The sequence below is a fragment of the Otolemur garnettii genome, unplaced genomic scaffold (genome assembly GCF_000181295.1).
Source record: "Otolemur garnettii isolate 467f Iridium unplaced genomic scaffold, OtoGar3 scaffold00079, whole genome shotgun sequence".
NCBI lineage: Eukaryota > Metazoa > Chordata > Mammalia > Primates > Galagidae > Otolemur > Otolemur garnettii.
The window spans coordinates 1985997-2051320 of record NW_003852474.1 but is presented as its reverse complement, the minus strand read 5'-3'; the positions used below and the strand labels follow the sequence as shown (position 1 = coordinate 2051320).

General features: G+C 42.3%; 1 protein-coding gene and 1 pseudogene across 1 annotated transcript in view; one reads left to right on the top strand and one right to left on the bottom strand.

Moving 5' to 3' along the window:
• Positions 1-5952: 5952 nt before the first annotated feature.
• On the bottom strand, positions 5953-46617 carry LOC100955348 (annotated as a pseudogene).
• A 15068-nt stretch (positions 46618-61685) lies between these two features.
• The window catches only part of CUNH2orf40 (chromosome unknown C2orf40 homolog), a 10629-nt gene continuing 6990 nt past the window's right edge, over positions 61686-65324 (top strand). The window contains exon 1 of the mRNA XM_023515783.1: positions 61686-61848. Within this exon, the coding sequence (XP_023371551.1) occupies positions 61770-61848 (79 nt within the window). The 5' untranslated portion in view covers positions 61686-61769. The remainder of the gene's footprint in view (positions 61849-65324) is intronic.

Sequence of the window (65324 nt, the reverse complement as noted above, 5' to 3'; positions counted from 1 at the left end):
ACTCCTGGGCTCAAGCAAGTCTCCTGCCTTCGCCTCCCAAGTAGCTGGGATCACAGGCGCCCGCCACAACACCCAGCTATTTTTTGGTTGCAGCCGTTATTGTTGTTTGGCAGGCCTGGGCTGGACTCGAACCTGCCACCTTAGTTGTATGTGGCTGGCACCTTAGCCATTTGAGCCACAGGCACCGAGCTGAGACTGTGTCTCTTAAAAAAAATTTTTTTCTTTTCACAGAATTGTCTAATATATTGGCATAAAATTGCTTTTACTAATCTCTTCTAATTATTTTATTAATAATTACTGTAGGGTCTGTTGTGATATTTCTTCTATCATTCTTGATTTTGTCAGTTTGTATTTTCTTTCTTTTCCTTGCTTAATTTAGCTCAGGGGTTGGCTAACTCTGACCAATGGATCAAATCTGACTTGCATCCTATTTTAATATAGTCTGGGAGTTTAAAATGTTTTTTTAATTTTTTTAAAGAGTTGTAACAAACAAACAAAAAAACACAAAGAGGAATATGTGATAGAGACCATACATGGAATGCAAAAGTTATAGTATTTACTATCTGGCCCTTTACCAAAAAATATCTGCCAACTCCTGGTTCATCTCTCAAATTTTTAAAGACTATGTATTCTATATCCTTATGACTTTTGTTTAACTGTTTCATTAATTACTGAGGGGTAAATGTTGGAATATAAATGTCAAATTGATTTTTTATTTCAGTTATTAAGATTTTGCTTCATATAATTCTAGGCACTGTTGTCATGTGCATGTACATTGGCCATTGTTATTATTTCTTAACATATTGACTGTCTTATCATTCTGACATGCTTCTTCACTTTTAGTAATATGTCTTTCTTAAACTGAATTTTGTCTGATATCAATATAGCTATTCCAGCTCTCTTATGATTTCTGTTTCCATAGTAAACATTTTTCTATCCCTTTATTCCAGTTCATTTATGTGTTTAACTCTTGAGGGTCGAATACCATTGAATTTTCATTTTTTGATAATCTATATCTTTTGATCAGAGTGTTTAGCCCATGTACACTTAATGTTTTAATGATGACATTGAATTTACCTTTATCATTTTGTTATTTAGTTTTTATATAATCTCATGTTGGTTTTATTCCCCCACTCCTCTTTCCAAATAAACTTCATCCATGTTAAAATAGTTTCTTAACATAAAAATTTTACACGTATTTATTTTTAAAAGAGCTAAATGTCTATACCCACTGATAGCAGTACAATACCTAGTTTGTGATGACTAAAAACAAAGCAAATGCCCATAAGGAAAAAAAATCTGTATTTTAATTTTACCTAAATTTACTTTCAGTCAATAGTTCAGTAATACTTTTCTTCCAATAGAATATTCCCTCTGTCGATAAGGCTATTCTTGAGAGCCAGACAGTTTAGGTAGAGAGGATGTTAACATAGTAACTGCTCGCAATTTTAAATAGATAACAACTTTTTGTTTCCCTTTTGGTGGGCCCATAGTATGTCTTTAAAAAATGCAATTCTTGGGCAGTGCCTGTGGCACAAAGGAGTAGGATGCCAGCCCCATATGCCAGAGGTGGTGGGTTCAAACCCAGCCCTGGCCCAAAAAACTGCAAAAAAAAAAAAAATGCAATTCTTCAAAAGGTACCATTTCTGATTTCTTTATTATCTATTAACCTTTGGAAATTAATTACATGAGACAACACAATTAACAATTATCTTGAAATATGTATATAAAATATAAATTACCTCTAACTTCAAACTTTCATATACTCAATGAAAAAGAAGAAGAAAACCTGGGGGAGGGGCATATAAAGATGGCTGACTGGACACATTGGTTGCCATATCATCCCAGAGGGAGAAAAGGGTTTCAGACACAGAAGGGGGATAATGTGAACAGTTCAGGTGTAGTTTGAGAGGAAAGATGCTGGAGCCTGCTGGAGACTTCATGGAAAGGAATTGTGCAGGAGAACAAGAAGTAGAACATCCCACTCTCAGAGCTGGAAGAATTATCAAAGAAGAAAATAAATGAACAAACCCTGGATCTGAATCAGACTCTAAATCAAATGGACCCAACTGATACTTACAGAACATTCTACACCCAAACCACTGAATATACATTCTTCTTAGTGGCACATGGGATGTTCTTCAAGATTAATTTCATCCTAAAAAAACCAAGCTGCAACAAATTCAAAAATACAAATCAGACCATACCATATATCTTCTCAGACCATAATGGAATAAAACTAGAAATCAATCAGAAGAGAAACACTCAAATCTACAGAAAGACATGATAATTAAAAAACCTGCTCCTGAATGATTATTAGATTAAGACTAAATTAAAATGAAAATCTGGATTCTTTGAACTGAACAAGCTATCAAAATATGTGGGACTCAGCAAAAACCTTACCAAGGAAAATTCATACCTTAAATGCATACATCAAAAAGACAGAAGGATCTCACATTAACAACTTAAGGCCATATCTCAGGGAACTATAAAAGGAAGAAGCAGACAAACCCACAGCCATCAGAAGGAAGAGAATAACAAAGGCCAGAGCAGAACTTAATGAAGTGGAAAACAAAATATAGAGGATAAACAGAAGAAAAATTTGGTTCTCTGAAAAGATAAAATTGGTCGACCTCTTGCTATATTAACCAAAAATAGGAAAGAAAGGACCCAAGTAAACTAGGTCAAATGAAATGAAATGAATGAAAAATCAAAATGAAAATGGAAGCATTACAGCCAATACCACAGGAATACAAAATATCACCCATAAATACTGTGAAAATCTTTATGTACATAAACTAGAAAATATAGAGAAAATGGACAAATTCATTGAAACACACCACCTCTGAAGACTCAGTCAGGAAGAAATAGAATTCTTGAGCAGACCAATAATGAACAATAAAATCAAAAGCGATAATAAAAACCAATTTTATAGCAAAAAAGCCCAGACCAGATAGATTCGCAGCCAAACTCTACCATACCTACAAAGAAGAGCTGTTACCCATAATACAGAAATTATTCCATAACACAGAAAAAGAGGGAATTTTCTCCAACAGATTCTATGAAGCCATTATCACCTTGATACCAAAGCCAGGAAAAAATACAACAAGTAAAGAAAACTACAGACCAATATCCCTTATTGATATATAGGCAGTCACCATGTTACAAATGAGACAGGTTCTGTATGTTTGTTCTTAAGTTAAATTTGTGTGTAAGTGGGAACAGTTATGTTTGCTAGTGCCTGTAATAGCCTCCATTTGTTAAGTGTGAATCATACATCACTCCAATGTTTGTAAATTGGAGACTTAGTGTAATAGCTTCTATTCAAAAGTGCGAATTATACATAAGTTGGGTGTTTGTAACTCAGGGATGGCCTATAGATGCTAAAATCCTCAATAAAATACTAGCAAACTGAATTCAACAGCACATCAAAAAAATAATTTAGCATAATTGAATGGGCTTCATCCCAGGAATGCAAGGATGGCTCAACATACATAAATCCACAAATGTGATTCACTATGGAAACAGAAACAAAGACTATATTGTCATCTCAATAGATGCAGAAAAAGACAGAAGGATGAGTTCAAGAATGAGTTAGAGTTCAACAAACTCTAACACCCTTTCATGATAAAAACCCTCAAATAACTAGGCATAGAAGTAACATCTCTCAAAATTATAAACCCATACATGGCAGATCCACTACCAATATCCTGCTGAATGGGAGAAAGTTGAAAACATTCCCCCCCAAACCAAAATAAGATAAAGACATCCACTGTCACCATCTCTATTCAATATAGTGCTTGAAATTCTAGCCAGAGCAATCAGACAAGCTAAAGAAATACAGAGTATCCAAATCAGGAAAGAGAAGGCCATCACTTTTTACTGATGACATGATCTTGTATCTAGAAAGCCCCAAATACTCTTGTCAATAGACTCCTGGAATTGATAAATTCATTGTAGTCTTAGATGAAAAAATCAATGTACATAAATAAGTAGCATTTCTATATACTATTAACAATCAAATGTCAAATAAAAAACTCAATACCATTCACAATAGCCACAAAGAAAATAAAATACCTAGGGATATACATAACCAAGAAGGTGAAAGAACTCTATAAGAACTATGAAACACCAAGGAAAGAAATCACAGAGGATGTCAGCAAATGAAAAAATATATCTTGCTCATGGGTTGGTAGAATCAACATTACTAAAATGTCCATACTACCCAAACAAATTTACAGATTCAATGTAATCCCTATCAAAATACCAACATCACTTTTCACAGATCTAGAAAAATTAATTCTGTGCTTCATTAGAAACCAGAAAATAGCCCAAGTAGCTAGGGAAATCCTAAGCAAAAACAACAAATCTTCAAGTATCTCATTATCAGACTTCAAACTATACTCAAAGGTTATAGTAACCAAAACAGCAGGATACTGATACAAAAGCAGAGATATGGACCAAGGGAACAGAATTGACCACCCAGATATAAAACCATCTATCTACAGCCAACTGATCTTAAGAAAAGTAGACAACAATGCATGCTGGAAAAATAAAGTCCTATTCAATAAATAGTGCTGGGAAAATCAGATAGCAGAAGAATGAAACAGGACCCCTGTCTATCACTGCTCACAAAAATTAATTCAAGAAGGATAAAAGACTTTAATCTGAGGTATGAAAACATATTAACCTAGAGAAAAATGTAAGAAAAACTCTTCTAGATATTGGCTTAGGCAAAAAAATTATGACTAAGACCCCAATGGTAACCAATGCCAACAACAAAAATAAATAAATGAGATTTGATTAAACAAAAAAGCTAAGGAAATAATAAACAAGCAAATAGACACCCTACAACCTACAGAATGGGAGAAAATAGTCACAAGCTATACATCCAATAAAGGGCTAATATCCAGGATCTACAAAGAACTCAAGGAAATCATCAAAACACAAAACAAAACAAACAAAAAACCTCATTAAAAAGTGAGAAAATGACATAAACAGGAGATTTTCAAAAAAAGAAAGACAAGTGGCCAATAAACATAGGCAAAAATGCTCAGTGTCATTAATCATCAGAGAAAGGCCCATCAAAACCACAATGAGATATTGCCTTACCCCTGTTAGAATGGCTTTTATTAAAAAGTCCAGAAGCAATATATGTTGGCATGGATGCAGAGAAAAGGAACCTTTATACACTATTGGTGGGACTGCAAATTAGGACAACCTCTATGGAAAACAGGTATGGAGGTACCTCAAAAAACTATAAGTATCTCTACCATTTGATCCAGAAATCCCACTACTGAGTATCTACCCAAAGAAAAAGAAGTCATTTTATCAAAAAGACACTTGCACTCAAATGTTTAGTGCAGCACAATTCACATTGCAAAGATGTGGAATCAACACGAGTGCCCATCAATTTATGAGTGGATTAACAAAATGTGGTTTATGTACACTATGGAGAATTACCAAGTCATGAAAAAGGATGAGAGTTTTAAGGATGAGAATGTTGCAATGCCTTTGTAACAATTTCTATGGAACTGGAAACCATTATCCAAAGTGTAGTATCACAAAAATAGTAAAACAAAAACCACATTTAATCACTACTAAACTAGAACTGACTGAAGAGCACACACCAACACACAGAGGGAAATAAAACTTAGTGAAAATCAAGCAGGAGGGAGGAAAAGAGGGGCAAAAACCTACATAATGGGTAGAGTGAACACTATTTGAGTGATGGGCACAGTTACAGCCATGAGTCAAGAATTATAAAAGTGATGCATACAACCAAAAGATTTGTTCCCCCTTAATACTTTGGAAAAAAGCAAAACTGAAAAAGAAAAAGAAAGAAATATAAAAATGGCTTGGCTTAAAGGATAGTCTTGTTCCATTCTTTAAAATAGGAAACCTCCTTTTAACTTTGCACCCATCCCACATCCCAGTTTGAAAACACATTATTTAATTGCCGTGGTCACGGACATTTCTAAGACAAGATTTTATATTTCATTCTCATAGTTTCTGCTTATCAGAAAACCCATGTTTTCCTTTATTGAAGGAATTCGATCTGGCTGACGTGGGCATGCCCCTTCCAATATTTTTCATCCTCATTTTTGCTTCTAGAAGAATTGCCTTTGGTTCACTATCTTCATCTTCATTAAAAGCTCCTGTTCCAGCTTGGCGCCTGTGGCTCAAGCCGCTAAGGCACCAGCCACATACACCTAAGGTGGCAGGTTCGAATCCAGCCTGGGTCCGCCAAAGAACAATGATGACTGCAACCAAAAGATGGCCAGGCATTGTGGCGGGCACTTGTGGTCCCAGCTACTTGGGAGGCTGAGGCAGTAGACTCACCTGAGCCCAGGAGTTGGAGATTGCTGTGAGCTGCGATGCCACAGCACTCTACCCAGGGGGACAGCTTGAGGCTCTGTCTCAAAAGAAAAAAAAAAAAAAGCTCCTATTCCTGAAAGAATTTTGGAGCAAGAGTTTGGAACAGTTTCATCAGGCTTACTGGATCCACATTTAATGGATATGGCTGATGTTTTCTTTGTCATCTGACTACCTCTGAGAAATCAAAATCTGGAAATCTTTATAAGGCTGTGTTGGGAGGTCTGCAGCTTTTTCTCCAGCTGGTCACTTGTCACTGCTGCAACTGGAAGAAAGAATTTTAGGTTTCACAGGCTTTTCTGCCTCTTTTTCAGGTCCTCTAGCAGCTCCAGCTCACTGTGACTTTGTAGCCTTCTCCTCTCCTGCCTTCCTAGCTGCTATTTTCTCCACTATGGCCAGAACAGTTATAAATTTACAGAAAAGCTGCAAAGATAGTGCAGAGCATCTGTTCCTTTTTACTCTCTTCTTTTGTGTTAAACAAGCATTGGTAGGTATATCTTTTCAGATTTATTTTTTATTTCAGGTTAATATATAAGTACAGATGATTAGGTTACATTGTGTTTGTTAGGTAAAGTCAACTGTAGGTGTATCTTAACTATTTTTGGTAATGGTTTTCATTATTTATTTATTCATTTATTTTTAATAGTTGCTCTTAGAATTGTAATACACATCTTTAATGTATCATAATCTTCTTCGGGTTAGTACCAATTTAAATTCAACAATATATAACAACTTCGTACCAGTATAAGTCCATTTTCTCTCCTTTTGGAGGATGCTATGATCATTATATATATTACATTTATGTATATTATAAACTCAACAATACAATGTTATAATTATTACCTTAAATAACATTACATTTATTAAAGGAATTAAGAAACAATGTCTTGGGTTTGCTCACATATTTACCATTTCTTGTGTTCTTTATGCATTTTTATAGATCTGTTTTCTTTTATTCAGAATAACTTCCTCTTGTATTTCTTACAAAACAGTTATGCTAGCAATGAATTATCTCAGTTTTTGTTCAAAAAACAAAACTGGTAATGTCTTAATTTTACCTTCATTTTTGAAGAAGAGATTTACTGGATACAGTTTTTGGTTGACAGCTGACTTTCAGCATTTTGCATTTATAATTCCATGCCTCCACCATTTCTTATGTGAAGATAGGTGTTAATCTTATCCATGGTCCACTATATTTATCCATGGTCCACTCATATATTAATCTTCTTATGTTGTAAGAAATATATGAGAAGCTGTTTTCTTTTGCTGCTTTCAGAATTTTCTCATCTTCTTTTGTTTACAATTGTGTGATTATCTGTCTAGGTAAGGGATTTCTTTTTTTCTATCTGAGGATTGTTGAACATCTTAAATCTATGGATTAATGTTTTTCATCAAATTGTTGACAGGGTTTTGGCACGAAGAATAAAGAGGCTTGACACAGAATCTGTGCAAAGGGACTGAGGCGCTCTCAGGGTGGAGTCATTTTGAGCAAATCTCGAGTCTGTATTTATTTCATAAAGCAGGAAAAAGTAGTTAAAAGTTACTTGTCAGGTATCAGCCATAAAGGAGGGGATATGGAAAATGTCAGAATAACTCCAACTTGCTTTTGCAAACTGTAGACCTCAAGCACGACCTTGGCCTCCAGTGTTAAGAGACCTTTGGAATCCAGAGGATCTTTACCCAAACTATTTGGCCTGGTATTGCCACACCTCCCCTATACATTCTATCTTGGAGGTCGGTCTCCTACCCTTCTTCATGCACACAACTCACGTGACTCTTTTAGATCTCTCGAGCAGAAAGACAGTCTATGCTGAACGTCAGGAAACAATTTTTCCTACAAATTGTGAAATTTTTAGCAATTATTTTTTCAAATATTGGATCTGCTTATTTCTCTCTTTTTTATCCTAGTATAGTTGATGTCGTCCCATATATCTCTGAGGCTCTGTTCACTTTTCTTCAATACTTTTTCTTCCTCTTCTTCAAACTGGATAGTTTTATTGATTAATCTTTGAATTCATGGATTTATTCTTCTGCCATCTGGAATCTATCATTGAGCCCATCTAAGTGACTATTTCATTTTGGTTATTATTTTCTACTTTAGAATTAACTTTTAACTTTTTAACAGTTTCTGTTTCATTGTGAAGATTCTGTTGAGTCATTATCATATTTCCTTTAATTGTTTGAGCATATTTATAACATACTTTGAAATCTTTATTTATTAAATCCAAAATCTGTGCCCATTCAGAGTCAGTGTACATCGACTTCTTTTTCTTTGTCAGTATGAGTTACGTTTTCTTGTTTTTTTCTTTATAGTCCAGTGATTTTTTTTCAAACTAAAAGAGGACATTTTATATATATAGTAGCAATTCTAGATTCTATTTCTTTTTTTAGGGTTATTGCTGTTGTTCATCATTGCCTAGATTTAAACTCTAGAGTTGGTCTCCCCTATGGTATGCCAGATATGTCACTACTAAGATTTTTATTCTTCTTAATAGTTTTTGGCCTGCCTTTTCTAAGGGCTGCTCCTATGTCTGCATAGCTCTATGATCAGCCAATGTTTTAGGCAGTGCTCAAACAGCTTGAGTCTCTAAGGCTTAAACACCTTCTGCTGAGGGACCTGTGTGTAGGTGGGAGAATGCATTATAATTTGCAGCCATATCTCAAGTGTCTCTGGGCTTTTACTTTTTGTTGGGCTGTCATAAGTTTCCCCCAAGCTGAATAGTTTTCCAGTTGCTCAGGGACACATGGAAGGCTCATCTGAGTTCTTCTATGTTTTTCTCATTTCCAGAATATCCCTGTTTAATTTCTGGATGGCTCATTGCTTGACTTAATCAGGTCCCCAATCTCAGGCTAGTGAAGCTCTCAGCTTACCTTGGTAAAAGTAACCAGAACTGGGCATTAGTCAAAGCAGTAAAAAACAGTTTTATTCAGGAACTATTTCAACACAGGACAAGAGACCTCAGTATAGAATTGTGCTCAATTCCAAATACAGCAAGGACAGCTGGGGATTTATAACTAAGCAGGAGGGTTGGGGGAGTTGTTGGATGGAAAATTACTAAGAGGAGAGCGACATCAAGAGTAGGTTAACAATTCTTGTTAACAGGACCTAGGAATTCTTGTTGAAGGTTGGCCAGAGTGATCAGGTATCAGCTGAGCGATGATAAGAATGAGGAATTTGATCAGATATTGAACATGATCAGATATCAAGGTGGAAGATTCTTGCTAAACTGACTTCGTAAGATTTTCAGTAAAACTAAGAGATGCATGGTCTTGGAGACAAAGCCCAAGGATGAGGCCTGCTTGAGGAAAGAGCATAGAGAAGCCGACCACAACTTGCTCAAGGAGAGAGTTCTTGTCTTCTTCATTTCATTCCAACAGAGTCCACTACTTTTGGCCAACAGTTCATAGGGTGAGTGTCCATTTTGGCAGTAAAGCAGCTGTTTTTTACAGCCAGCTCCATATTTGTCAGTCTGCCCCACCTGTGAACGCAGCCATGGACAGGATACAGCAGCAGCCCCAGGCAACAAGGTCAGGGACCCTTAAAGTTCTAGCACATTTTCCAAGAATGCTTCTTCACTTATTGTCCACCTTTGTTTGATTTCTAGTATCCTGAAATTGTTACATCAGTAAATACTGTCCAGAATTATACGCATTTTTCCGGACAGGGGTTCCCAACCTCTACATGCAGTTGTGACTGGAAGTCTCTCGAAAGCAGTGGTTTTCAACCTTCCTAATGCCACAACCCTTTAATACAGTTCCTTATGTTGTGGTGACCCCCCAACCATAAAATTATTTTTATGACGAAAATAATGAAGAGCTCTAAAGGCTCTTGGTCAAAGTCTTTTACATATCAAACAGTTTTGTGAATAACCAAGTGGGCAATACAGAATTCAGTATTTTTAAACTTCTTTGGCAGTGGACCTGCCTCTTTTTTTCAAGAGCATCCCACATAGTATTTTGCAAAGTTACACGTGCAGAAGATTTACCTGAGAGGTTAGTAAAATGCAGATTCCCGGGCTCTCACCCTAGAGGTTCTGGTTGCATAGATCTAGAGTGCATACCTGTGACTTTAAAGGGGTTATGTGAAGACCAAACTATGACCTTTGTTCAGTAGGTTCTCAAGTTCTCAGACCTCTCCACAAAAGGCCTTAACTTCTTTTCACTTAGTGCTTGAGAAGACTGATGTGGAAGCGATGGTGCTACACGTTCACCTTATCTGTTTCAAATTCTTCCTGATGGGGCATATGAAGCTACACCTACCATTCCAGGGTAACTGGTGAGACCAAATCTAGCCAAAGATATGTGGGCAGAAAGAATGAATAGATCACTTCCCAGCTGTGGGAGCAGAGAGCCCACGTGCAATTCTCTAATGTCTTTCCTCTGCTGTGGTGGCAAAGGTAAAGGCCTTGTCCTATAAAGATTCTGCCTTTGATGAATGTTGGATCCCTGAACCTTGCACAGACAAGATCTGGCCACAGAGGATAAAGGGCTTTGCCCAAGGAGCAAGAAATAAGCTTTAAGGTGCTAAACCATTGAGATCTGGAGTTGTTTGTTACCATGTCATTGGTAGCCTATTCTGAGTTAGGGGTTATAGAAAGAACAATAGTGAAACTACCTTCTGAAGCAGCTCAAAAGATTGAGGAAAGAAAATGTGAGTAACAGGAAATCTACAGTCTCAAAAATGAAAGACTGGCATACCATAGTGTCATCAAATCCAGCTCTTTCCATGGTGAGGAAATACATAATCCACAGACCTTTCCCATAGTTGTTAAGGTCTGACCTTTTAAGTAGGAAGCAATACCTTAGGCCTTTTCTAAAGGACAGATGCCATAAAATGTCAATTTACTCAGAACCTGCTATCTATCTATCTACCTAGATAGAACCTGCTTTTGTAAAACTATTTTCAACATCAAGGTGAGAATCAGAGTCTTTCTATTTTAATCTCCAGTGAACCAGCATATTGCATTAATTATAATCCACAGCCTAATCTCCCAACCTCCTTATTTTTTGAGCTTTAACCTTACACACAATATTAACCATATATAAACACTGAGGAGGGAGAACTAAATAGATGGTGTGTTTCATAATAGAAAAAGAATCAACAAAATTAGGAAAATTGCTTTCAGCAGGGAAATACTTAAAGCTCTCTTTGCAGTCTAGGAAAAATATAATTCCAACTAAATTAGATATAGGTTGTGTCTTAGGTTTAAACAGTGAAGGGGACTCTCAGAGACTCACAGCTTCCTCAAGCTTGCCCCTGCCTGCCCGAGTCTAGCATGAGTCTGTCCTTCACCCACCGCACTCCCCCCCATCAGAAGAGGAAAATGTGGTGCACGTGTGTTTCTTCTATCACGAAATTAATCAGCAAAAAGCGTGCAGGTTTTAGATTGGAGGAAATTAAAGTCACACTTGCAGCGTGTAGAAAAATACTGTGAACCGGTTCGGTGAGGATAACAGATACAGTATGAAAGACAAATCGTCACCCTTTCCTCCCTTTGCCTTTATTAACTTTGACATTTGCATGAAAATTGAATCCTGGTTTCCTGGGGGCTCATCTGCTGCTGCCGCTTCCCCTTACCTGAAGGCTTAATCTTCTGTTGGTGACATGATAATCAGTTCTCCCTGCAAGCAATTATGATGTCACCAAGAGGCAATTATCACTTCAGGTGAGAAAATAAACAGCTCATACAGATGATCGCTTGAAATTTTTACGATTCTTAATGTAATTTTTTCCTTAAAAGATTTCATATGAGATAATGACTAAGTGTAGATACAGAACACACAAGGCAATGATAAAAACGGTCATGCCAGGCCCCGTGCCACAGTATCTGTACCCTAAATCCTCACTTGACAGTTTGGGGGTAGCTTCTCTCCTCCTCTGCTGTTCCCTGTGAAGTGTGGCTCCTGAACCCCCATGGAGACCCATCTGTTGGTTCCTCCTCTTTTAAAGCAAAGGGAACACAAGTTCATTTCACTGAAATAACATCATGGAATGGTAGCATGAGTTACAAGAAAAAACATTTCATTGCCCCCAAATTAGAGAATGTATTTCAGTAAAAAATATAAGACAAATAAAAAAAAATCTATGATCTACCAGCCGGAGAAAACCATGATATTTTTGTTTCTTCAGTGTGTTGGGGTGTTGGTGTGTGGCATGTATGGTTTGTTTTAGAAGAATGATTCCCAAAGTGTGTACTGTTTTGTAATTTGCGGTTTAATTTGATTATTTGTTGTGAACATCTTTGTATTACAGCATTACATTTTAAATAAAAGAAACTGATAGTCTTAGAATAAGAGGCTCTCTACACAGGCCATTTGGGTTTTTTAAAATCTTTTTTTTAATCTTCATTTTTTAGTTTTTCAGCTCTGTGGAGATAATTGACAAATCAAAATTGTATACATTGAAGGTGTACAGCATGATGATTTGATATATGTACACACTGGAAAATGATGACCACAATCAAGCTAATTAACACAGTTACTTTCACGTGCATGTATATGTGTGCGTGTGTGTGTAGTGAGAACCTTTGAGATCTTCTCTCTATGCATATTTCAAATATTTGAGATATTATTGTTGACTGTCATCACCATTTGTGCATCAGGTGTCTAGAATTCATTCATAACTGCAAATTTGTACCCACTGACCAATATTTACCCATTTCCTCCTCCTGTTCTGACCCCTGGTAACCAACTGTCTGCTCTCTGCTTCTATGTTTTTGACTTTTTAGATTCCACATGTAAGTAAAATCATGGAGTATTTTTCTTCTCATATCTGGCTTGTTTCACTTAGAGTAATGTCCTCCAGGCTCACCCATGTTGTCACAGAGATCTTTTTATGAAGGCTGAATTAATATTCTATTGTATATATATATTCTCTCTCTATATATCTATTGTATATACATATATATCTATTGTATATGCATACATATATATTATATATATATATCATATGTATATATCTCTCATGTACTCCCACACACACACAATTTCCTTATGCTTTCATGCACCAGTGGACACTTAGGTTGTTTCATACCTTGACCACTGTGAATATTGCTGCAGGGAACACGCAGCACGCATTAGGGAGGCTGTTTTCTACATGGCTAGCAGGCAATGTTTGATTTTGGTCAATCATGGTGTTAAATGTATTTGTTCCTCATTTGGCTAAAGGCTGGACAAGATAAATGGGTCAAGACAAGTGTCCAACAGTGACCACACATCAAGGAGAACAAATTGAAGTAGACAGCCGCCACTCAGGCCCAGCATGATCTGTAAGGTGCTGAGACCTAGACCATGGCAGCCCAACAGCAAGCTCTGTTCACCCCGTCCCACGGCACTGCTCTGACCTCCATGAGTATACGCTCTTCCAATATGTGATCACAATGTTTTAACTGTCAGCCTCAAAAGGAGCACTATGAAGAAGAGGAGTCAAGAATGATCCTGGGACCAAGCTAAACCCATGCACTGCTGTATCCCCTGTGCCTACATCTGGCCATCGCTGTCATCACGCCCAAGAGAAAGGCTGAAGTGGGCACAGAAGGAGGTAAAGCCAAGGCCAAGGGCAAACCACAGAGAAGGTCTGCAAGGTTGTTTACTAAACCTGCTCCTCCAAAGCCAGAGCTCAAGCTTAAAAAGGCCCCTGCAAAGAAGGGAGAGAAGCTGCCCAAAGGAAAAAAGGGAAAAGCTAACCCTGGTAAGGAGGGGAATGATCCTGCAGAAAAATGGAGATGCCAAAACAGAGCAGACACAGAAAGCTGAAGGTGCTGGAGAGGCCAAGTGCAGTGTGTGCATTTGTGATCACTGTGCACTTCTGGTGACTGCACAGTTTCAAATATTATTATTTATCAAGTTTAATAAAAACAAGATTTTGTTTTACTTATTTTTTTTTTTAAAAGCTATGTTGTTTGGCAGCACGTGTGGCTCAGTGAGTAGGATGCCGGCCCCATATACTGAGGGTGGTGGATTCAAACCTGGCCCCAGCCAAACTGCAACAAAAAAATAGCTGGGCATTGTGGTGGGCGCCTATGGTCCCAGCTACTCGAGAGGCTGAGGCATGAGCAGTGTGATGTCACAGCACTCTATCGAGAGCAATAAAGTGAGACTTTGTCTCTACCAAAAAAAAAAAAAAACCACTATGCTGTTAGCACACAGAGCACTTCATAGTTGTTTTTGGGAGAAGGAGTATGTGTCACTAATAGAATATCTCCAAAGCTAGATTGATGTGAGGAAAACACCTGTCCTTATGGTTTTGAGGGGCTTCCTCTTGGCTCTCAGCAGGAGGGATCCCTGATGTTGACACACAGACTCTTTGGTACAAATGCCTTGTGGATGGAAAACTAATTTGATTGTGTGTCCTATTCTCCCTTTCTGCCATCAGAATAGTTGGGACCTGCCCCCCCCGCAATAATTGGTTACAGGTATGTCACGGAATCTGGACTTCTACAGTGACCCTGCCAAGATGGCATCCTCAAAAGAGCAGCAGTCGCATTTGTAGATTAGGGATACATTCTGCCATTTTCGTTTCATATCCTGAATATCAGTGTTGGCTTGTGAAAAGTTGTTAAAACAACCTGCTAAATGTGAAATGTCAGCCCTCACTCTAAACTTTCCCTTCTCAGAGCATCAAATGAAGATTTCATTGGGATAGGCATGGTGGTTTACACCTGTAATCCTAGCACTCTGGGAGGCTGAGGTGGGTGGATTCCATGAGCTCAGGAGTTCAAGAGCAGCCTGAACAAAAACAAGACCCTGTCTCTACTAAAAATAGAAAAATTTAGCCAGGCATTGTGATGGATGCCTATAGTCCCAGCTACGTGGGAGACTGAGGCAGAAGGATCACTTGGAGCCAGGAGTTTGAGGTTGCTGTGAGCTAAGCGGACACTATGGCAATCCAGCCTGGGGCAACAGAGTGAGACTTTGTCAAGAAGAAAAATGACTACATTGGGTTTTACAGTGGCTTTCTGATTTTTGGTAGACCATTGAAGAAGGGAGTTTGAAAGTTGTTGTATACTATTAACAATTGTCTGCCTGTGTCCTGCCTGAAATACCATGATTATTTATGAAAAGTATCTTTAATAAAGCTGCATACAGTTTGTCTTGGAAAAAACAACTTAAAAGTCTTCTATAAGTGTGGACGCCCTTTAGAGAGTAAAATACCTTAAAGGAAGGAGTGTCCTGTATGAAACTATGGAACTATCTATAGATTCTCAAGAGCTCATGTAAAGAAGAGGATCTTATCACAGGAAATTGTCCCATTGCTTCTTCCAGATTGGTTTACCATCTGAAACTGCCTGATGCAGATGGATTCTGGGACAGGGAGTCCCAGTATTGCCCACAGGCAGGACGTGTGACATGGAGCAGGGAGGAAGGAGCAGGGCCCACCAGGCCTGGGGTGTTAGTGTGAAGATCTTAGGAATGAGACATCCTGGAGCAGCTGCCCAAGATGGGAAAACCACAGAAGAAAGGACACTTATAAGACTGTCACTGTGCAGTGTGAATTGGATCTCTTTACATCATAGCTCACAGTAACCTCAAACTCTTGGGCTTAAGCAATCCTCTTGCCCCAGCCTCTGGAGCATCAGGGACTACAGATGCCTGCCACTAGGCCTGGCTAGTTCTTATATTTTTAGTAGAGATAGGTCTTCCTCTTGGTCAGGCTGGTCTTGAACTCCTGAGCTCAAGTTATCCTCCCACCTTGGCCTCCCAGAGTGCTAGGATTACAGGTGTGAGCCTCTTGTAATTACTTTTAATACATTTTTGGTGGCTGGACTCAAATTGTTTCTTTTAGTTTAATAATACTAAGAGGAGATTGAACCACAGGGAATCCTGGTTTATATGTAGATTTCTCCAGGGGAGAAACGAATCTCTAGATTGGGTCAGTGCAGACACATCATGGTTCTATTATAGTATATTTCACATTTTCTTCTTCTTCTTATTCTCTCATGATTCTATGATTTCAACTAGACACTGACATTTTCCAGAGCAGGATGTTTTTTATTATGAATAAATTCCTCCTCTTCTCTCTATTGAGCATATACATTAATTAAGATAATCTAGGTGATCATAAAAAAGACTTCTCAAAATACAGTGTCTCCATGTAGAAGTTTATTTCTCTTTCACATATATGTGAGGCTATAGGCCATCCACGGCTGGTTGGGTGGCTCTACTACCCTCAAATTATAGCTCTTTCCACTGAGTCCAAGGTAGCTTCTTTGGCTCTTACCATCCCTTACATATCTGAGCCAGCAGAAGGGAGGAATGAGGCAGGGAAAGGAATACTTTCCAAGACACAGCCCTGATTTTGTGCACACCCCTTCTGTTCACATCCCCTTTTCCAGAACTCAGTCATGTGGCCATATCTGGCTACAAAGAGCTAGGGAGTAAAGCCTTCAGCTGTGGGATTGAATGACCAGCTGAAACATGATCATTATGGAAGAAAGAGAAAGCAAATGTCAGAGGAACACCATGGGTTTTCCAGAGTCCATTTCACACCCAACTTCCCCTCAGAGCCCTCAGGGGTCTCATGGATCTCTCTGTGTGCTGAGGTCCTGCGCACTCCACTCCTGGTGTGAGCTTGCTCACTCTGGGTAGCTTTTCTGTATTTCATGGGTAAGGGTTTCATCTCTTACCATCTGTGTTGTCAATTATACTATAATTTGCTTTGAAGGCCCTTCATGTAACTGACTGTCTAATTGTCTCTTTGGATTAACCCTCAGTACTTAGCACAACACTCGGTACCGACAGGCAATAAGTACTTGACTAAGATCTTGGGCTCTTAGCAGCACATCTGCAGAGCATGGGATGCTTTAAAGAAACTGGCTGAATCACAGAGGGTTCCTGACTCATGAATGCCTGACTTAATGATTTTTCAAACTTTATGATAGTGCAAGAGCCATATGCACTCAGTAGGGGCTGCATTTTGAGTTGTGAATTTTGATCTTTTCTGAGCTATCCATATGTAGCATGACACTCTTGCATGAAATATTCAATACTTTGTTATAAAATAAGCTTGGCGTTAGATGATTTTGCCCCACTGTAGGTTAATATAATGTAAGTGAGGCGTTTCCTTCAACCTAACTTAGATTTGATTTGAAAAATCAAGTAAAAACTCTGCAATGCTAGTTTTGTATTTTTCCTTTAACTAGAGGAAGAAACTTATTTCCTGCATCTTTTAAAAACTGCCTTTAATGAGTACCTAGTAAATTACTTCAGAGGTGTCCAGTGAGTTATTTAGCAAACCTGACTTTGTTTCAGAAGGAACTCAGCATGATGGAGGAACATGGGATAGGGGATCAGAAATGCCAGGTTGTGGGCACATTCAGAGGAACTGTATGACATCGCTGAGGCCCGCCACTTTCTGACTTGCCAAAATAGCAATGCATGAGGCCCAGCTTCCTAGTTATTATTCCTGTGACCTCGGGGAGCCAGTGACTCCTCTCACCTTTCCTGAAAACCCCAGAGGAGCCCTGCCAGGCCCCGGGGATGATCATGAAGGTCAAACGAAATGCTGAGCTTTAGGTGAAACGTTGTTAGAACCGAGTGGAGACGCATCTGCTGGGTGCCATGAGAAGGTATGAGTGTGAATCCTTTAATAACTCCTCAAAAAGCAATTCTAAAAATAAGGCTGAGTTCCATTCCTAAACTGCACCAGGGCTGCAGGCATGTTCTAAATTTTAACAGTGAAACAGAACTCTTTTTGCAATGCACATTTGCAATTAAAGGACCTTCTGTGGAATGGGATTTTGCTTTTTTATGCAGTGCTGTTCAAAGAGGATTCTCTCAGTTTTATTCTCAATTGTAAACGGTTTTTTTCTACTCTCTAAAATGGTCTGTGCACTTTTCACGTTTGAGAAGCCCTGGCTGAAAGATTTGCAGCGGCCCAGACAGGGCTCGATTTCAGCAGAAGTTTCTCAGGGCCTCTGCGTGTGGCGTGGCTGGGAAATTGACTTTTGGAACCTCTTCCAGGCCCTCTGGGAAATGGGAACAGCCACCCTCCACTGTAGGTTTGGTGTTCAGTGACCCAGGGTATCCGAAATAAGCAGAAAGGAAGTCAGAGGCTTTCCTTCACATCCAAATGAGGCAGTGTTGTTTGCACTTGGCTGGGTAATTGAGAGCTACTGGCTAATACTTTTTGGAAGTGAGTAAGCCATTTCAAGTTGGTCATTTGCAGTCCTGAATTACAGCTGGCTAGAAATAAAAGCTGTAAGAGGAGCCTCAAACCACAGGGAATGGGGCCCACTGGCTGCCTGGCCCAGCTCTGGAAGGTTTGAGGCACTTGACAATGCTTGCTAGCCTTAAGACCAGGCCAATAAAACGTGAATTAGATGGAGATGAACGTGCCACGGGGGCAGGAAGAAATCCTCAAGCAGATGTGTGTGGAAATTAATGGTGTGGTGATAACAAATTCTAATGCTCTGCACAGCCACCGTACCAGGGAATGGGCCCCCTGACAGCTGTTTGTTTTATGGCGGGAGGAGCCTCCCGTGCATGGAAGGAAAATGCAGGCGGTAAAAGCTTTTGGTTTTGGAGTACTTGATACGTATGTAAGAGTTCCTCCAGTCTGTTTCCAGAATGCAATTTAATTCATGCTGCCAAAAGCTTTGCTCGCTAGCCAGGGTCAGTATTCATTAAAAAAAAGAAAAAATTAAAGTCTGTGTGTTTATTTTTTTCCTCCTCCTTCTCCTTCTCTTTCCCATTTCCTGTCTGTTCCTTCTGCAGAAAAGAACCAGGGTAACTAATGTAAAGTAAAAATAACCGCTCTCAATCTGGAAGGCTAACTACTAATGGACGCGTTTCCCAGAGTTTTCTCCTGACGGCCGCTGTCTGGGTCTAGAGGTGCAGAGTGGGGTTTTGGGAGGCGTACTTCAGAGCCTCAACAACGTAAAAGAAGCTCAGACTCTACGCCTAGATGCTCAGGAAGGCTGGTGATTGGCTTTTCAAAAGCCTTCTTTGTAGCAAAGGCGAAGAAAATAAAATGAGAAAGACAACTTTTTGATGATCGTGACAATGTTGTAATATTTAAAAGCGACACCAAAGTACAAATTCTGTAACGGAGAGAAGCGATTTCGTGGTGGAAAATAACAGTGCAGCAAAGTAGAGAGAATTGCAGGATTTGGCATTTGAAGACCTGGGTTCAGTTCTTAGCTGGGCCACATTTCAGCCAAGGGAGATTTACAAGTCACCTTGGTCTTTGAGCCCATTCAGGCTTGCCTTGTGTGTTTCCTGCTGCAGGCCTAAATCAGCCATTTTACCAAGGAATCCTTGTTCCTCTTGATGGAGAACGATCCTTGGAAACCAAGATCTGGGTAGTAGGTGTACTCACTGCTACAGGGCCTCAATGTTTCTCCCTTTCAGTGGAGAGAGGCTGGGGATATATTTACAAAATTGTGAATGTACACTGATACCCTAAATTCAAACCCAGTGCAAACTCAGGGCAGTGTTCTTCCTCGACACCCACATGCCATGTTTGTATCTCTCTTCTCCCTTACTCATTTGCTCCATTCTAGGTTCAAAACATTTCAGAACCATTTATAACAACACTACCAACAACAAAATCCTAGGATCAAGATTTCTCTGCAGGTCTTTTCCCCTTAGTATAAATCCCACTTAAGTATGTGTTCTATGTTTAAGTTTCATAATTATTTTTTTGTCTATTCCTGTTACCGATTTAACAGATAGTATGACCATTTGTGTTTATACAAGAGTGCTTTAAAATTACATTTGACTTAATTTTATTTTTAAATATGTGAAGCATGTAAATTAATAATCAGAACTGCATAAAAGGTAATAGTCATTCCCATTCCTTATCCCCTATGCCTCACCCATATCTAACCCCAAGTTTTGCTGGTTTAGTATTTAATCTTCCTGTGATTATTTTGGAAAAAAAGTAAATACATAACTATCTACTTAATGCCCCTTCTTTTGTACACAAAGTATAACATATTATTTACACTTCCTATCTTAATTTTTTCACTTAATATATTTAAATAATCACTACCTTTTGGTTCATAGAGTTCTTCAGTATTCATTGCTCACAGCTACACGGGATTCTTTTGCATGAATGGACCCTAGCTTATTCAGTCAGTCTTTTAAAGGAGGATATTTAGGTCATCATCAATATTTCGCTCTTTTAAATAATTGGACAATGAATAACCATCTCAATTTGCTGTTTTATATTGGTAGAAATATATGTGTCCTAAAAGCAGGGTTGCTGGGTCAAAGGGTAAATGCATGTCTAATTGTATTAGAGGCTGAGTTTGATGGCTCATGCCTATAATCATAGCATTCTAGGAGGCCAAGGTGGATGGATTGCCTGAGCTCAGAAGTTCAAGACCAGCCTGAGCAAGAGTGAGACGCTGTCTCTACTAAAGGAAAGTAGAAAAAATATTGTGGCAGGTGCTGTAGTCCTAGCTACTCAGGCCCAAGAATTTGAGGTTGCTCTGAGCTATGACACCATGGGGCACTCAACCTCAGGGTGACTTAGTGAGATTCTGTCTCAAAAAAAAAAAAAAAAAAGAAATTATAGTACATATTGTCAGATTCTTCCTTGTTGTGATTGTACCATTTCCTTCTCCTCCAGAATATATCAGAGTGTGTTTCATTACTGCCTCCTTAACAGAGTGTGTTGTGTTTCTGAATGTTTATCAGTCTGCCAGAAGAAAACTGGTAACTTGGGATGCACTAATTTGCATATCACTTATTACAATAAAGTTGATCATCTTTCATATGCTTAAGTGACATTTACCTTTCTTTTCCTGGAAATTGTTCATGTCATTTGCTACTATTTCTATTGGATCTGTGGTCCTTTTTACTCCTCTATTTCTAAGAACTCAATTTCTTATGGAAATTAGTCCTTTATTTGTGATGAATGTTGCAATTATTTTCTTTCCATTTCTCATTTGTTGTTTGACTTTGCTTACAGTTTTTTATTTTATCTGTCAAGCTTATCACCCATTTGTGAAGAAATTCATCTTAACTTTCACCTTTTAGAATATTTAGATATTTAATCAATTTGGAATTTGTCCTGTTGTAAGATGTGAACTATGGATTCCGCCCCCCCCCAATACTATCTAGTTATCCTAACACCATATGTTAAAAAGGTCTATCTTTTCCCCAGTGATTTTGGATGCCACATTTGTCATACAGTGAATTTTCTAGGGTACCTTGTTCTATGAATGGACTGTCCGTTCTGTTCCATTGGTCTATTCCATTTATGTGCCATGTTGTTTTAATTATAGGGGATTTAGGTTTGTTTCAGATATCTGATAGGACTAGTCCCCCATAGGGAATCTTTTGATTTCTCCAGCAGTTAAGGGATTCCTCTGCCTTTTAGGAGGTCAGGGCCATGATGCACAATTTTCAAACAGCCATTGGCTGTCATGTAGGTGGAAACCTGTTTCTAATTATCTAAACCTACAGGCTGACATTGATGCACATAGAAAAATGAGATTTTTTTGCATGGTTGTAATATACAGATTATATTTCAGACATTAAAAAATAAGCTACCAAGCATGATCCAGATTTCAGGAACATTATGTTACTGCTGGTGATGTCGTGTAAGGCTTTTGAGTCACCAAGACAACACACCCAAGTCCCTCTGCTCTGGCGGCTGCCATCTGTGCAAGAGTCTTTGTTTAGGTGCAGGCCTCTAACTGCCTCCCTGTCTCTTCTAGTTATTTAATACACAAACACTTGCCATGAAAAAAACATTTTTTTAATTTCTAAATTAGTTTTATTTTTCCTTTTTACTAGAGTTAGTGAATTAGGTTGATTTTTTAAAAATCACATGCTCTACAAGTTTTGTTTCAGGATATGTTGTAAATTATTTGTTACATAGAGAGAAGGCCTCCGTCCCTGTTTGTCCATTTCACCAACACTCACTACGGTCACAGCAGGGCCTATGTGAGAGTTGGGGTGCATCTTTTCAAACCCAGTAAGGGTGCTAAAAAGAACAATTCAGAATCATGCTCATTTGATATTAACACAATGGTTTTCTTTGGGGTACTAAGAATAATGTATTTTTCTTTCTTTCTTTTTTTTTTTTTTTTTTTTTTTGAGATGGAGCCTCAAGCTATCCCCCTCGGTAGAGTGCCATGGCATCACGCTCCCCCGCACCTTCCACTTTCTGGGCTCAAGCGAGTCTCCTGCCTCCGCCTCCCAAGTAGCTGGGACCACAGGCGCCCGCCACAACGCCCAGCCATTTTTTTTGGTTGCAGCCATCATTGTTGTTTGGCGGGCCCGGGCTGGGGATTCGAACTCGCCACCTTAGGTGTATGTGGCTGGCACCTTAGCCGCTTGAGCCACAGGCACCGAGCCAGAATAATGTATTTTTCATAAAATTGTAGATGATTTAAGAGATGAATGCAATTCATAACCTAATCCTATTTTTCACTGTTTTGAGTTTGATGGGTATCTTGCCAGACCTTTAATATTTTCAATGCTTTTGCAAGAGAGAGAGGCAGAGAAAGAGAGAGGGCTTTCTACAATACGGTTCACATGACATTTATTGAGCCCCTACTTTGCCCTGTTAATGTGAACAGAGTATCGCCTCTGCCTTCAAGGGGTTTGTACATGGGACAAAACACCAACACAGCATAGAAAGCAATAGATCAGAAGAAAGCACATACCAAATGGGGATTTCAGGGAGAGAGCAGTGGGGATTAGAAGGGAGAGAGCTGGCCCAGCCATGGAGAAGTGAAGCATTTTACACAAATGTTGAAGGTGTTCAATGGTCCTCCCACCCCTTCACCCCCCACAAAAGATATGTCCACATTTGAATTCCTAGAACCTGTGCATTTCACCTTATTTGGGAAAAGGGTCCTACAGATGTAATTGAGATAAGGATAATTAAGATGAAGAAATCATCTTGGATTATCCAGATGGACCCTAAACTCAGTAATAAGTATACTTATTATAAGAGATTGAAGAGAAGACACAGATACACAGAGGAGGAGGCCATGTGAAGGCAGAGGCAGAGAATGCAGTGATGTGGCCACAAGCCAAGGACACCAAGGAATGCTGGTGGATACCAGAAGCTGGAAGAGACAGTGAACACATTTTCCCTTTGAGCCTTCAAAACCATTGTGTCCCCACAGACACCTTAATTTTGAACTTCTGGTTTGAAAATAAAGTTATGTTGTTTTATCATGACACTTTTTACAGCAGCTATGGGATACTAAGAGAAGCAACTTATTTCTGTTTGTTTCTTTTCACTTCATAAAATTCTAAAACATAACTCATATAGAAAAGTGGATGAAATATAAGTATGCAGTTTAATAAATCATCATAATGTGAACATGTAGTCTCATGAAAGCCAAAACATAGAACATTGGCAGCTCCCAAAGCCCCCATAGACCTCTCATTTCTTTGGTAGGACCCCCTCCCAACTCCTCCTGGGTTTGGGGACAACAATTTCCCTGTGATTAGCTAGAGTTTTATCACCTATGTGTGCATTTCTAAGCAACATAATTTTGCTTTTACCTTCTTTTGAATCCTTAAAGGAACTACACAGCCTGTCCTCCCTCATCTTCCCTTACTTAGCGCTGAGTTTCTGAGATGCGTCATCCTATTCTGTGTGGCCATAATCGATCCTTTTTATAGTAGCATGACACAACCTCGTATGGATAAGCTATAATTCTTGCTTCAGTCTACTTTTGCTGGATATTTGAATTGATTTCAGTTTGGGGAATTAACACTCTTGGACATGTATACTGGTGCTCATGTACTTGAGTTTCTCTAAGGTATAAATGCAAGATTAGAGTTTCCTTATTTGCTTACCCTCAACTTTACTAGATAATGACACATTATTTTTCAAAGCGGCAGTGTCAGTCTCTATACTCCTTTTGACCCACATCTCCATCAATCCTTAGTATTGCCACATTTAAAGTTGTTGCCAGTCTTCTCTGAAACTGGACCCACACATTTCACCTCTAACAAAAATTAACTCTCACTGGATAAAAGACTTAAACCTAAAACATGAAACCATAAAGATTCTTGGAAAGAGTGCAGGAGAAATACTTGAAGAAATTGGCCTGGGAGAAAACTTTATGAGGAGGACCCCCAGGGCAATTGAAGCAATACCAAAATACATTACTAGGATCTGATCAACTAAAAAGCTTCTGCACTGCCAAGAACACAGTAAGTAAAGCAAGTAGACAGCCCTCAGAATGGGAGAGGATATTGGCAGGTTATGTTTCCGACAAAGGTCTGATAACCAGAAATCATAGAGAACTCAAATTTATTAATAAGAAAAGAACAAGTGATCCCATTTCACTGTGGGCAAGAGACCTGAACAAAAGCTTCTCTGAAGAAGACAGGCACATGGTATACAGACACATGAAAAAATTCTCATCATCTTTAATCATTAGAGAAATGCAAATGAAAACCACTTTGAGATACCATCTAACTCCAGTAAGAGTAGCCCACATAACAAAATCACAAAACTACAGATGTTGGCGTGGATGTGGAGAAAAGGGAACACTTCTCCACTGCTGGTGGGAATGCAAACTAATACGTTCCTTTTGGAAAGAAGTTTGGAGAACACTCAGGGTTCTAAAAACTGACCTGCCATTGGATCCTGCAATTCCTCTACTAGGAGTATATCCAAAAGACCAAAAATCACTTTTCAAAAAAGGTATTTGCACCAGATTATTTATTGCAGCTCAATTCATAATAGCCAAGTCATGGAAGAAACCCAAGTGCCCACTGATACACGAATGGATTAATAAGTGGTGGTATATATATACAATGGAATACTATGAAGCCTTAAAAAAAGATGGAGCCTTTACCTCTTTTATGTTTACATGGAGGAACCTGGAACATATTCTCCTGAGTAAAGTATCTCAAGATTGGAGGAAAAAGTACCCAATGTACTCAGTACTTCTATGAAACCTACTTATATTTACGCACACTTTGTTTATATTTATGCACACTTTGTTATGAAAGATGGAACATAATTATAGCCCAGGATGAAGGAGGGAAATGGAATGAGAAGGAAGGGGCAGGGGGAAGTTTAATAGAGGGAGGGTAAAAGGCAGAACCACACCTATGGAGCATAGTGCAAGGGTACAAGTCAAATCTGTCAAGTGTAGAACATAAATGTCTTAACTCATAATCAAGTAAATGAGGCAAAAATGTGATTGGGTTGATGTAACCATGTCAGATTATATTTTTAAAAAATCGACACATTGTACCCCACGTATGCATAAATGTATTCATTATCTAAGTGTATTTGACTTCATAAAAAAATTTAAAAAAGAAAATTAACAAAATTAAAAGCTATGAATATACCAAAAATAAATAAATAAATAAATAAAGTTGTTGCCAATCCTCTAAGTGTGTAGTGGTATCTCATGGTTTAAGTGGGTATTTTCTTGGTTCATGATGAATTTGAGTTGTTTTCATGTTTGTTGGGCATTTGGACATTCCCTTTGGTGAAATGCCTATTTATCCATTTTTATTAGGTCATCACAGTTTCCTTATTTGCAGTGGGGTTCTTTGTGTAGTCTGAATATGATCCTGTTGTAGCTTGCGCTCCCTGGGAAGCAGACTCTGAGATGGAAATTTGCATGCAGTACATTGCTGGCAAGCGCGCTTGGAATTGACACCCAGAGGGGAGTAGGGGAGGTGGGATTGTACAAAGGGAGAAGTCGGGCTACAAAGGCTTCAGCCAGGCCCATGGGAGAAGTGAGGCCAGGATGGCAGAGCTGATATTATCAAGGCAAGGTACAGTCTTCAAATGCAGGCTGTCCCTGGGGAAGAAGGCTCTCTTCAGTGGAGGACGAGTCCCTGAGTCTCAGTTGGGAGCTGTCAGCAGTGGCTACTTAGAGCAGCCAAGGGACTAGTGCCTCTGCCCTGGTGTGGGGTGTGGGGATCTGGGTGGCTACTAGGGTGTCAGCTACAGAGCCCTCTGCCTGCTCTGTGTGGAAACTCTGTTTCCTCATTTTGTGTCTTCTCTTTTTACTCTAGTGGTGTTGTAGAGGACTGAACTGGGTCCATGTGTTTGTTTCTGATAAACTATCAATCTCTGTGTGGCTGCAGCCACAGAGCCAGACATCAGAGCCAGGTCCCTCTGACACCTGAGTTGACATGGTGACACTTCCTATGGTTTCTTCTGCTCTCAGTGTCTGGCTGACGTCCCACGTGGAGGTCCACTGCCACTGAATATTTATAAAGTTATTAAAATTTTCCCTGCATCTATATTTTAATTGTGTTATGGGTTGTGTCTACCCAAAATTCATGCGTTGCATTCCTCACTGCAATGCCTCAGGATGTGAGTATACTTGGAGATCGTGTCTCTAAAGAGGTGATTATATTAAAATGAGGTCATTAGGATGGGCTCTTATCTGGTAAGACTAGTGTCCTTAGAAAATGAGAAAATTTGAATCCACATAACACTGAAGGAAGACCATGTGGAGAAACAGGAATAAGACGGCCACAGACAGGTCAAGGAGAGAGGCCTCAGGAGAAACCGGCCCTGTTGGAGCCTTGATCACAGGCTTCCAGCATCTGAGATGGTGAGGAAATGAACATCTGTTGCTTGAGTCACCCAGTTTGTGGTGCTTTGATACGGCAACACCAACAACCTGATACAGGTGTCTTTTTTTTTTTAATAAATAAAAGTTCTTTAATGTAATTGACTATATCAATTTATTCCTTTATGCTTTCATATTTTATTTAAAAAATGTTCTCTCTCTGCGTGCAAGAAGATCTTGGTCTATGTTGTTTTCCACAAGCTTTAGCTTTTTAGGAAGAGGTGGGAATTCTCAGTCTGGGCTTGGAGAGACAGAGAGGAGGAAGGGTACTGCAGGGGGTGGAGGGGAGGCAGAGACAAGGGAACAGCCCTGCATGAGGTTCCTGCCGCTGCTCCAACGACTCATTGCAAACTCAGCAACTTAAAGCTGTCAGACTTATTGACTGACAGCTCTGGAGACCAGATGTCTGAAATGAGTCTCGTTAATCTGAAATCAAGGTGTTGACAAGGCTGTGTGCCTTCCTCACCTTTTCCAGCTTCTCTGGGCCACGTGCATCTCTGGCTATGCCCCCTTCCTCCATCAAAGGCAAGCTTAGTCCAGCATCTTCCTGGTTCTTCCTCTTCTGCTTACAAAGGCCCTTGAGACAACATTAGGCCAACCAGCTGGTCAACAGTGTGCGCTGCTCCAGGTCAGCTGGTCAGCTGTCTTAATTCCATCTGCAACCTTCATGCCCCTTTGATGAGTAACCTAGTGTATTCACAGATTCTGGACGCTGGGATGTGGACATAGTTGGGGGCCTTTATTCTGCCTCCTGTGGCTTCCTGCTATCACATGGCTCACTGTGACCGTTTCGTTCTTTGCAGCCATCTCAGAGGAGCCAGGAAACTAGGAAAGTCGAGTGTTCTCCCCAGACCTGGGAACTGGTGTCAGGAAGGTTTTTGCTCATGATGAAATCAAAACTGGCGGGACTCAGCAACCAAACTAGGGAGAAACACAACCCACCATCAGGATCCTCGGAAACCTTCTGCCTGAACCCGTCCGGATGTGGCAGTAAGTGTACCTGTTATATATTCTGTCCCGTGAGGAATGATGACAAGGCAGGGCCTCTTGTTTCTTTATCTGAAATTAGGTTATTCTTTTATCCAGCTCAAATCATTCCGGCTGTAGTTCTGGGGATGCAAACAGGCGACTGGGTCCCCTAAACCCAAATGGGCAACAGGTGTGTGTGTCGGGGGGGAGGGGGATAATTATGATTTTAAATGAACATGAGTTTGCCCTTTTCCTTTCCAAAACTTGAAGCCTGGATATATTCCCAGCTAGGATAAATAAGAGTTTCTCTATTCTTCTGCAAGGTAGAAAGTAGATTTAAAAAGCATGTGAAGAGCTGTGTTCTCCCACCGACCCCTGGCCTTTGCCAGCAGTATCAAGGAGCCCTGATTTGCCTCATTCCACACTCGCCCCCTACCCTCTACAGGGCCGTGGTACTGGAGAGTTAGGAGCCCTCAGGAGCGCTGTGCACATGGCCTTGGTGAGAGTGCAGAGTCAAGACTGCGGGGAAAGATGGCTCACGGAGCCCAAGATGAGTTCATAACAGGGCTTCATTAAGCCTCTCACCCGCAGCTGTGTTTCTAGACATTGGCTTCCTTTCTCTTTTGGGGAATATGGGCTGGGGCTGGGGGCAGTAGACACTGTGGTAAGAGAGATCTTAATTGCTTAGTTATGTTCTCTCTGTCTCTCCTTCTATGTCTGTCTCTCCTCTGTCTCTCTGTTTCTGCCTTTCCTCTCTCTGCTTCTCTCCTCTCTCTCTCTTCTTTTTTTCTTTCTTTCTTTCTCAACCACCTCTGGCTATAAACTAGATCTAAACCATTTTAAATCCTGCCTTAAACCTTGCGATAAAGCACCATTCATTGCTTTGAAATTTCCCACATTGGAAATACTGAGCATACGTTCCCATGGGCACCAGAGAAAAAGTATTTTCTTGTTAACAGAGGTGTCACCTCTTTTCCTTGCAAAATTCTGCCCTGGAGCAGAGCTCATCTGTAGGCCTGAATAGAGAGGTGACTAGAAAGTAATAATGTGATAGACTTTTTTATTTTTTTAAAGCAGTGAGCATTATCCCCTTGTGACATTTATTCTAGTTAACTCCTTTTGGGATATTGGCTCCAGCTTCTGCCTCACATTTTGGGGAGTAATTCCTGGTCTTCACACATCTTTATTCTTTAGGAATGTTTTTACATTTGGAATCAACCCAAAGTTCTTTTCTTTTTTTCTCTTATTGAAACGGAGTCTCCCTTTGTCACCCTGGGTAGAGTGCTGTGGTGTCACAGCTCACAATAACTTCAAACTCTTGGGCTCAAGTGATCCTCCTGCCTCAGCTTCCTGAGTAACTAGGACTACAGGTGCCTGCCACAGTGCCTGGCTAGTTTTTTCAATTTTTTTTTTTTTTTTTTTTTAGTAGAGATGGGGTCTCACTTTCTTGCAGGCAGGTCTCGAGCTCCTGAGCTCAAATAATCCACCTGCCTTGGCCTCCCAGGGTGCTAGGATTACAGGAGTGAGCCACTGCACCTGGCAAACAAAAGTTCTTTAGCACCCTGGTGGAGAAGGTGGATGCCCTAGCATGACAATGCTGTATTTGATCAAAAAGGTGAAGATGTGACTCTCAAAGGGGGCCATGCCCCATGAGCAGGTCTGTACCTGGGCAAGGTGGGAGGGAAGGACACATATGTGTATAGACAATATTATAATTTTATATTTGAAAAATGGAAAAACACCTCTTTGAAACTTGAAATTCCATTAAAGGAAGGCATGAGATTTCTAGGTGTGTGAAAAAGGAAGTACGGGTTTTAAATGTTTGAGGACCTGCTTTAAAATAATAAAGGAAATATTTCTATGTAGCCAGAAGTTGAGCTGTGGACGCGATTTCTTCAAGGTGTCAAGCGTGTGGCAGCAGATGGGGGAGGAGCTGTCACAGGCAAGGCTGGTGTCAAGCACAGGAAATAACACCAGGGCTGCTGGTCCCTCCCACTAGGCCAGTTGGGGCTTAGATCCCCAGGAATTTTAGTGGGGCTCACTGGCCCACCAGAGAAGCCTTTCTCTACCCCATGATGGAAAAGAACCCGGAAGCCATGTCATCTGCTAGAGAATGGAAGAAATTCACAGTAATAGGGAGTCCAATGGGAGATGGGGCAGCCACCTTCAATAACTGACACAATTGACAGGAAGAAATCAGTTCTGTCTTATTCTGTGTAGCTCTGGGGGGCATTTTATTTCTTTTCCTTTTCTTTTAACCTGCTTTATTTTAAAAAGCCATAATCCCATTTACAAAGATTCATCGATGTATAAAGATTCATGTGACACAATAAGAAAAAAGGAAATTTCAATCTCTAGGTAATAAAATTATGGTAAAGAGAAAATAAATGTTGGAAAAATATATGAAATAGAATTGAAATTAGGAACAAAAGTATATAGTAACATGGGCCGTAAATTGACTTCAAATCTGTTGTGGTAGGATGAGGTCAACAAATTAAAGAGAATTTGGTTTGAGAATTAGAAAAGGAGAAATTTCCAGAGTATCACTGTCCAGTCATGAGAGAGATCACTTTGGTGTGAAAAGTTCCTTGTCACTGAGAGATGACTCAGTCAGACCTTGGATCACCCATCGTCAGACCCATGTTGGAAGGGAAGCAAGACTGGGTGAAACTAACTCTCAAATTCCCTAAAAATTTGTTCGGGAATTGGTCTCATTACTTTATACTTTGTGATGGATTCATACCCAAGATTTACCATGTATTGGTCATCTTGAGTATTTTTGAGGCAGGAAAGACATTGTAGTCCTCAAAACAGCTCCTTCCCCTCAATTCCTTCCTGAGGACCTCAACCCCCAAAGCCAAGTACTTTAATTACCTAAAGAGAGATGAGGCTGAAAACGCAAGACTCAGGGAATCACAACACATTTTTAAAAATTGCCCTAAGTCATAAATGACTGACACAGACACTTGCCAAAAAGCAGAGACCATGGGAAATGGAAAGGGTATGTGGGCTCTGGGCACCGAAGGGCTGTCTTTCAGCATGTCACACACCGAATACCTCTGCCATCAGGATACCTCGGACATATGTTCATGGGAACCATGTTTTTATGAAAGAAAATATGTTTTCAGTGTTTGAGAGACCAAGGTATATGTGTCCCATGAGTAGCCAGCATTTCTTTGGTTAGTGTACTATCTGGAAAGCCCCAAAATGGCCACAGGTAACTTCTGAATCTCTCTAACTTAACACAATGAATGATTTTTCTCTGTGTCCTGTCCTAGGCAAATGAAGAGGTTCTGCTTGAAGGAATGACTTGCACCTCGGCTCCTGCTGTCCTCTTGAGCTGCCATCTCCAAGAGGCCTCCGAGTTTACCACCCAAGAGGAAGGAAGGCTTTGAGGACCATGTGTGGCCAACACTTCTGCTCACACCTCAGTGACGTATTTCCTGTCATAAAAGTTACATCACCAGCTGGCTCCAGACTTCCTGGAGAAGCTGCTCTCCTGGCCTGGTCAAATGTTAAGAGAAGATAGGTGCGGAAGGCACAGGTTCTGCAGGGACACCATGCGGCCACAGAGGTGGTTCAGGTGCTCTGTTGGAGACAGTGAGAGAGATTTAGCTTTGCAGCTGATAGGGGAAGAACTGTGGAAAGGGGTCAGGATCTGTGGCCAGGGCCTCCTCAAGGCCAGTGAGGGTGAGGAAGAGCAGGAAGTTCCTCAGGGAGCTTCCAAAGGGGCTTGAGAATGCTGCAGTGTCTTGTGACTTTTTACAAACACACACACATACATACACACACACACACACACGTAACCAAAACCCTGATCAAGATACAAAACATTTCATACATTCAGAATGTTCCTTTGTGTTTTTCCAGTCACTATCCCTCTCCCACCAAAGTTTAACTGCTCTTCAGACCTATGTCACTACCCCTTAGCTTTGCCTGTTCTAGAACTTCACATGAAATAGCAGCATACAGTGTTCTTTTTTGTGTCTGGATTCTTTCATACGCCATGATAGTTCTGAGATCCATCCATGCCATTTTAGGTAAATTTTAAAAACTGGAACTGAAAATTTTGGAACAGGAAGTTATTACTGGCTTTTAAAAATAGACACATGATGGACACGAGGGAATGGGGAGATTTTCTAGGTCAGCAGAGGGTACAGCTATATCTCACCAGAGACCTGCGATCTCGGTTCAAGCTGCAGAATGGGATTCTGTGGCTGGTGCAAGGATTTTATTAACAATAACAGTAAAGAAAGGGAGAGAGGAAGAAAGGTGGAGAGGAGGGGTGGGCAAGAAAGAAGGCTGAGGCTCTGGTGAGCTGTGGGAGTTTGCACTTAATTTTCTGGCATATAAAGTTCTCTCAGAGCTGAAGCAGGGTTGATCGTGTAAACAGATCTGTGCCTGGAATGTGAGGAGGGAAGCACAGAGCCAAGTCAGTCAGGGCAGCTGGGAAACAGGAAGAACTTCCTGAAATAGAATCGCTCTTGCCTGCAGGATGGGACTTCTGGAGAAGCCATCGGGCCAACTGTGCAAACGCAGGCACCACCTGCCACTGCCCCCATCCCGGCCTACCTGCCACGTGATCCTGCACCAGTGGGAGGCTTGGAGACGCATCTCCACCTAGCCGGCTAGGGTGGGATTGGTGGCTGCACCTTCCCCTTCCCACACCTCATTCCTTCTCACCCCCACCCCTCCACCCCCACCCCACTTCTGTGCAGCTGCTCTCAGTATAAAGGCATTTCAAAACTTACCTCAGATGCAGGAAACCTTTCATGAGGGACGATGAGCTTTTTACCTTTGGATCTTTGTTCATAAACAAATGGGATCGCCTCCTAATGTATTCCCACCTGCAACAGATTTTTGCCTCTTCAGTTGCATTTTTTTTAAAACTAGGATTACTTTACTAAAGTATTTTTTAAAACTTGTTTTTTGCCCTGACCAAAGCTGATTTTGTGTTCTGCTCCATTCTTTGCTCACTTTATACACCCCTCCCCCAACCTACATTCAGAACCCCCCTACAGGTCTTGCACAAAGTGACCCTGCTGCTTACATGCCAGCAAATTCCCCATGCACAGGTACTCTGAAGCATGGAGTGCTCTTGCCTTCATCAAGAATTTTGGTCTTGCCTAAATCCTATCTTTGAAAAAAAAGTGTGGCTGCAGTGGCTAACACCTGTAATCCTAGCATTCTGGGAGGCTGAAGTGGGTGGGTAGCTTGAGCTCACAGGTTCAAGACCAGTCTGAGCTAAAAGCAAGACCCCATCTCTACTAAATAAAGATAAAAATAGAAAAACAGAGGCAAGAGGATCACTTAAGCCCAATAGTTGGAGGTTGCTGTGAGCTATGATACCACAGCACTCTAACCAGGGTGACAGCTTGAGATTCTGTCTCAAATAAATAAATAATACAATAAAATAAATAAAATATAGGCTCAGTGCCCATAGCTCAGTGGTTAGGGCTTTGGGCACATACACTGAGGCTGGTGGGTTCGAACCTGGCCCGGGCCTGCTAAACAACAACAGCTACAACAAAAATATAGCCAGGCGTTGTGGCTGTGCCTGTAGTCCCAGGTAGTTGGGAGGCTGAGGCAAGAGAATCGCCTAAGCCCAAGAGTTTGAGGTTGCTGTGACGCCACAGCCCTCTACTGAGGGTGACAGCTTAAGACTCCATCTCAAAATCATCATCATAATAATAAGAATAAATAAACAGTGTAAAATCCAGGGCGGGTGAAAAGTTGTTTCATATTCCAAATTGGCCATGGAATTTAAAAATGGAATAGGAAGCAATGGGATAGAAGTACATACCTACAAGGTTGGACAACTAAGTTTGCAAACTTATCCTAGAAAAAGTGCTACGTACCTCACCGCTGAATATCACTATGGTCACCTTGGAAGCACTCCCCTTGGTGACCTGGTGACCACAGTGGTATTCAGCATTGAGGTAGGTGACACTTTATCTAAGATGAATTTGGAACTTTTCTGACCTTGTATTAAAATGGCTAAAATTAAAAAAAAAAACTGGCAATAACAATTTCTGGTGAGGATGTGGCGCTAAAGGAATCCTTATTCACTGGTAATGGGAAAGCAAAATAGCAGAGCCACTTTGGAAGACAGTCTGACAGTTGCTGCGAAGCTTAGTGTGCTGTCTCCACACAAGCTAGCAGTTGCATTCTGAGGTATTTGCCCAACTGATCTGAAACATTATGTCCACACAAAAGCTAGCGTGCAAATGTTTACAGCAGCTTTATTGGTAATTGCAAAACATGGGAGCAACCAAGATGCCCTTTAATAGGTGGGTGGATAAACAGTCTGTGGCACATTCATACAAAGGAGTAACATTTAAAAAACAAAAAGGTATGGACCTTCAATATAAGCAACAACATGGATGGATGTTAAATGCGTATTGCTAAGTGAATGAAGCCAATATGAAAGGCTACTTACTATGTGGTTCATTGCATGATATTTTGGTAAGGGAAAAACTAAAGAGATAGAGAACAGATTAGTGTTCACTGGGGGCTTGAGAAAAAAGAGGGTTGAATAGGGGAAAACATAGGATTGTTTCAGGGCTGCGAAACTATTCTTTATGGCACTGTAGTGGTGGAGAGATGTCACTATGGTTTATCAAACCCACTGAATTTCACAGTACAAAGAGTGCATTTTAATGTATGCAGGGTTTTTAAAAAATCAGTTAGGAGGTCAAGGATCCTAGAATAGAATCCAGCCTGTGACAAAAGAATCTGCTTATGCTGCAAATGTATGGCACAGCCTCACTGGAAAAGGTGGAGAAAAAGGGGGCTGACCTTAGTAACTCTGGAAATGAGTGGAATCTGTAAGGCTAAAGACAAAAGAAACCGTATGTGAGTACTGTACTCTAGTTGATAACGTCGTTTCTTCTGGGGTATGAGTTAAAAATTTTGATGCTTCCATATGGGCATACTTGGATTAAAAGAATTAGTAGAAGATGATGGATGATGTTTCTCACTGCTGGAGTGGGTGTTTGCAGAAAAGCCAGGGAACACCTAGATTCTAGGCCCTAGAAGGAAACCGTAGTGCCCTATGAGAGTCAAATGGATAATTATGGAAATAATTCTGGATATGTATACACACACAGGCAAATATACACTCATATATTCCAAGCACTGTCAGCTTAGAAGGCCTAGAATCAGTGATCTAGTAGCAACAAGCATATTTAGCACCTTGATTTTGTTTTCTAATACCACTCTCTAATAAAGGAGCCAGGTCCTCTTGGATGAATGGGACTGAGGCAAAGAATATATCTGGAGATGAACCTGGAACATCTTATAATGCCAGAAAATAAGAAAGAACTCAAAAAACCAAAATGATAGTGTTATTTCAAAAGACAAGGTGGCAGGAGAAAGAACTCCCAATAGCCAAAGAAGGAACAATTTGAGCAACAAAATTAAGAATGTCATATTCAGTATAACCCAAAGTATAAAATAATATCCATGTGTCTTTACTTATATAAATAAGCAATTAGATAACTAAACAAACAGGGGAGAGCTGACAAATCTTCTGTCCAGAATTACAAATAATTTATGGGTGTTCTTGCTTCTTAAAGAGGTAGAACATTACTCTCCACCCTTCAGTGTGGGCTGTACTTGGTGACTACCTTCCAAAGACTACAGTGTGGAGAAAGTTGGGATGAGGCTGGAGAGCACCTCTTTGCAGTGGAGATACTTGACAAACAATGCCTCCATCAAGTGATCAAGGTCATTGCCAGCGGTGACAAGTCATGTTGATGGTATGGACCCTGGACAGAATGTAATGATCATGGCCCTTTATCTGTGATCTTCCACTCCCAAACCCAAACCCCTGTCTAATCATCAGAAACACTCCAGACAAAGCTAAATTGAAGGGTCTTCTACAAAACACTTGACCAGCACTCCTTAAAACTGAAGAGATCACCCAAAACAAGTGAAGTCAGAGAAACTGTCAGAGAGCTAAGAGGAGCTATGGAGACATGATGACTTGATATAATGTGGTCTACTGGGTGGGATCCCGGAACGAAGAAAGGCATTAAGTAATAACTAAGAAAATCTGAATAAAACAATGAACTTAGTTGGCCAAAAAATGCAGTGAATGATAGTTCATTAATTGTGACAAAGGTATCACAATAATATTGTGGATGTTATTATTAACAAGATAGTAACAATAGGAGAAACTAACTGGGTATGGGACTGTGGGAACTCTATGATAGTTTTGCAACTTCCTGTACATCTGAAAGCATTCCAGAATATGAAGTTTATTTAAAATTGAATGGATGAATATAGCTAGTGTTTATACTGAGGTTAAGAAAATTCTTGTTTAGTGGAATTTCTCTGAATTGCATCTGAAATCTAAGGATGCACTTGAAGTATGTGCTTTGATGAATGCATCTGGGATTCAGAGTGAGCCTCCACCCTCCATGCCATGAACACCATGAGGCTGAATCCTCATCCCTTAGGTAGGAAATAAGGAGAGGGATATATTTTGTACAAGGACATATTCTGCTTCTTGAGAGGAATTCAAATAAAAGACAGGAGAAAGAAGGTCCAAGAGGTCAAGGGTTCAGCAGCATGAAAACTGTGATGAGGTACGAGAGAGCTTCCTTCTTCCACAAAGACTCCTGAATTATGAAACTCTTGGTGGGAGTTTCTATTACATTTTTAATAGAAAACTGGTGAAGGAGCTGAGTTTCGTGTTGGGGTAAAGAAATCGGCATCACGGAAGTCAAAGCTTTTAAGACATTTTAAGGACCCACAAGTGCCTTGGACATTAGCAGGAGTCCTCAGGAGAACCTGAATGATCCAGGCTGGGAACCAAGGGCTTCAAGGCAATGGAACAGAGAAGTCGAGGGGAAGAAAGGGCCCTCAAATGATGTCTGGATAGATACGAATTGACATTGTTGATGCAAACTGAAAGTCACCCCAATAATGAGAAGTGCAGTGCTGTGTCTGAACATTGGAGGGTTCTTCACTAAATTAAGAGCATCATCAGGAATCACTTCTGTTGCTTCTCTCTCTTTTTCTCTTTCACACACACACACACACACACACACATATCAACCACACACTGAAAAAGGAGCAAGAGGCTTTGGGAGCAATCAGAACTCATGTCTAGGGATTTCCAACATGTTTTCCTGTCACTCACTTTCTCCTCCCAATCCTATTAAACAAACAGGAAAGGCATCAGTTGTGGGTCCATTTTACAAAGCAGCAGTTTGGGCCACTGTGCATTACTCTACATGGGTGACCCAGGACTCAAACCCAGAGTCTAAGGCTCTATCTCATGTCTTGTCAAGGGCCTTCCTCTGCTGGCTCACCCTGTCCTCAAAGTCCATATCCTTTGCTGAGAATGATGACTGACTTTCTGCTTGACACCTGCAAGGAATTAATTCCGGAGCCTCCTTCTCCTAAACTGCTCTCTATCACTCTCTCTGTGGGGAAGAATTGAATCATTGCTGCTCAGAAATTGCCAGGATGTCTACTTCCTATCACCATCCCCAGGGAACCAGGCTCTCTGAAGTTCCAGCCACCTCTCTCCCCAGTCAGGGCCCTGGAAGGCTTTTAGAAACATTTAGAAAAGGATTTGGCCTGGAAGCAGAAAGCTGGACAAAAACTACCCTTCGGAAGACATGATTAGTCAAGCCTTTTGAAGCCAACTGTTTTAAACATGTTCCCTCACCTGCCAGCCACTGTGTATCCTGGCTTCCTCAATTCAGGAGCCTGACTCTACTGAAGGAGCTGAGTAGGGGGCAACTCATGGGTCGGACATGGTCTTCTCTGTAGGCCGGGCACTGGGACAGAAGCCAGCAAGAAAACTGACCTCGAAGGCAAAATGACAACATACAGGCTTCCTAAGGGGGACAGTGAGTCACACACTGACAGGGCTAGCCCTGTTCTGCAAAGCAGAGTAACAGACTGCTGGAGGCAGTGGCTGAATTACCGGGGATCCCCCACCTTGCAGATGGGTGGCTTTTTGTCTGATTGTGGGGACTCGGCCTGGTAAGAGTTGGCAGGATCTGGGCCCTTAGTGAACTATCTGAAGAGTAAAAAAGGCAACAAGGGCTTCTTGGGGTTGGGGCAAATGCAGGCTCCAGGGCAGCCCTGTGCCCAGCTGTGGCTCTTCTCAGAGGACCAGTGAAGTAGTGTTTTACACATTCTCTGTGAAAAGGGAAGTCACAAAGTTCCTTCAGTTAGAGTTTGTATTTAGGCAGCATTTATGTTTAAATAACAGTGTTGCATAGACTCTGTGCTATTCAATGCCATTTGAAAGAGGACTTGTCAGAGAATGTCATGGAGAGAAACAGCCAGCTCTATGGGCTGGGGAAGAAGAGTGAGAGGGAAGGACATGTTCAGGAGTCCCATGTGCTTCGGGGACTGGACTAGCCCAGCCCTGCTGTGTCTGCTACCTCCATGTGATAATAGGAAGCTCCAATCCCAGGGCCACCCCAACCAGCACCCCACATATATGTGTAACTGACTTAACACCTTGGGCTTCATGTGATCCCTCAGCCACCCTGTGAGGAAGGCCAGTTTCCCTCATTTTGTGGATGAGGAAACAGAATTTTCAGACACTTGCCCAAAGTCAAGCCACTGGGAAATGGCAGGGCCAGGGTGTGATGCCCCAGGGCCTAAGTGGACCCTGAGCTACCCCAGCGAGCTATTTCTATAGAGAGCATGGCCTCTCTATCACTTCACCTGACCCTGCCACCCATCCACTCACCCCCTCTTCTTTCCATTGGAGGCCATTTCCCTCCAAAAAAAATACTGACACAGACGAGGCGTGAGACATTAAAGAACTTGCCAAAAGTCATCCAACTACACAAACATCAATGGTTGAGCGCCAAGGCCCATACTCTTAACCGTTATGCTAAACTCATGATAAAAACAGAGCCTACCCTTTAGAGACATTTTCCACCTTTAATGAGGAAAATCTATTCCAAGTGTAATGCCTGTCATAAGAGATTTTGAATAAACAGCAGCTAGTATTGTTGCCATCACTAAATATTAAATAACACAAAACTGCCATGGACAGCACCTTTAGGTTTCCTCTCTTCTATCTCTGCTGTGACATGTCACTTCTCATTGCCATCTCTGTGTTCCTGTATTTTAATCTTTTATTTTGTTTTACACACAATACAAAGGGCTCATAGAGAATACACATTCTGCATTGCCTATTTTGGAGATATGCTTCTACTTGGTGTTCCCAGTGCACCCTGGCCACAGCTATAAGGACAAGGGGTTGACAGTAACCCAGCTACAAATCAGAGATGTTCTCTCAGGAGCCTGGGACCACAAGCTTGAGACATTGAGAGAAGATAGCTGGGTGGCCTGAGGTCCTCTAGAATCGAAGCTGGACTCAGCTCATATGTGAACCAAAGCCACCTTTATGTCAGTGCTATGGCAGGGTGGAAAAGCCACCATTCTGCTACGAGAGGTTCAGGAGAGTAAAATGTGGGCAGAGAAGAGCAGCCACAAGACTCCATTCAAGAATAGGGAAGGAGTAGCATCACTCCTCAAAGTCTGATTCTAGGCATGGTCTGACTGTAGCTCGTGTCTGAATTTCTAAGTGCTTTCCTCGAATCAGATGTAGCTAACTTACACTCTGCTTTGTGGGAAGTAGATAGGCTGATCTCTCCACATTCCTTCCCATGCAGGATAAAAAATGAAGGTGGGCCATCCTTGTGGCTCCTTATCAAAAACACTGAAGATGAAAGAAGTACAGAGACAGCCCAGACAGGATAATGTCATCAAACCATCCTTGGATGGAGAATCAGCAGGTGGGCAAGCTAAGACCTTTGAACTCCTAGTCAGTAGCTAGATTAGGGAAGCTGGTTGTCTGCCCTGCAGAGATGAAACTTGCTTTCCTCTCTCCCTTTCTGAATGAGTTATCAGGCCATTGTTGACAACTTATTACTCTATGTCCCTGATTACCCTGTTGTTGCTCTTTTACCCAATCTGGGGGCTTAGGATTCTTTTTTCTTATTTTTGAATTTTGACACCTTTGTAATTTTTTCACAAATGTTTTGTCTTAGAGATCAATAAAATGTTTCTGAGGAATTGGAGTGCTATTGCCTTGTTTCAGTCTGCCACTCGGTGCGTGAGACAATGTATGCCTCTCCAGGCTTCTTAATGCATCTAACTTATGTATTAAGTTGGTGTGAAGTCTTCTTTCTTCAGTGCCATCTCCTTTATTGGCCCCCAGCCTGGGTTGGGGTCCCCAAAACTGTCACAGTGCTTGAGCTACTTTGAGTGGGTTTCTCTTCCTTGCAATACATCTGAGCTTGGCTTTGCCTCTCTTGCACCTGAGCCACCATGGAGGTCTTGCATAGGGTCTTAGCAGTTAAAGTTGAGAGGGCTGTCTAGTGCATTGGTCCTCCAAGAAGGGTCTTCAGTCCCCTGCAGGGATGTGAAAAACCATCACTCATCACAGTTTTTTTCAAATGACTTAGATTTAATCATCAGAAGCAAACTAAATGGAAACCTTACAATAGAGAAGAATTACATGTCAGTGCTTTTGCAAACTGAGCTGGGACTGAAAGGAACTGAGGACTGTCCCTCAACCTGATCCCTTCCGAACAAAGACGTCCACAGTGTTCCTAGCACTCTGGCTCAGGAAAGGGGGAGACTTTGCTGGGTTTGTGCGTTGAAGTTACTTTGCCCAGCACTCACTCCTGGCCAGCATCAGGAGCCCTGCCTTGCCAGCTCTGGTCATTGCCCTTCTTTCTGTGGTCTGAGACGATGTCATCAATCTGTAGTAGCAGAACTGCTGTCTCTACTGCTGTCTTATATGTCTGTAGCTTCAAGGGCAATGGCTCCCATATGCTCAGTTCTTTCATGTCCACCAAATTTCCATTGTGACAATAATTCCAAACATGATGCTATCAAATCATGAATGAGTAAAAGATCTAAGTGTGAGACCTTAGATCAATGAATTTTAATAAGACATATGAAAAGTTATCATTATAATCTGAAATTGTTCATTGCAACTCACCTTCTAGAAACTACTACTTTTGAGCTTTGATATAGTATCAAAGAAAAATATCCATAATTCCCTGAAAAAGACAGTCTAAAATATTCTTCTCTATTCTGACTACCTCCAGCGAAGCTGGATTTTTTTCAAGTACTTCAGCCAGAGCCACATTCAGCCACATTATCACCACACATGCAACCCAGACGGGGATATGAGAGTCCAGTTATCTTCCATTAGGTCACATATTCAAGAAAATTTATTGTTTTAAGTGAACTAACAAACTCTTTACTAGTATCTCAGTTTTAATTTCAATAAAATTAATTTTGGTAAATATTGATAGATACAAAAGATTGTTCAGGTTTCTTAATTTTTTGATTTTTTTTAGACAGAGTCTCACTCTATTGCCCCAGGCTAGAGTGCAGTGGTGTCAGCCTAGCTCATAGAAACCTCAAACTCCTGGGCTCAAGTGATCCTCCTTTCTCAGCCTCCTGAGAAGATGGGACTACAGGCATCCACCATAATGCTTGGCTAATTTTTCTGTTTTTAATAGAGATGGCATCTTGCTCTTGCTAAAGCTGGTCTCAAACTCCTGAACTTAAGTGATCCTCCTGCCTCAGCCTCCCAAACTGCTAGGATTACAGGCATGAGCCACCATACCTGGACTTGATAATTTTTAAGAATGTAAACAGGTCCCAAGGCCTATGAGTGCTAATCTGGTCCAACCACGCCCATGGTTCAAGAAAGAGTAGCTTTCACGGCATTCCTGAGCGTGGGCACCTGGTCTCAACTCAATCTTTTTCTGGAATAGGAAGCTTATTAATTTTCCAGTGATCTTACTCCATGCACTAAATTGAAATCTGCGTCCTTGTCCCCTTCTCCCCTCAATCACACTTCTAGCCTCAGCAGTCCTCCAGACATCTTCACCTGTTGGGAGGCAGCCATTGGCCTCTCCTTTCTCAGAACTGGCTGCCCAGCCCCTTGGGCTGCTTTCTCTGACTTGGTTAGGGTATCCTTCATCTTCCACTTGACCATATTTCTACCCATTCCAGGTTTTCACTGTCCCAAGGGCACTTCTTTTTATTTCTTCCAAAGTTAAGGGTATTTCTTAGATGGCTGGTATTTTTATAAACCTGAACCTAGAGTTGTTCAACATCTCTTTGGTGGTGTCACCCAGACTCAGTCATGAAGCTTTATTTGGTTACTTCTTGGTATACCTCCATAAGTATCTGTAAGCACCCTCCTCTCCTCTACTCTTCCTGATCTGCTGGCCCACAGCCTGCTCTCTCCCAGGAAGGAGAAAACTGCTCCAGTCAGGAGTGAGGCACCCCTGTGGTCTCAGCATTGCCATGATGGGGGTGGTGACGCCCATCTAGGGATTCAGGACAAAGCAAGTTCCCTGGTGGCCACATCCACCCTCTTCTCTAACCTCACCTTTGTCTGTAATGAGGATGGTGTTTTGATCTCCAGGTGTCTGCCTCCTGCATTTCTCTCTCACGTGGTCTCAATCCCCAACAAGGAGAGGAGTGTTACTTACTGGCTTCCCTCAGATTCCAGCCCTTTTTTCCCTTTAATTAAATCATAGACTTAAAATATTAATCTAAATATTTGAATTAACTAACTTCAAATGATCATAAACTCTGGAAGACATATCCTCTGTTATCAGCCTTGATCGCTGGTGGACTCCTTGGGACAGAGGCCAGGGAGTTGGTTCTCCTGTGGAAATGAGGGAAGTCTAACAAGATAGATTTGGTAAGAGGACAACTGTCCACAGAGTGGGCCAGAAGAGACCGGGGGCCAGGGGACAAGGGCTCATTGTGTGTGATGGCACAAGGCTTGTGACACATGTCCACACACAGCCAGCCAGATGGAGGCAGCTGGAATACAAATTCTTTAATATTTGACATTCAGTCCTGCCTTCTCTACTCTGCCTTTCTTACCACCTTTTATTTTCTAGAACAGTATTTTTCAACCTTTTTTTATCTCATGTCACACTTGAGCCTATAGTTAAACTTCTGCAACACATTTAAATTATGTCGATCAAAAGGAAGAGTAAAAAAAAAAAAAGGATGTATTTATTGTGCTTTGAACTTTCAAAAATAACTTAATTAGTAATCTTTAAAATTTTTTGTGGCACACCTAATATCCTTTCACAGCTCACTGCTTGAAAATCACTGTTGTAGAGTACTGGCCTGAGAACTTCTACCCTGATAAGCTATAAGGGAAACCTTCTGAATTCTTTTTTAACTTTTGTGATTCCGGAAGTTGTAGCAGCTGCAGAATCTCCTCTGTCCAGGCTGAGCCTTCTAAGCTTGATCCAAGACACTGATCTGAAAACAGTCTGTCCCTTAGATACAGAGATGGAGGGGAGATTCATGGATATTGGGCACTTTAAAAAGTATGAATATGTGAGATCAGCAGGTTGTCACTCAAGGTTGAGAAAGCAGAGTGAGAAGAGAGGGCAGTCAGGACAAACCCTATTGTACAAAAATCCAGTGAGGTGGAAATGAGGTGATGAAAGGTGGTTATGGCAACAGTGATCATAAATACATAGTAAGGGAGATTATAAATGGAATCCAGGTCCGTACTATGAAATCACTTCTTCCCCTTCATCATTTGGGGAGATCCCAGGGGCTGGCATTTAATTACCATCTGCAGTTTGTGCTCTCCCTCATCACTATTTCTCAGAAACCCTTGGTAAACTTACATGTCATTTTCTGTCAAATGAGTCTTCAAGAACAAACACCGCTCTGGCCAGGATTCTGTACTAACTGCTGAAGATGGGTTGGGGACTGTTTGAGAGGTGCATATTGGTTGCTCTGAGGTCCTGTGTGTTCTTCCTGCAAAAACTACAATGATGATTAATTGCAGTGACAGCAGCAGCCTGACATTTCCCTGGTGCTGGAGGGGTGCCAGAGGTGGTGATCTGACCTTTCAGGAGGCTGCAGCTCTTCTGAGGGGGGAATGCCCCCTGAGACTTCACTGAGCTCTCAGTGTGACTTCTCATTGCTGGGGAGAGTGATGTAAGCCCCCATACCTAATTTATTCATCTCTCCCCATTTATATTTTCCTTGTACAATTTCTTTCCAAAACCTTCAGGAAGGTTTAATGTAATTCAGAATGGGTTCAAAACTACTTTAAATTTAGAATTAAACCATTTGAAAGTACAATTTTTTATGCAATAGTAGAAAAACTTGGCTTGAGGTTGGAAGACCTAGCGGTAATTTTTATACTGTCAGACCCTGGGCCTCAGGTCAAACAAGGATAATCGTGCTTATTCTACAAAACTATGAAGGAAAATGAATCAGAGATATGTGTTTGAATGCCTTGTACATAATGGGCACATAGAGCTCTCTGAGTCCTTTCATTGCCCCCCATCTCCTGCCTTCTCATATGCACAATGAAGCCATCCCTGCTCTTGCCAGATCATCTTGTCAACACGACTTAGCCATTGTGGACGCCAAATATGCCAACAAGTGAGGAATGTGGCTTATCCTGGAGTTAGCACATTTACCGGCATGTTGTCTTCTTGCTATGGTGCTGAATTACAACTGCTGATCCTGGGCAGGGCGAGGCTGTGGCTGGAATTTGTCTCTCAGATCCTCCCCACTCCATTCTTTCATTCATCTCTTCATTTTAGTAAGTAAGGTGTTCATCCTTTCTCCTCTTAGGAAAAGAAAGTATGATGGACACCTTGACACTGAACAGGTCATAACTTAATGATCATCCTTCCCAGGGGTATCTAAATGTCTCCACCTCATTTCTAGGTTTCTCTTTTGATGTTTGCATAAATGTCGGGGCTTCTCTGGGTTCTATTCCAGGTACCCATACCATCTCCCAGGGTGAACATGTATGGAGAATCAGAGATCCTTGTGATCTGAGCTCCCCAAATCACCTGCAGCCTCATCTTTCTCTGAGCACCCACTAGTAGATACCCAACTGCCTCCAGGCAACTCTACTTGGGTATCCCCAGCCTGGCAGAATCGATGTGTTCAAGCCACACCCCATCACCTCCATCATGTCTACCTGGACTTTTATCTCCTCCTGTGGTGCCATCTCCCCAGGCTCTATGCCAGAAACCCAGACACCATCTTGCTCTTTCCTGTCTTATTTCTTACAACCAATCACCAAGTTTTATCCATTCTACCTTCTAAATGTCTTGAATTGTGTTCCCCTCTCTCTATCTCTACCCACAACACCCTACACAACTTTATCTCTCACTCACCTGGATATCACTATGAGGCCCAGTCTCATCCCTTCCTGTCCAGACAATTCAAAACATAACCGAAGCAATTTTCCACCAGACTTTCTATTTCTTTATCTGTTTGTACTGCATTTCTGGAGCATTCCTCAGCCTGGTCCTTTACCTTTATGCATGGGTTCACTGTATTAGTTTATTTCCAATATATCCGTTTTTCTTACCCAAAAGTCCTGAAGTATTTTCTCTTCCTTTTATTCTAAGATAATTTAAACATATTGCTTTCCATTTAGCACTGTTATTCAATTTGAGGCAACTTTGTATGCTGATTTTGTCCCTCATGAACTGACTGTTGTGAAACCATTTGTTGAAAAAACTATTCTTTCCCCAATTAAATTACTGTGGCACCTTAGATGAAAATAATTTATATACATACACACACACATACATACAACAATACACTTCATCACTCCCACCCCCACTTTTTTTTTTGGCTGAGGCTGGGTTTGAACCCACCACCTCTGGCATATGGGGCTAATGCCCTACTCCTTTGAACCACAGGCACCGCCCCCCCCCCATTTTTGACTAAGTTTGTCAAACAATTTTCTTCTACATATAAGCCCCACATTTTGTTATTTTCTGAGCGTTTTCTTTTGAGAAAGTTTTAAAAAGAGAGAAAATAATATATTTGCTCACATATCTACCTTTTCTGGTGTTTTCCATTCCTTTTTAATGAGCTGAGTTTACCTCTGGAATCACTTTTTTGTAAGTGATTCGAAAGAACTTCTTTTGATATTTCTTATAGTATAAGTCTGCTGGGAATGAATTATATCAGCTTTGTTCATCTGTGTTATTGAGCGTCTGTATTTTGTTGTCTTCCTTTAAAGAGTATTGAATTCTGCTTTGGCAAGTAGTTAAGTTACCCATAGTTCAGCTTGATAAAATAATCCTCAAAAGAGGAGATTGTTTTTCAGTGTTGTTACTGTGGGTCTAGAGTGGCCTGCATGCCAGGGTTTTGTTTAGTCTTACTAACTGACATGACCAATCTTTGGTCACTGTGGAGTATCCCAAGTGTTCTGTGATCCCTCTCCATTTTGGCTGGTCAAAGAGAAAATGTCTCTAAGCTCGGTGCAAAGTCTGGGAGTTTTTCAGTTTATAACTCCACTCTCTGCACAGCACCTTTTATGTGCACCCTTACTACTTAGCAAAAGATTCAGTTGAGCTCTTTGAATTTGTACTCCCTGCTCTCCAGTTCTCTGTTCTGAAAACCCTAGCTACTTTGTCCTCCTCATATCCGGGGGCTAGCTCCCTGGTTCATAGGTCCCTCTCCCTGGTCCACAGTTTGAAGAAATGTCTCCAAGCAGAAAACCAGGGAGGTTGGTTGTGCCTCCTCAGTTATCCCTTTCTCTTGGGGAGCACAGTCTCATGCTGGTTGGTGTCCACTGTCTGGAAACAATTTTCTCCCATATTGTGTCTGGTTTTCTAGTTATTTATGATGGAAGAGTTTGTCTGGCACCAGTGACTTAAGCATACATGGAAACAAAGTTACCTGTAACATCTTCTAAAGTAGGAGCCATGGCTCGACCATTGTCTTTATTGCCCCATTTCCAAGGACAAAGAAAGATATGATATTCTCCCCATGCAAAGCACAATGTCAGACATCTTGGGGCAAATACTTGTGAATTAGTTGTGATGTGTAAACATATAAATGTGCAAAATAATTTCTTTGAACATTAAAATTGTACTAAGATCCTTAAGACAATTATAGGATAAGCATCTCTAGGTTAACAGAGCCAACTTCTTGACACTGCTCTTTAGTTTTAATTTCTATTACATTTTTTTCTTAAAGTTTTTTTGTTATTGTTGTTTTGTTTGTTTTGTGGGGCATGTGCATTTGCTTGTGATGGAATTTCAGTTGTGTACCAGTGCAGTACACCTTCTACACTAACTCTGTGCAATAACAAGTATTTGGCTGAAGCCGGCCACCCCACCCTCACCACACCTGGGACTTTTGCCCACAGCAGGGGAGGTAAACTTGTTTGCCATCCAGTTTGGGTCACTCTGTAACCGAGGTTTTGATGACACACAGGTTGCCACCCAGTGCTTATTTACTGATCAAATTCTGTCCCATATTTTTCTCTCCCTTGAGTTTTTGCTCTGGTTTTTCCATTTTGTTTTGTTTTGGTTTGGGTTGGTTTGGTTTCCCTGTTTGGTCAATTGGATTTTGGGTTTTGTTTTTTGGCTTCCAATAACACTTTCCATTGTTCCATTGTACTGCCTATAGTTTGAAGTTAACAAGCTTTGGGGTTGGCTGCATTTATTTATTTGCTGATGTTGTACCTCAGCTCTATCTCACCGGAGCTCATCATAGAGAAAAGATGGTGGTTTTCTGCCATCCACTCATGGAAACTTTCTTCCTCCCATAATCTTGTTGAGTGACCCTCTGGACACCAGAGCCCAGCTCCCCAGTTCTGCCCTCGGGTTCAGATCTCCTCCCAACACAGGCTCTAATTGGGCCTGAGCATTGTCTTTCCTTTCCAAATTCCCTCGCCTCCTCCCCAGCAAGCTGAATTATTCTCTAAGCCGGTTGTTCCAAGCTGCAATCTCACCCTCAGAAAAACAGCCTGATCATACAGAATGCTGACTAATCCCAACCCTCCAGCATTCTGAGTTCCTTAGGAGGGGGAGGGCCAGCGAACAAGACACCCAAGGAAGGGTTCCCAGCCCGGGTTTCAGGCAAGGAATGAAAAAGCTAAAAAGTCATTTGGGGGACTGCTTAACTGAAGCTCCTCTGTTCCCTCTTTCTATGCCTATTGTTTATCTCCCTGGGGCCGAATTCGGAGAACTGAACCCACAAAGTTTACCGAAAGACAAGTGACGTCTAGGAATGAATGTAGCAATTCTACAAAACAGTAACCCTGGAAATGGCTATTTCATCATTCTAAAAATTTTGCCATTCTCATTTGGTATGGAGTTGATAATATCAATTAACAGGCTTTACATCCTCCCTTTTCCTGAGGAGGGAGCTGGGGTGAGGAGTTTGTCTGCACAGCATAGCTTGGGAGGCTTTAATAATTGTTGTTTAAATAATCTCCCAACTATTTGAATGCTACTGTCTTTGGGGAAATTGAAAGGCTTTTGTCTCCTTGGCAGTAGTAATTGAATGTGCAGCAACAGGGTATGAATGAATAAAGTCTTCAACTGTGGGCTCTTTGCATTTTTGCCGTCACCAGGAATTTTGATGAAGAAAACAAAAGCTGATCCAGAAAAAATTTTTTTTTCCTCAAAGCTTCGTATAAATGATTCATTTCACTCAAATCCATAGTCAGTGGTATTTAATCAGAGTCCTTTTCATCAAGATGTTTGACAATTAATCTTGGGCCAACTAAACATTCAGTTGATTTAGATGTTAGACGTTCATGAAGTTGAAGCCAATTCATTAAAAACAGAACAAATTTTAGCCAATGTATTTTTTTCTCTGAAATCCCCCAAAGATATTTATTTTGATTTTCCCTCAATACCAGGGGCTGGTGACTAATTGAGCTGCTTAGGGTTGTAAGGAAGCATTTGTCTTCTGGAATTTTCTTTTATTTTCAAAGCATCTGAAAGCTCATGGCTCTTTTTCATGCTGTGCAATATGTGACTTGCTCCATATAAAAAGCAACTCATGTAAGAAATCAAAATGCTCAGTATAATCAACATGAGCTGCTTCTATGTGGGACCTTAAAAGAGAGAGAACTGCTAATTGCATCCACAGTTGATCTTGAACTTGACAATGCAGGTCTGGGTGTGGGAGGGTGAGAGGACAGCTGGTGAAAGGGAAGCCCGTGATGTGCACAGAGGACATTAATGTTAAAATTATACCAGGCCCCCATCCTTTCAATGAGTTGTCTTGTTGCTTCTTATTAATGCACATGGATGATCTTATCTTTTCCCCAGATTCCAACGTTGCTGTCCTTATGCTATTCAAAGTATCTGAGCCCTTCCAGATGCCAGTCCCTGTGGGTGCAAGACAGGAAATGCAAGGTGGTTTAGGCCCAAGTACAAAAATGTGAACTCTAACAGAGAATACTCTGTGGGATGGCCCCCATTATTTTTATACTATTTCAGACGAGGTATTGAATCACGAGTGGCCCATCTTTGTGGAAATTTTGGTGTATCGAGACACTTTGTGTCTTAAATGACTTTGGGTATGATTGAACTAATTTAAGCCTTGCATAAATTTATTAAGACGATTGTGAGACATGTCTCCTTTCATGCAAGTCAGGAAAGGCATGAGCAGGGTGGTCTCAACCAGACCTTCAGGCTGCCTGTCCTTCATCTCTCTGTGACTTACTTCTCCCTCCCTGCAGGCTGTTTTCTCCACATGGTGCCAACACAGCCACCAACAGGCCCTGGGCTCTTTGTATGCAGCTTCAGACACATTGAGTGATGCCATAGCTGACAGAGGGAAGGGACTTGGATAGGCTGTCTGTCTACTCTTTTTATTTTTATTTTTTTATCCGCCTTCCCACCCCATCTGTCCACTCTTGGGTCCCTCTCCTGAGGCTGGGAGCCAGTCACCTGGGAGAGGGAAGCACATGTTTGGGACAGAGGGAGTTACTGGTAGAAACAGATGGAAGGGGGTGTGTCCACGTGCAAGGGCAAAGGTGACAAAGCTGCTCTGCACCACCTGTGTATCTTACCCCAGGTCCTTAATCCAGTTCTGGTTGATCATAGATTTTCTAAGCTCTTTTATCCAATGTCATTCCAATATGGTCATCACTTAATGGTTTAAACCCCCCAAACAGCAGGTAATATTCTAACCCACCTAAAAATTTCTCCAACTGTGGAAAGAGAAACAGAACTTTGTGGATCTGTGGTTTCCCATCATCCTCTAAAGCAAGAGCGTAGTAAAGAGCGTGATTAAACAAGACTGTACGTTTGCTGAGGGCTGTGGTCATATCTTGTTCATCTTGGGTTCCCTAGATGAGTGCCTCACACACAAAGGTATTCTATAAATGCTTACTGTTAATTTTTTTTGGGGGGGAGGGGTGTTCTACCAATATTAAGAGCAGGAAATTAAAAGCAACTGCTATGAACCCAGTGTCCATGGTAGAAATAGGAGCAAGTGGATCAATGCTGGACCAAAGATGGACTTAACAAAGTGCCTGTGTGGCCTGACTGCACAGACCTCCCTATGCTATGGGGCTAGAGCACCTCAGACAGGTGAGGGCCTGGTAGCACCTCTGTTGGGGGCTGAACACAGTGGAACTTTCCCAGACATCTGGATCCACGAGCACACTCAGTGGACCCAGCATCTGCAGGAGGCTGGAATGTGTTTATGGCTTGACATGCTGTGCAACTCTTAGAATTTTATTGAGTTCCTTTGGTCTAAAGTTCTTATGATGTTATATCAAACTATATATTATTACACAAAAAAGTAATTTTAAGATATGAAAAGATTGCTGCTCTTACACAAGTAAGGTGGTACCCTAACAGCAAAATTTGCCATATCCTAGAAGCCAGAGGTGCCTGTACTAGCGCTGTGTAGTATAGTTTCAGACACCTAGAAAATACCTTAGTCCCCAATGACACACGGACTTCGGCATTCTGCTGCAAGCTGCAGCTGAAGCTCCCCAGTGTGTCCACACCTGCTCTTCGCCCAGACCCCTCACTGGCCCACACAGGCTCAGGTCCTTCCTTCATTTGTTTGCCAAACACTTCCTCCTCCTGTTGATTTCCTTTCCTCTTTGCTGAGCACCATCCTTTTTCTCTCCAGGTCTTCCCAGATGTTCTCTGGGCCCTCCTCTCTGCCTGTACATCTGCTTCCCAGGACTCTGCCTCATGGGACCGCTCAGGAACCCCCAGTCTCACTCCATGGTGGTGCTCAGATGAGAAAGGGTGCTTCTTGGGCACCTATGGCTGTGCGACGAATCCCCCAAACCAGCTGTGTGAGTAATGAGGATAACTAGTGATTTCTCACCATTTCACTGAGTTGGGCAGCTCAGCTGGACTTGGCCAAGCAGTGTCAATCATCTGGGAGCTTGGCAGGGTCGGACATACCATGATGCCTCACCCCACAGGGGCACTCTTGGGCAGGGCACTTGAGCTTCTCACAGCAAAGAGGGGGCTACCAGGTCTGGGTTGGGAGGTCCCAGAATGTCACTCTGACTACACCCTCCTGGCAAGCAAATGTTTTCCTTAATAGACCAACTAGTAAATATTTTAGCTTTGAGGTCCTTATTTCAAAATAAAATATTTTACTACAAAAATATTTTAGGTGTGAGTGACTGTCACAGCTACTCAGTTCTGCAGTTGTAGCATGAAATGCCCACAGATGGCAATACATGACTGTGTTCTAATAAAACTTTATTTACAGAAACAGACAGCAGCTGGGCTTCAGCAGTGGGTCCTGGTTTGCTGACCATTGCTATTGGTCAGAATAGTGCCAAGGGCAGCCCAGGTTGCAGGGCAGGATGGCATGTGTCTCTGCAGGCCCAGTCGGCACTGTGTGAGGGCCTGGGTCTCACAGGCTAGTGGCCAAAGGGCAGAGAGGCCAGTAAGGACCAGAGAGACAGGATTCTTCTAAACTCACTACATACATGAAGGTGGTCTGGGAGGAGGGAGAGCTGAGGTGTGGGTGTCCTCAGTAGCTAAGCTCTGTTCAGGGCACTGGAAAAGGCCCCTCACCACAAAGTCCACATCTGCAGGGGGCAGTCCCTGCTGGCAAGTGGGACTCTGTACCCTCCCACAGCTTCTCCCCCGCCAAACCTACAGACAACAGCGTGGCCTGCCCCTTATATTCTGCTAGTCATGATGATGATCTGCTTTGCTCTGGGGGGAATACAAATCAAGAAGACTGAAGCTCTCTCATGCAATCCTTTTGTGAATTTATATCAATATGGCTAATGTCATTAGGGATAGACATATTGAAGGGGAAAATGAAGGAAAGGAAGTAAAAAAATCAGTAAAAACAAGGAGTAGAGAAAGGGATCTGCCAAAGCCATACTAAGGCATCCAGGGATATTCTGGAACCCTTGGGGAAGCGGGGGAAGACTGCATGTCCTGGAATACAGAATATGTCCCACTTGTCTTCTTGCCATGTCTAGGTGCATGGTGCAGAGGCCAGTGTGAAGAAGCAAGTTTGATACTGTGAACTGCAGCTCACAACTCAGGAATGGGACTAGTAGCTGCTAATGGGTTATCTCATGGGGACACCCCATTAGCCCACCAGGGGATGGAGGCTCTGTGCATGGGGCTTGGCATCCAGCCTCACAACAACCCCGGAGTGGGACTCAGGACCCTCCTGGAGGGCATGTCCAGTAATCCTCAGGGAAAAGTTGAAAATGTCACAGAGAATGGGGAACACAGGAAGTCATCTTGAATGAGTGACATAAATATGGTCTCAGGGTTGTCACCAAGACTGGAATATGGCAAAGGGAGAGACCAGCTAATGCAAGGTTCAGAGGTGACAAAGGGCTATTAGGATGATGGGTTAGGTGGAGAGGGTTAGGCTTACTCCAGAAAACACTGCCAGATGAAAGAGAATGGACACCAGCCTGCTGTAAGGAAGAACTTTCTGGGTTTTTTAGAGTCCCACTCTATTGCCCTGGGTAGAGTGCTAGGGCATCATAGCTCACAGCAACCTCAAACTCCTGGGCTAGAACTCCGGAGCTCAAGGGAGCCACCTGCCTCGGCCTTCCAGAGCACTAAGATTACAGGCTTGAGCCACCATGCCCAGCCAGGAAGAACTTTCTTAGGATTATAGGAAGGTTCCATGATGGGATTGCCTTTTCCCTGGACGGGCAAGTCCTTGACATCAAGAGTGTGCATGCGGAGGTGGATGGTTCCTGTACTGGTTATAAGGGCCTATTAAGGTCACTCTTGCTCCTTTCAGGAGCTGGCACACTTTTCTGTGAGGTGGCTTCCCCCACTAAACTGTCAGCTCTTTGAAGACAGGGACTCATTGGCTTCTGTGTTCCTTGTGCCTCTCCTAATGCTTGGCACAAACTACCTATCCAATACACATTGGGTAAATGAATAAATGGCCTCACAATCCTCGTTATCACTGTAGAGGTTAAAATATGTAGAAAAACAAAACCTACCATAAGATCCAACACCTGCCCTTCTAGGGATCTACCTAAGAGACATGACAACACACCCACACAAAGACATGACTACAAATGTGATAGAGACTTTATTTCTAATGGTCCCAAAAATGGAAACAGCACACATATGCATTAACTGGTGAAGAAACGAACAACCTGCCCTCTCCCCGTACAGCAGAATCACCAACAAAAATCACCAATAAAAAGGAACACAATACACATAGCAGCGTGGATGCACATGAAAACCTTCTGCTAAATGAAAGAAGCCAGACACGGAAGGGTCTGTATTTTATGACTCCACTTATGTGAAATTCTGGAAAAGTTAGAACTATATCAATAGAAAGTAGGTCCCTAATGGAGTGGGGAATGGCACAAAGGGAAATGAGGACTGTCTGGAGTGACATGTTCTATGCTGATTGTGTGGTGATCGTACAGCTGCAGATGTTAGTTAAAACTCGTTGAATGACACAATTTAAATACCTCACAATAGAAAACGTAGCTGTGACTAGACTTTGTTTTTGAGCTGAGATAGTTGGGAAAAGTTCTATTCACATAACTCAGCCAATTAATTGCATGATGGAGAGTGGAGCCCCAAAAAACCCTCTATGGCATGGGTCCCCTCTCTTGTGACAGGTGCCCAGGGTCTATCTGGACAGAGGGAAGAGGGGTAACTGTGTTTATCTACAATGGTTGCAGGGGGCCATCGTGTGGCTGTGCCCTGCGACCCTGGGGTTCCCCACTCCTGGGACTCTCAAAGTGAGATAAGACAAATGGGAAGGGGCTCTGAGAGACCTCTGTGACAAACCCCTCAACCCCTGCCGCTGGAATTTCCCCAGCCATTTGGGATACTCCACCCATTCCTGTACCCCCAGGCTCCTCTCCAAGGATGAGGAATACCAGTTAGGTGGTAAACAATGACTCAGGAACATCCATCCAAAGCTGGAGGCTCTATCCAACACATTACGGATGAAAAATGACTTAAAAATAGCCCCCCTCCCTGCCATACAACACCCGCACAGTTGGGAGGAAACCGAGCAAAGACCGACTCTCATTAAGGAAATACCTGAAGTATTTCAAGCCAGTTTGCGAATATGATATGAATGGCATTATAACCACCAAACAGGAAAGAAATTTCCTGTGTAAATATCCTAGATGAGACCAGGATCTTGAGCAGAGTCTCAAGGTGAAGAGATGTGTTTTAGCAGAGAGGGATGACTGCTCCCAGTAACCGTGAGTTTCAGACAATGAACTCTGTAAGGTACTTTGTCAATTATCAATCACTTTTATAAATCTCTATCAGTCTTGTTTCTAATAATAGCACCCTTGATTGGTTCTACTCCTTACAATGCAAGCTCTGGGACAGCTTACAAAGAGTTCACAAAATCTAATTACAGTTGCTGTCCCACAGAGCTAAAAACTTTGTCTCCACAGAGTTTGGGTGCTGCTTGCGCAACTAGGACAGAGAACGGGGGCTCACACCCTCCTCTCACAGCACCCAGCATGGCTTGTCCCTCCAAGCACCCGAGAGGCAGACTGGGTCTTGGGAGTGGAGAGTAAGAGCTCAGGAGGGGTAGAAAGTCAAAAAACAGCCACCAGTGGAAATCTCTGATGGCAATCACAACTTGCAGCCCTCAAATTCCCTATCTGTGAATGGGGCTCTTTTCCCACCCATTTTGGGAGATCTAGAAGGAGGTTAGGGAACTGGCAATCTCAGAGCACTGTTTACACCACACGATTTAGTTGACCAGGGGCAGCCACTGTGCCTAATGGGACCCGAGACAACTGCCAAGTGATGTCACAATTGCTGCTTTTTCCTGCCCTCAATGAATAGTGGCCATTTTATTGTTAAACCTCATCAGATTTTTATTTAAATAAAGTGTCTTGGTGATATATGCCTTAAGGAAGGACTGACTCTGATGCTGATGTGGGCTGGGGGGGAGCTACTGTGAGCTACCTTTCACTCTTCCCAAGGGCGGTCCTACGCATTTACATCTGCACGTGAGGGTGCATTTACACCGTCACCTTAAAATTCTGTGCACAATCAATATAAATATATAAACAACAACACAAATAAGACATAAATATTAACAATAACACCAAAAAAGGAAATTTTAAAAAACAAAAACTTAATGAAAAGCAAGAACATTTCTGGGGAGCTGTGTGGGCTGCCGTGGGTATAGTCTGTACTCAGATGAAGAATAAGAGCTAATTCCTGACCCTGAATTGAGCCGAGGAGCACCGCAGCCACAGTGCTCCAAGGCCATCACTGTCACTATAAGATCCCTATCCAACCTGTCAAAAGCCACAGGGACTGTTTCTGTCATGTATAGGTAAGAAATCACTTAGGTGTGGTGGAGCTTATGGACCCTGTGGACCCTTTGGCCTTTGCCTGCCCCATTGGTGCTTGGTCTGGCCTTGCCCAGTTCCTGACTAACAGACTGTGGCCTGCGGTATCACAGGACCCACCTTTGACAGCAGGTACCTGGCTGTTGGTGATGGTACCTAAAGTGTTACCACTTGTGGAGCTATGAACTCCTGTGATGAACCTCTGATTTATGTCCGGTTCATTATGCTCCTTCTTTGAGTTTTATATTAAGAAGTCCACAGTGGGCCTCTACCACCCAGGGCAAAGGAAGATGTGAGTGAGAGCTTCTTAATGTGGCCATCTATGTTACTCTCCAACCATGGCTGGCTGTCTGGACAATGTCTTCATAGTCTCCTCGGAGTTGCAGTAACTTTTTGGTTAAAATGCTGAAAATTAAAGTTTGAAAGAGACTGAAAACTGGCATCATTCAATGTGTTCATCTGTTTTAGTAAGATCATCACATTTTACCAAAGGGCCCTTGTGGATAAGGTGGCCATTTCTCCAGAACTTCTTTGGCTGTCTCCAGGTTCTCTGGCTGGGGGACTCACATTCCTACTTACTAAGGTCCATGGCCTCTGTGGTGTCCTGTGTGCAGTCACTAAGGGGCCACATCTATCCAGAGGATTCTGGGCGCAGTTATGAAGGGGCCACACCCTGGTAGAGTCCTGAGCACAGTCACTCAGGGGCCACATCTGCCTGTGGGTCCTGGCATCTCTGTGCTAGCTGTGCTCACAGACCCCTTCTGTGAACGAAAGCCTTACATAATAAGGACTTTGTGCCTCTCACTGTTTTTTTTAGACTAAAAGGAAATTTTTTTCCCTTTCCCTGACTTTGGCTTCATTTAGTTATTTCAAATGGCAAAAGTTATTAAAATTCCAACATGGAAACTTGCTTAATAAACAGGAAAGGAGTTTTGAAGACCCACCACTGAGCAGGAATGTTAACCCTGTGATTGCTGGGGCACTGGTTTAGACAGATTTAGGGTTGGCCTTGGGCAGGGCTGTCTGTATGTTCCTGGATGCTGCTGTGAGCTGTTATTGGATGCATCATACACTTTCCTTATATCAAACTTTAAAAGCAAAAACAGGGTCGTATGAAATGATGCCATTTATACAAGATCGGCATAATCACAGATTCACTTTCAGAAGAAAACATTTATTCATTCATCAACTATTTATGGAGTGTTTAGTTCTATGAGGTAATTCAAAGAGAACAAACAAATTGAGATGCCAACATCTTAGAATCCAAAAGAGGAAAGAGAAATAAGGCATACACATAAATGTAAGGCAGAGTAGAAAACATTCAGAGGGGGAGGAAGGTTTGCAGGAATTCAAAAGTAATTATACCTCTGGCCCAAAAAGAGAAGTAGGAAAGACCCCTGGTGGAGGTAGCACCAGTACATGACCTTGACAGGTGGGCAGGTGTTGCAGAGTAAAGATGCGTACAAATTATTTGGCATTCTCTCCTTGAGAAATGGGATCTATATCCTCCTCCTGAATGCCTGTGGGTTTTGTAACTGCTTCGATCAATAGACTACAGTGGCATTGATTTGTATCAGTTACCAAGATAAGACTTTAAGATATAGGCAGCTTTCTCTTCTTGTCTTTTGGAATAGCTCATCTAGGAATACTATCTCTGGGAGCCGACACCACCATTCTGGGAAGGCCACATGTTAGCACTTCAGTTGACAGTTCAGCAGTTCAGCCTCCCAGCCACCTTTACCAAGGTGCCAGACAGGTGAGTGGAGTTGTCTGAGACTCTCCAGTCCAGCCTATCTGCCAGCCAACGGCCTTCAAATGATTTCCAACAATACCACGTGGGCAGAAGAACTTATCAGTTGAGTTTTTCTCAAATTCTTGACCTACAGGCCCATGAACTGTAATAAAATGATGGTTGTTTTAAGTCACTAAGTCTGGGTCATTTTTTAAGCAGTGATAGGTAACTGGACCAGTAGGTTTTAACTAGCTGCGATGAGGACCCGAAGGCATCACAGAGCAGGGGAATGGTGTAAGAAAAGCACACCTCTGTATAGAAGCACAGAATATACTCAAGAACTGAGTTTTGGGGAAGTTGGGAAAATATAGAAAGTCTAAGGAAATAATTACTGTTGTATAAGTTTAAAGGCTAAATAGAGAGCCTGGAGGTCATATGTATGTTATATATTTTATAGATAATGATGTCACTAAAATCTTTTATTTTAAATTTTATTATAAAAATTCATAATATAATGTAAATTATAATGTAAATTCATGTATAATATAATATACACAAATAGAAACTAGCATAATCCCTCTTTGTCTTGGACTACTCAAGCTGCTGTAACAAAATGCTAAAAACTGGGAGACTTATAAACAACAGAAATACATTTTCCATAGTTCAGGAGGCTGGGAAGTCCAAGGTCAAGGCATTAACAAATTTGGTGTCTGGTGAGAGCTCACTTTGTAGTTTAGATAATGGTGCCTTCTCACCGTGTTCTCACCTGGTGGGAGGGACAAGAGAGCTCTCTGGGCCTTGTTCTGCCCTTATCACTTAATCATCTCCCAAAGGTCCCACCTCCAATACCATCACCTTGGGGACTAGGATTCCAACATTTGACTTTGGTGGGAGTGGGCAGAAACATTCAGACCATAGCACCTGCACACATAATTGGCGGTGGAGGACTGTATAAGTGGTTTCCTGGCAAAAGAATTATCAATATTTGACAATGATTTTTCCTGAAATATTTTAAGGAAAACCCCATACATTATATCATTTTACCCACCAATACTCCCGTATACAGTTCTAACCAATAAGAGCTTTACAAAATGAAACTGTACTACTATTTTCACACCTAAAAAAATAGCGATCTTAATAGGAAATCCATTCCACCATCAAATATCACTTATTGTTGGCTTGTTTGATGCAGAGGCAAGGTGGATCTGGGCTGGCCACTCTTTTTCTGAGGCATCTTATAATTACAGGCAGCTCTGCCTTAGACCCTGCCCTCTGTCTTATGTTTTTTGTCCCATAGAACTTCCCCAGTGTGCGTTAGGCTGCTGGCATCTTCACAAGGTGATGGCACTTCCAGTGGTCCTCTTTAGCCAGACATTTGTGAACTAGAAGCCAGGAGAAAGGACCATTGAGGTCACTGTGGCATTTGGAGGTTGGGGATGCCATATCTAGGCTGTGTTTGAGGTGAGCTGGACAATGTGTGATTGTCCAATAGGATGAATTGAAATCCATTCAAAATGAGAGTTCCTGAGCCAGGGTAAGGGGAGGAGCAGCAGACAGGTGCTAGGACACTAGGTACAAAGCACAAGGTAAAGGGGGAAGATTTGGTAATGACAACAATTCCTAACATCTACTGAGTGTTTACTGTATACCAGGATATGTACATGTGATCTCTTATCCCAGTATGCTAGATAATATTGCCCCATTTTACTCCAGGTCTGAAGAGGACAAGTGATGTATTTATTAGTTCACAATACAGAAAGAACTGAAACCCAAAGCCCATGTCCTTAGCTACTGCACCAAATTGTAGAAATGAAGCTTCTGGGGTCAGTATGGAACGTGGGGTTAGAAAAAAATGTCAATATTGAAGTCACCGAGGCCAGCTGGAAACTGAGAGACAGGTGAGTTTTGGTTGAGAACTCAATGTACTGAATTTCTTGACATGCAATCTAGAGATCACTTATATCAGCATCCTATAGAAACCTCTTTAAAAAACAAACAAACAAACAAACAGATTTCTGGGCCCCATCCAAGACCTACAGGATTCCTGGGCACATGACTCACGAATCTACACTAAGAAGCACCTTGGTATTTTCAGACCAAGTTTGAGAAACACTGGAATGAAGGATCAGACCAGATTTAGCAGAGGGTAAAAGGAGGGTCTTGCATGTGAGAGAGCTGACAAATCCAAGCAAATAGGAAGGAAAGGACTTCTCACAGCGCCTCATATGTAGTGAGCATTATTTAACTGCTAGATTGAATGTGTTCCCCCAAGTTCATACATGAAATCTTACCTCCCCAGTGATGTTAGGAGGTGGGGCCTTTGGGACATTGATGGGATTAGTGCCCGTATGAAAGAGACCCCAGAGAGTTCCCTCACCCCTTTACCCTGTGAGAAGGATACAGAAGGTGTCTTCTGTGAACCAGGAAGCCAGTCCTCACCAGACACTGAATCTGCCACTACCTTGATCTTAGACATCCAGCCTCCCAAACTGGAGAAATCCATTTCTCATCACTGCCTTTTGCATGCAATAGGTTGTAGCTCCCCAACTCCATGTCGCCTTAAGCAGTTTGGAGGTTACAGGTGAGTAGAGTCCATCTCTGTTCACTCTCTGGGAAGAGGAAACAGCCTAATTCTCAGAAAATGTTCCCGTCACCTATTGGTAATTATTTTAAAATAATTGTCTTACCAATTCTATACTTCATAATCAAGGTTTTATTTTATTATAGGCCCATAAAAATTGGGATTCAATATTTACCTTGTCTTCAAATCTTACAATTGTAGGAGCTGATTAAAGCAAACTTTTTTCCTCCTTGGAATCTTTCTCTAAAAGAAAAAAATCTTTTATTTTTCCTCCTTGGAAAAATAAAATCACTGGTCTATATTCCCAGCTGTAAATGAGAACTGAAGGATGAGAAGGTATAAAATGTAAGTCTGCTTCTGAAATATGGAAGAAGACAACTGTCCAGGCAGGTGGCTCCTGTCTTCATTGGTTACCTGACCTCAGTTTTAATCAGATCCTGATAATGAAGAGAACATAAAAGTTCTATTAGAAGCAGAGATTAGTAAAGATTTGAGGTCCCGGGAATGATCTCCATAAGATAAACAAGAGATTATAGTTATTATGTTTAATGTATATTCTAAGCCAAGTCAAACAAGGCATTGACTTTTTATTTGCTTTGATTATCTTCCTAATGATAAATGTCTTGTCCTCAGGCGAAAGTAAACATATACCTAGTTGCTTTATTTAATCTTATCCTCCCTTTCACAGTTTCCTCAAGGGCTCACAGCATTTCCTTCTGATCGCCTTTGGCACCTGGCAGGATTGTTATTTCACTTCACACTTTTTTCTTTGGTTGGCCACATCTGCCTCTTTGCTAGCTCAGTGCTAAAAGACTTTTTACTCCTGCCTGCTAGAGAAATCCAACTGCATTATATGGCCAGAAGGTGAGCACTTACCACTGGAAGGCATAAAAATAAAAACCCAGAGGAAGAAAAGAAGTAATCAGCTGAGTTCAGGGCAGATTTGGCATGAGCACCATTCTGCAGCTCAGGCCTAGAGAGAGGAATGTAGGTGACATGCTCAAAGTCAGTTGGAGTAGGTTTGTTCTAGTTGTTTGTTCCCTGCACCACACCACCTTTCGTGCTTGCGTTGCCTCTGTGTGAACAGGCCTGGGGCTGGGATGAAGATGAGCGCTCCCAGGGGCCTCACTTGACTTTTCACTGGACTGCAGAGCACACTTTTTGCTGCGGTTTTGCTCCGAGCTGCAGGACCTCAGGCTCTTGGTCTCTCAAAGGCTTTTCTATTGGAGTAGTTTGGGCGGGATGATTTCCTGGACTGCAGCTCTGAACCCAGACTGTGGAGTCTTTCAAAATATCATAAAACACAGCATTGCTAAAGGCACCGTTAAAGAGTAGCTCAGGAATTAAGGAAATTCCAAAGACCACTTTATAAGCCAGGCAGGACCAAAGCCTGGAGCCGCCAGCCGCCAGGAGGGAGCGAGATGGGGAGGAAGGGGTGAAGAATTAGCGCCAAGCTAGGAGGAGGCCAGCGCAGCCCGCGCGGCTGCAGCGCGGGAGAAAGTGGAAGTGAGGGATGGACCCGAGTGTTGGGATCCGGCAAGTGCTCCCAGTGCGTGGCCAGGGGTGGAAGGGTGGGTGTCCTTTGCGCTGCTCCTGGATGCCATAAGCCCTTCCCTGGGTCGCCAGATCCCAGCTTGTCCTTACCGCTTTTGCGGCAGGCAGCGCCGGCCACGTGGCGCACCACTGATGAGTTCCCCGGGTCTCCCGTCTCGTAAGCATCCTTGGCTTTGGAGCCCACGACCCAGGCCTCCGCGGGGCGGGGACGGGAGAGCCGGCTGTAGGCGCAGCCGCCTGGCCCCAGCTCCACTCCCTGGCTCGGCGCCCACCCGCCGGGTCCCGCCCCAGCAGCTACACAGGGATAACTCGCGGAAGCGCCGGCCTGCCTGCGACCCTCTCCCGTGCTGCCTGTCCTCCCGCAGAGGCTCTCAGTGCGCCCCTCGCCTTCCTGCCCTCCTGCCCGCCTGCCTGCCTGCAGCCACCATGGCCACCTCCTCTGCGCGGCCTGCGGTGCTTGTCCTGACCGGACTGGCGCTGCTGCTGCTGCTGTGCTTGGGCCCAGGTGAGTGGGGTGATGCCAGGCTGACAGCAGTGCTCCGCCCGGGGGTGGGCTTGGCCCAGAATGGTGCCTGAGGGAGAGAGGCTGGTGATGGGGCAGCAGTGTAGGGACCCATCCTTAGCCCAGGTAGGGCCAAGAGGATGATGGGACACTAGGTCAAGGATTTGCACTTGCACAAGCGCCAATTGGTGCTCTTGGGAGGGTGATGAGAAGACCAAGGTCAAAGGGAGAGTCTCTTGGGGATAACTGGGAAGGGAGGGCCAGACGTAGCGGGGGGGTGGGTAAGAAGTGTTTCGGGGCTTAATGAGAGGGCAGTGGGAAGTAAGGCTTTAACTAGGTGGTGCAAGTGGCATCATCACCGCGACTTCCTTCCAGGCAGTGGCTGGGCAACAGAGTTGGAGATGTACTTCCTGCAGGTTTGAGCTGCGTCTGCCCAACCGGGAGCAGACCTCATGCCCCAGATAGGGGGAAATGCTTTTTTAAAGTAGTGTTTAACCTTCCTACTTCATGAAGCTCTCAGCGAATCTGTTGAAAACTCTGAAAATTCCTCATTGGCTCTTTGTAAAAAGTGCATTCACATGCACACGGTAAATGGAGCAGTTGGTGGGTGTCAGACAGCCGAATCCTGGGGTCCACACACTCCACGTGAGGAATGCAATCTGAGTTACCGCCTTGGGCTGGTATGAGCCTTTATGGTGACCCTGTGGACACATGAGTGCCTTTGAAGCTTACAGCTCTGGGAGGCAGGTACCGTGACTCCAGATTTATTGCTAGGGGAACAGGACTGGAATGTGTTCCCAAGAGCTTGAAACTGGTGCATGTCCCTGCACAGTAGCTGGGCGCTGTCTAATTCAAAACAGGTATGAAAACCAAACTCCAGGTTGAGGGGAGGCAGAGTCAAGCAGTAGCAGCCTGGGGTGGAACCTGGGATTGCTAGAACAAGCCAGGCTTGTTCAGGTCACGATGATTACTGCTCTAAATTAAAACCACGGGTGAAGCTAATTAATAATGTCCCAGTGCGTGATTTATCCGCCCCCTCCTTCGTTCTCCCCATTTTAAGGATAAGAGGTTTGGCTACAGCTGTTCATTTTCACACTCGTATTTTATTTAGTTCATACCAAGAACTTAGTGGTAGGCGTCAGTTCGGACATCACTGTCATCAAACTGAGAAGTGAAATTTCTTATGACATAAAATGAAGATTTTTTATGGTACCCCCGAAATGCTTAATGGAGAAAATTATCATAGCCCCTTCTTGATCAGCTTACTAATACTTATCATTTTTAGACAGGCATCTTGCAGTTCTGAATTTGTTAGAAGATCAAATGCTGGCTTGGCGCCTGTGGCTCAAGTGGCTAAGGCGCCAGCCACATACACCTAAGGTGGTGGGTTCGAATCCAGCCCGGGCCGCCAAACAACAATAATGGCTGCAACCAAAAAATAGCTGGGCGTTGTGGCGGGCGCCTGTAATCCCAGCTACTTGGGAGGCTGAGGCAGGAGACTCCCTTGAGCCCAGGAGTTGGAGGTTGCTGTGAGCAGTGAAGCCAGGGCACTCTACCCAGGGGCTCAGCTTGAGGCTCTGTCTCAAAAAAAAAAAAAGAAGATCAAATGCCAGATAACTAGATTTAATAAATTTGGGAGTGCATATTATCATAGCCTACAATTAATAACTAATGATGCTGGGTAAAAATTCCATACGCCAAAAAAAAAATCACAGCTATTCTATTGTTCTTGATCACTTTCTTCAAATAGATTAGCGTGGTGTCCAAATATATGTATTGCTACAGGGTGTCCATAAAGTTCATGTGCAATTTAAAATAGTGTGCCATTAACCATGAACTTTGTCCCTGTATGTAATTCAATGTGTAGTAATTGGCACAGTGGAGGCGCTCCTAATTCATAATTAGGGACTTCGTGTTTTACAGCCATGTAGCTGAGGTTAGGTGAGGCTCTCATTTCTGGAGTGGTAGTGACACACACACATTTGCTCCAAGAAATCACAGCCTCATCACAAATGCCTACACCCAATGTCTGTTTCAACATCAGACCACATTTCCTTCATTAACTGTTAAGCACGTTTGCAGACGGCAAACAGATGGGGGGACCATACTTAATCTGTACGTGCTACCATGTGAGTTGCCAGAGATCGACAAATGTTAAGATATTAACAAATGCTAATATTAGTGCCAAGGAATGAATCTGTCTGCCTTGGCAAATATTTCCATAGATTTTGTCATCGACTCTTAAGCATGAAAGGAAAGTACAGCCTGTAAGAGTAGGCTCCCCCCTTCTGATGAGACTGGCCTTGTCTATAGGAGCCTGGCCCAGTGTTTGTGTTCTTACGGAACCTCTTGGGGCCACTTGTTCTATCTTTGGGTGGATGCCCAGGTGTTGAAAACCTTACTTCATCCCCTGATGGCCCAGGGGCCTCTTAGCGTCACAACTCTCCTCCTCTCACAAATTTCATTTCTCCAGGTTAAACACTGAAATTCCTTTAACGTTTTTCTCATCTGACAAACATCTAGGCCCCCTCCTTCTACTGCAGTTTCATTTTCTCGGTGACCTTCAAGTGAAATGTAGACAGAATAGTAGAGGGGAGGTCTGCTCAGAGCAATGACACAACAGAGACAGGATAATTACTTCCTTTTCCCACCAGTGTTTGTGACTACAGCCTAACATTGCAGGTGCTTTTTAAACAACCACATAGTCTGATCTGAGCACAGAGGTGAACACACAGCATTCCCCCAGGCCGCTGGGCACTACATCACTAGTCTTGTTCAATCCCCACGGACTCCCAGCCCTTCTAAGGAGGGTTTGAGGGCAACAACCGCCTCTGTCCCTCCCCCTTCAATGTGGTCCATGGAGATTTTCGCAAGCCGTTTCCTTGATATTAAACCTCTCACAATAGGGTAGCCATATAATTTCTCATGCTAGCTGCAACAGTTTGGAGAACAAAAGGAAGCGATCTTGTTAATTTGCTGGGACAGTAGGCACACACTGGGGCTGTCCCTGAACAGCTGGGAAGAGGCCACCCTACCTCTGAATCCTGAGAAAGCACTTGAGAGGGAAATAGTGAGTTCTAGCAGGTTTTCCATCCCACCGTGGAGACCAGGTCGGCAAGCTCCCTGCATGGCAGTTGGGCAGCAGCCAGATGCCTACAGGGGCTGGTGTGAGGTGGCTGCTTATGGACCCTAAGCACGCCAAGTGACTCAGCCCCAGAGGTGTTCAAATTCAAATTTTGTAAACACTGGGGATGCTAAGAAAATGTATCCATAGGTGGAGTTTCACTGTGGGCAACCAGTTTCTAACTTTTGGCTATCATTCTCTTTCTCACCAACTACATAGTAAATTCTTTACGCAGGGGCTTTAAAAAAAAATTTTTTTTTTACAGCTTTCTTGACATTTAATTGACAAATACATCAAGCATTCTTAATCTTATTTGGGTCGCAGACACTTTGAAGAGTCTGGCAAACGCTGTGGA